This window comes from Bufo bufo, chromosome 1 (assembly GCF_905171765.1).
Source record: "Bufo bufo chromosome 1, aBufBuf1.1, whole genome shotgun sequence".
NCBI lineage: Eukaryota > Metazoa > Chordata > Amphibia > Anura > Bufonidae > Bufo > Bufo bufo.
In genome coordinates this window covers 574,638,939-574,711,027 of record NC_053389.1, presented here as the reverse complement: position 1 = coordinate 574,711,027, position 72,089 = coordinate 574,638,939, and positions in this window count along the sequence as shown.

Genomic DNA, 72,089 nt, shown 5'->3' with positions numbered 1-72,089 from the left:
TTGTGCTACCTGTAGGCACACTAGTGAAAGCTTTTCAAGACGTATACCGGAATCACGATTTGATGATGGATCTGCAGCTGTGTAGGGATGACTTCTTGTCGGAGATACCTGAGGTCTCCAAGAAGTGATGAGATACAAAGTATGTAGATAAGATATCCCAGGGCGCAAAAATCCAATCCAGTAGGTGATGATAAGGAGATACTTTTATTACTGTACTACAACGCGTTTCGGGGAATAATTCCCCTTCATCAGGTACATAACAGCATATAATATACACAAACATTTAAATACATACAAAAAAAACGCCAAAAACACAAAGTAGGCGGGGCTAAAGGGGGGGAATGGTTAATGGGGAGAAGGCCCCAGCAAATATGAACTAATGTTAATAATCAAAAGACATGTTGGACATGTTGCAGAAGTCATTGGTGGAGTGGTGAGGCGAGGGTTATATGAAAAATATATACCGATCAAGAGAACTGCTCCTAGGCACGGAGCGCTCATACTGGAAGAGAGATCACATGATCGGAGCCCGATCACGTGATCGCGACTCTCCAGCAACACATAGCGAGCCTCGTTGCTGAGCAACCAGGACGCTAGTGGCCGCTTTGATGTGCTGCGAACACTAGCGCAGCAGAGAGGGAACAGGAAAAGCTACAGGGGGGAGGGGTAGGGTGGAGACTGCCGGGAGGGAAAGTGTGTGATGTAATAATGACAAAGGGGAACAGGTCAAAGGCTAGGGGGGATGCAATAATGATAATGCAAACCAGGGATTAACAATAAAAAAGCTGAAAAAAATGAGCAATGAATAGATAAATAGTGGGGAAGGAATGATTAGCAATTAATCAGGGGGCCAAAATAGTAATAATAATGAAATAATGAGAAACAATAAAAGCAATAATCATAGGTGAAATTATGATACATAAGCAATATTGATAATGAATAAATAGTGGGGAATATATATATAGAGGCATCCAGGCAGTTAAGAAAATGCTAATGACGTCATCATATACTCCTCATGCTTCTGAGTTTATAATTGATTTGCTCAACATTGTTCTCCATTACAACTATTTTCTTTTCAAAGATGTGTTTTATTTGCAGCAACGTGGTGTGGCCATGGGGTCTCCCGTGGTCCCCACGTATGCAAATATTTTTATGCGGTGTTATGAGGAAGATGTCGTCTATCTGTCCCACCACTTCAGACATGTGCTGAGGTGGTGGAGATATATTGACGACATCTTCCTCATATGGACAGGGAGCGAGACTGAGTTGATTGACTTTCATGGCTTTTTGAACAGCCATGATTCTAGTCTACAATTCACTCTCATTCATTTCAGCACAGATATCCAGTTCTTGGACACTAAGGTTGTGCTAAGGGGAGGTGTGTTGCACAGCGAGTTATATACTAAACCCACTGATACCAATACCTTCTTGTGCTACAATAGTTCTCACCCTAGGAGAATGGTTCAGTCACTCCCGTTCTCCCAGTTCCTCAGGTTAAAACGCGTTGTGTCCGATGAGCAGAAATTAAACGCGACCCTGGATTCCATGGCCATCAAATTTCGTGATAGGCGTTACCCCAAACGATTGTTGGAAGAACACATGGACAGGGTTCGCGGTCTTGACAGGGGTGAATTACTGTCAAAACGGAAAACTGTCCAAAAATCCGACAGGATTCCGTTCGTTTCAGTATATAGTGAACTCAGTCCCTCGATTAACAAGGTCCTTAGGAAGCACTGGGATCTCCTGGGCTCTTGCTTTAAGGTGATTCCTGAGTTTCAACGTCCACCACTGTTCTCTTACCAGCGTTCAAGGAACTTACGAGATCAGCTGGTCAAAGCAGACATTGGCTCTAAGGGGTCCTCTAGACAAACTACATTGACGCAGCCCGGCTTGGGTTGTTTTCCCTGCTTGGGGTGCGTCAATTGTAGATATATCCGTAAAGGGAAAACATTTGTGCACCCTAGCACGGGTGAGTCTTATGACATCTTGTTTCATCTAACGTGTGACTCAAGTTTCGTCATATATGTGTTATCTTGCCCGTGTAACTTGCTTTATGTGGGTGAAACGACGACTGAGCTTAAAATTTGCTTAAACAATCACCGTTTGAGTATCCAGAAAACACTTCTTGATTTACCGGTATCCAAGCATTTTTCTGAGGCCAGGCACAAGGAGGGTGATCTGAGGTGTTGGATCCTCGATCATATACCTCAGCCCAGATGCGGTGGCGATAGGTCTAAGTTACTTAAGAGCAAGGAACTGAGCTGGATTCACAGACTGAACAGCTTAAGACCCAACGGCTTAAATGTAGAATTTAATTTTGGGGACATTGTATGAAGTGTGGTTTGCCTCCTGTGTTCGGCAGGCTGCTTCTCAGTGACTTGTGTACACACTAAGAGAGTTTATATATCTTAATATTTCTCGCCTCAAGAGTATTTTTTTTGTTTTCATTATGTCCATAGATCACTTGTATTCAGCACCAGGAGGGATGGAGCATGTGGATGAAGTGGACACAGTATCACACCCGGGAGGGGGTCATTCCAATATGCAATGTGCATTTTTATTATTCATCATTTATTTATTATTCATTTTTTATTCTTGTTTGTTTTTTGCATTTTGCACTGTGGGGCCCGGCGAACACCTGGGGACCTGTATATCTTGCTACAATAGCCTTGAAGGTGTAACTTAGATTACTTACTTTGCCTGTTATGGATTTACCCCCTGTGGCATCTGTGTACCTGCAGGAGGAGAACCCTCTTGAGTATGATTGCGGTTTGACATCCTGGACAATACCCCTCCTTACACCGCGGTTTACCGTGGGCGTTGTGGGTTGTTGCCTGGGCATAGTATGTGGGCACCTTGTTCTCCAGGTTGTCCCTACTTGTCAAGATCGCAATACTCAATTTCGCAGCAGGTCTTATGCTTTTCACAGGGTCTTATGGTTAATGGGCATTTCTGCAGTCCTCAAGATGGCGCTTTGACACCAGACATTTACTGGGCATGCGCTAAGAAATACACCGAGGCTGAATTGAGCGGCGCCTGGGTGACGTGTGAGCTTCGATGACGCTCGGCATCTCCCTGCCGCCACTGGTCCTCGATTGGTGTAGCGCCGCGCCTGCGCAGTGGTGTATACACAACGCCGAACAGCTGTATGGAATGTGCCTGCCGCCGGCTGGGTATGTCTGCACGATCGTCTCCCTGCTCCTCCCCCTGTATGTCACAGGTTTACTGGACGCATCAATCGATTAGTTTTCTATGTCTGATAGAAGGGTCCGTCATTTTATTAACACTATGTATGCGAATATGTGACATGTATAATCATGTCCCTTGCCTTACCACTGGTTTTACACTGTATTTTCACTGTCATCATTTTTTTGTTTATTGAATTTTCATTTGCTACTTTGTTATTGTCACATTTTTGTAACACCCACTGGGCGGGGTGTGGTCACATGATTTGTATACTGATTGACTCACATATATAATTGCCCTCACTTGGATTGTATCTCTGCTTGAGAAAGGCTCATTTTTGGAGCCGAAACGTTGCACCATATGGGTGAATAAAGGAATCACTTATTTTCATCTTACTGGCGTGCCGTCCATTTTCTGAGAACATTGGTTGGGGTAAGAAGTCCATTCCCCTGGAACGTGCACCCAATCTTTCCTGTTTAAAGCCAGTGCCGCCATTTTTAGTAGAATACAATTAAATACAACCACAAGAAGTGATAATTCATGGGGAATGAATATATATCTAACAAATATATATATAAAAAATATATATATAAAAATAAAAATATTTATATAAATATAAAATACAATCTATAAAAATTAATATACTGATGTATAAATATAAATACATAAATATGTGAAGAGATGAATTCATTGATTGATTAATAGACAAATTGAATTCTAATAAATAAATAATTAACGATGATAAATGATTGAAAATTAATATCAAAAATAAAAAAATAAAAAATATGAGGCTCCAAACTAGATGCGTATACTAATCCAAATGGCGGTGGTATATACTTGTTAAAATAATGTAATACAATAAAACTAAAAACTTGGAGCAACTGAGGGTGTTTGAAATAGGGAATGTTGCACTAAGTTGGGGTATTTCAGAGATTTATCTCAAAGGCCTCGTTAAGACCAAATGGGTTGAGACAGTAAAGTTTGTATATCCAAAACATCTTGCGCCTTTTTATCGTCTGCATAACATTATGGCAATCAGAACCGATTTGTTCAATGGGCATAATGGAAAAACCTGTGGCAAGACCCTCATGGCGAATGGTTGCGTGTCTAGACACGCTGTGCTGTAAGAAACCCTTTTTGATGTTTGACCGGTGTTTGTTGAGCCTATTGCGTAAGGTTTGGATTGTCCGCCCCACATACTGAAGACCACATGGGCATTCTAGCAGATAGATGACGTTCTTTGATCCACAGTCCAGATGTTGTCTATTAGAAATTTCCCCCATTAGATCTACTTTGAAAGGAAGTCGAAGCCCGTATAGCAGTACAGCATTTACATGACATTTGGGCTGGTTACACCTAAAACTACCAGGTGGTTCAGAATGATGTGTTCTAGTGGGGGGAAGTTTATAATCGAGTCCGTTGGCACGCAGTTTACTAGGAGCTAATACATTTTTTAAAGTTTTAGCTCTCCTAAACGTCAGGGGAGGGTAGATCGGTAGTGATTTTGATAAAAATGGGTCACTTTTGAGGATATGCCAGTGTTTGGATAGGATGCTCCTAATATCCTTATGATTATTGCTGTATGTAGTGATAAAGTTAGTGCTCCACTTATTCTCAGATTTCTTTTATTTTTTTTATTTTTTTGTATTAACATCTGTATTTTCGTTTCTATTAACAGGTAGGCAATTTTCTTGTGTGAGGTTTTTTGCTTTGTTAAAAGCCGCTTCTCTAATTGGGAGTGGATAACCTTTTTGTATAAACCTCTTGCGGATGATTTCACTCTGGGTCATGAAATCCTTATCTAGGGAGCAATTCCTTCTAATACGCTTGAACTGGCCGAAGGGAATATTGGTTTTCCACTTTTTATGGTGTAAACTGGTGAAATCAAGGTAGCTGTTACAGTCCACCTTTTTGAAATAAGTGCGTGTTTCTAATTTATTATTGATGACATTCAATTCCAGGTCCAGGTACTCGATTTTCGTCTGACTATGGGTCCCGGATAAGGTGATACCCCAATCAGTGGAATTGAGGTGTGAAACAAAATTGTTAATAGAACAAATATCACCGTTTCAAACAATTAAAAGGTCATCAATGTATCGTCGATAAAAAATTATATTCTGAACCCAAAAGCTGGAGCTATATATAAATCTGGTTTCAAAAGCCTATATAGAAAGATTAGCAAAGCTTGGCGTGAAGCGCATGCCCAGTGACCCAGTGACAGAGTGGGGAGGTGGGTGGCAATACCAGCACAGGCTGTTGATGGTGGGTGAAAGAAGGAGCACTTGGCATCAGATGTGTGGCATCAGGTGGGTGGCAGCATCAGAATAGTAGCTGAGGCAGGTAACATAGTAACATAGTAACATAGTACATAAGGCCGAAAAAAGACATTTGTCCATCCAGTCCGACCTGTCATCCTGCAAGTTGATCCAGAGGAAGGCAAAAAAAACCTGTGAGGTAGAAGCCAATTTTCCTCACTTTAGGGGAATAAAAAATTCCTTCCCGACTCCAATCAGGCAATCAGAATATCTCCCTGGATCAACGACCCCTCTCTAGTAGCTATATCCTGTAATATTATTACACTCCAGAAATACATCCAGGCCCCTCTTGAATTCCTTTATTGTACTCACCATCACCACCTCCTCAGGCAGAGAGTTCCATAGTCTCACTGCTCTTACCGTAAAGAATCCTTTTCTATATTTGTGTACAAACCTTCTTTCCTCCAAACGCAGAGGATGTCCCCTCGTCACAGTCACAGTCCTGGGGATAAATAGATGATGGGATAGATCTCTATACTGACCCCTGATATATTTATACATAGTAATTAGATCTCCCCTCAGTCGTCTTTTTTCTAACGTGAATAACCCTAATTTTGATAATCTTTCAGGGTACTGTAGTTGCCCCATTCCAGTTATTACTTTAGTTGCCCTCCTCTGGACCCTCTCCAGCTCTGCTATGTCTGCCTTGTTTACTGGAGCCCAGAACTTTACACAGTACTCCATGTGTGGTCTGACTAATGATTTGTAAAGTAGTAGGAATATGTTATCATCACGGGCATCTATGCCCCTTTTGATGCAACCCATTATCTTATTGGCCTTGGCAGCAGCTGCCTGACACTGTTTTTTGCAGCTTAGTTTGCTGTTTATTAAAATTCCTAGATCCTTTTCCATGTCAGTGTTACCGAGTGTTTTACCATTTAGTATGTACGGGTGACTTGCATTATTCCTTCCCATGTGCATAACTTTACATTTGTCAGTGTTAAACCTCATCTGCCACTTATCTGCCCAAGCCTGCAATCTATCCAGATCCCTCTGTAGTAGTATACTGTCCTCTTCAGTGTTAATTACTTTACACAGTTTAGTAGCCATAAGAAACCGGTCTCTTTTGTCAAAGTGTTGGTGTGGCACCATGGATAATCTAGTCTGATGCATCAGGCATTGGTGGGTAGAAAACCTGGCTGATCCACGCCTGATTCATCTTGACAAAGGTCAGTCTCTCAACATTTTGGCTGGACAGGCGAGATCTTCTTGGGGTAGCTATGGCCCCCGCCGCACTAAACACCCGTTCTGATGCCACACTACTGGCCGGGCAGGACAGCTTTTCCAGGGCAAACTCGGCCAGTTGCAGCCACAAATCCAGTTTGGCTGCCCAGTAGTCTAGCAGATCTTCAATGTGGGGTGGCTGGGTGCTGTCCAAGTATGCCACCACCTGCTGGTTCAGGTCCTGCTCCAGGTCTAGCTGCTGCTAGTGAGTAGTTTCTTCACTAGGTGGGTGAACAAAGCAGCTCATCAGGGACTCTAGACTCAAGTTGCTGCTGATGGAGCTGGAAATTCTCCTACCCCCCCCCCCACCCTGCCATAACAGGCATAGCAGAGGAAGGTGAGGGCCCCTACAGTCAGACCTGCAAGAGGATGAACGATGGCGCAGATAGGCAGCAGCCAACTGAATACATAGGATGTTTCTATAGTAGTTCAGTTTGTCCTCCCTCTCAGCGGGTGGAAAAAAGGCTCCCATTTTGGACCGTTAGCGAGGGTCCAACAAGGTAGAGAGCCTTAAATCATCCCTCTGCCGAATGGTGACAATTCGGCTGTCACTATGCAAGCAAGTGAGCATGCATCAGGCCATTTGTGCAAGTGACTCGGAAAGGATTCTCTGCCTCCATCTCCACTGCATACTGCCACGGTGTGTCTGGGTCCTCTGCCTCATCTTTCCTCATTGTCCTGTAGCTCCTCTGGCTGCCCTGCTCCTCCTCTCCTGTCACCTGTGTATAAAATCCACCCATTTCGCTAAATGTTGCTTGTGCTCCAATGTCCTCCTCCTCAGCCCCCACAGGGCTCATCTGGACGTCAGATCTAGGCACCACGTCTACAGTCATGGCCAAAAATTTGGAGAATGACACAAATATTTGTTTTCACAAAGTTTGCTACTAAACTGCTTTTAGATATTTGTTTCAGTTGTTTCTGTGATGTAGTGAAATATAATTACACGCACTTCATACGTTTCAAAGGCTTTTATCAACAATTACATGACATTTAAGCAAAGAGTCAGTATTTGCAGTGTTGGCCCTTCTTTTTCAGGACCTCTGCAATTCGACTGGGCATGCTCTCAATCAACTTCTGGGCCAATTCCTGACTGATAGCAACCCATTCTTTCATAGTCACTTCTTGGAGTTTGTCAGAATTAGTGGATTTATGTTTGTCCACCCGCCTCTGGAGGATTGACCACAAGTTCTCGATGGGATTAAGATCTGGGGAGTTTCCAGGCCATGGACCCAAAATGTCAACGTTTTGGTCCCTGAGCCACTTAGTTATCACTTTTGCCTAATGGCACGGTGCTCCATCGTGCTGGAAAATGCATTGCTCTTCACCAAATTGTTGTTGGATTGTTGGAAGAAGTTGCTGTTGGAGGGTGCTTTGGTGCCATTCTTTATTCATGGCTGTGTTTTTGGGCAAAATTGTGAGTGAGCCCACTCCCTTGGATGGGAAGCAACCCCACACATGAATGGTCTCAGGATGCTTTACTGTTGGCATGACACAGGACTGATGGTAGCGCTCACCTTTTCTTCTCCGGACAAGTTTTTTTCCAGATGCCCCAAACAATCGGAAAGAGGCTTCATCGGAGAATATGACTTTGCCCCAGTCCTCAGCAGTCCATTCACCATACTTTCTGCAGAAGATTAATTTGTCCCTGATGTTTTTTTTTTGGAGAGAAGTGGCTTCTTTGCTGCCCTTCTTGACACCAGGCCATCTTCCAAAAGTCTTCGCCTCACTGTGCGTGCAGATGCGCTCACACCTGCCTGCTGCCATTCCTGAGCAAGCTCTGCACTGGTGGCACTCCGATCCCGCAGCTGAATCCTCTTTTGGAGACGATCCTGGCGCTTGCTGGACTTTCTTGGACGCCCTGAAGCCTTCTTAACAAGAATTGAACCTCTTTCCTTGAAGTTCTTGATGATCCTATAAATTGTTGATTGAGGTGCAATCTTAGTAGCCACAATATCCTTGCCTGTGAAGCCATTTTTATGCAACGCAATGATGGCTGCACGCGTTTCTTTGCAGGTCACCATGGTTAACAATGGAAGAACAATGATTTCAAGCATCACCCTCCTTTTAACATGTCAATTCTGCCATTTTAACCCAATCAGCCTGACATAATGATCTCCAGCCTTGTGCTCATCAACATTCTCACCTGAGTTAACAAGACGATTACTGAAATGATCTCAGCAGGTCCTTTAATAACAGCAATGAAATGCAGTGGAAAGTTTTTTTTGGGATTAATTTAATTTTCATGGCAAAGAAGGACTATGCAATTCATCTGATCACTCTTCATAACATTCTGGAGTATATGCAAATTGCTATTATAAAAACTTAAGCAGCAACTTTTCCAATTTCCAATATTTATGTAATTCTCAAAACTTTTGGCCACGACTGTACAGTCCCCAAACCAGCCGGATTTACCAGCATCTATTCCAGGACATACAGCAGTGGAATGACGTTGTTCATCCCATAGTCCTGGTGACTGAGAAATATTCTGGCCTTCTCAAAGGGCCTGAGCAAATGGCAGGTGTCACGCATGAGTTGCCACTGGCTGACATTGAAGTTACATAGGGGAGTACTCCTGTCCATTTGGATCATCAAGAAATTGTTTATGGCCTTTCTCTGTTCGTAAAGTCGGTCCAACATATGGAGGGTGGAATTCCAATTGGTGGAAACACAGCATATCAGCCTATGTTGGGGAAAGCCATTCTGCCACTGCAGCTCAAGGAGGGTGTGCTTTGCGGTGTACGAGTGGCTGAAGTGCACGCAAAGTTTCCTGGCCATTTTAAGAATGTCTTGCAGATTGGTGGAAGACTTCAGGAACAGCTTGACAACCAGAACGAAAACGTGTGCCATGCTGGGCGCATGGTTTAGCCCTCCTTGATGAAGCGCCAACGCCATGTTCTTCCTGTTGTCGGTCACCATGGTTAGGATTTTGAGTTGTCGCAGAGAAAGCCAGGATTTGATTTCTTGATGAAGGACACGGAGCTGTTTCTGCCCTGTGTAACTCTTTTCACGTTGTGCAGAATAGCGTGACACCACCATGCTCTACACATGTGGTATGCTGGAGGGGCACTGTGAATTGTCTCATTGGAGGATGAGGAGGCAGAGGCAGACATTGTCGCAGGACCAACGGCGTGAGAACGTGGAGGCGGAAGCGGCGTCACCTGGCCAAATTGCTGGTGAGGCTTTGCAGGAACCACCTTCACCCAGTGGGCTGTAAAAGACATGTATTGTCCCTGAACGTAGTTACAGCTCCACACGTCGGTGCTGCCGTGCACTTTGGCAGACACCGACAGGCTAAAGAACTGTCCCACCTTCTTTTCTATATATGTGTTCAGGGCTGGTACTGCCTTTTTGGCAAAGAGATGACGGCTTGGGACTCTACACCTCGGCTCGGCCCAAGCCATCAGTTCTCTCAGTGATGCAGAGTCCACTACTCAGCTTCTGCGTCTTTGGATGAGTGCACGCATATTGTTGTATCTTGGCAATCGCTTCGGTGATCAATTGCTGACGGAATGACTGAAGAGTAGGAGGAAGAGGAGCAGGAGCATCAGGACCAGCAGATGATGAGAAGGACAGACAGCTCCCTTTGGCTGAGCTGGTGGAGCCTTGACTGCCTGAAACCGGATGCGTGCCACTGAGTGATGCAGAGGTTGCTGTGACAGGCTGGACCACCACATTGGAGCCACGGTTCTCCCAGGCCACTTTGTGGTGATGCTGATTATATTGATGCAGGGCCGTGGTGCTAACATTGGCACCCTAGCCATGCTTCACTTTCTGCTCACAGATTCTACAAATGTCCATGTTCACCAACTCCGGGGGCTTAACAAAAAACTGCCACACCGCCGAGTAGGTGATTTTACCCCCAACTTTCAACACTGACTGACTGCTCCCATCGCTGCTTCCATGAACCCCTGCACCACTACTTTCCGGGCATGTAGGCTCCTGCAAAGCCACATTTGGCTCTCGACCTCCCACTGCTGCCACTTTGCTGACTCCCGGCTATGCTAGCGACTTGCTGGCTCCTCCACTGCCTTATTGGCAAGCTGCCACCCTCTTCTCCTGATGATGATGAAGCCCGTAATTCACCTGGCTCCCAAGTGCGATCAGCTACATCATCATCATCATCATCAAGTACTGTCTGCACGTCACTAATGTCCTCCTCAACGGTCTCTGGGTCGCTTGCAACACCAGCTCCCACACCACTCTCCTCATCACTACTTGCCCCTTTACCGGAGCAAGCAGCGGATGTCTCCTCCACATCTTGGCTGGCCAGTAGCTACTGACTGTCCTCTAGTAGCTCATCCTTGCTTTATAGTGGAGCTGAGCCCACAGCATATAATACTTCTTTGGCTGAGGGAACAAAAAAGTACAGAGGCAGGTTGAGGACAGGTGAGGGCACAGGGCCTGCTCCCGGGCCATGCCAACTAAGGGTTGTGTCTGATGAACCCACCGAATCTTGGCTGGGGGTGTCTGATGTAATTTGGGATGAAGTCTGTGACCGAGTAAACCATTCAAGAACCGCTGGTTTTCTGGTCAAGACACTACCGCTAGCTTACACTGGGAGCTCAGGCCTCTGGAAGTGACCCCTGCTGCCACCTGCTGCCATGCCCCCTTATTCTTCTGCGAAACATTTTGGCCTCTGCCACTTCCTGTGCAGGGCCTGGCACTTCCTTATCTTACATACTGTTAGATCAAATAAATAAATAAAAAGGAAATTAAAACACCCCAAAAAAGTCTGTAGTTTTCTCACTTCACCACACAATGGCTAATAAGCCCTTTTTTTCCCACTAATACACATTTAACTGCACCGCTGAACGTCAAATAGGCCCTTACTTTTTTCCACTTATACACTCCACAAAAGGCTTTAGAACATATAACTGCATCGCTGAATGGCAAATAATCTATATTTTTTTACCACTAATACAGGACAAAAAGTGCTTTAGAACATATAACTACACCGCTGAACAGCAAATAGGCTCTTATTTTTTCCACTTATACACTCCACAAAAGGCTTTAGAACATTTAGCCGCACCGCTGAACGGCAAATAGGCCCTTACTTTTTCCACTCATAAACTCCACAAAAGACTTTAGAACATAAAACTGCACCGCTGAACGGCAAATAAGCCCTTACTTTCTTCCACTTATACACTCCGCAAAAGGCCTTAGAACATATAACTGCACCCCTGGATGGCAAATAATATATATTTTTTTGCCACTAATACAGGACAAAAAGTGCTTTAGAACATATAACTGCACCGCTGAACGGCAAATAGGCCCTTACTTTTTTTCACTTATACACTCTACAAAAGGCTTTAGAACATATAACTAAACCGCTGAACGGCAAATAGGCCCTTACATTTTTCCACTTATACACTCCACAAAAGGGCTTAGAACATATAACGGCACCGCTTAACGGCAAATATATATTTTCTGGCCACTAATACAGGACAAAAAGTGCTTTAGAACATATAACTGCACCACTGAATGGCAAATAATATGTATTTTTTTGCCACTAATACACATCAAGTAGGGCTTTAGAACATATAACTGCACCGCTGAACGGCAAATAGGCCCTTACATTTTTCCACTTATACACTGCACAAAAGGGCTTAGAACATATAACTGCACCGCTTAACGGCAAATATATATTTTTTGGCCACTAATACAGGACAAAAAGTGCTTTAGAACATATAACTGCACCACTGAATGGCAAATAATATGTATTTTTTTGCCACTAATACACATCAAAAAGGACTTTAGAACATATAACTGCACCGCTGAATGGCAAATAGGCCCTTACGTTTTTCCACTTATACACTCCAGAAAAGGCTTTAGAACATATAACTGCACCACTGAACGGCAAATAATATATTTTTTTTTTGCCACTAATACAGGACAGAAAAGGCTTTAGAACATATAACAGCAACACTGAACAGCAAATAGTCCCTTATTTTTTCCACTTATACACTCCACAAAAGGCTTTAGAGCATTTAACTGCACCGCTGAACGGAAAATAGGCCCTTACATTTTTCCACTTATACACTCCACAAAAGGCTTTAGAACATATAACTGCATAGCTTAACGGCAAATAATATATATATATATATATTTTGCCACTAATACAGAACAAAAAGGGCTTTAGAACATATAACAGCATCGCTGAATGGCAAATAGGCCCTCACTTTCTTCCACTTATACACTCCACAAAAGGCCTTAGAACATATAACTGCACCGCTGAACGGCAAATAATATCTTTTTTTGCCACTAATACAGGACAAAAAAGTGCTTTAGAACATATAATTACATCTCTGAACGGTAAATAGGCCCTTACTTTTTTACACTTACTGTATACACTCCAGAAAAGGCTTTAGAACATATAACTACACCACTGAAGGGCAATTAGGCCCTTACTTGTTTACACTTATACACTTCACAAAAGGCCTTAGAACATATAACTTCACTGCTGGATGGCAAACAATATATTTTTTTTTGCCACTAATACAGGACAAAAAGTGCTTTAGAACATATAACTGCACCGCTGAACGGCAAATAGGCCCTTACTTTTTGTCACTTATACACTCTACAAAAGGCTTTAGAACATATAACTAAACCGCTGAACGGCAAATAGGCCCTTACATTTTTCCACTTATACACTCCACAAAAGGGCTTAGAACATATAACGGCACCGCTTAACGGCAAATATATATTTTTTTGGCCACTAATACAGGACAAAAAGTGCTTTAGAACATATAACTGCACCACTGAATGGCAAATAATATGTATTTTTTTGCCACTAATACACATCAAAAAGGGCTTAGAACATATAACTGCACCGCTGAACGGCAAATAGGCCCTTACATTTTTCCACTTATACACTGCACAAAAGGGCTTAGAACATATAACTGCACCGATTAACGGCAAATATATATTTTTTGGCCACTAATACAGGACAAAAAGTGTTTTAGAACATATAACTGCACCACTGAATGGCAAATAATATGTATTTTTTTTGCCACTAATACACATCAAAAAGGGCTTTAGAACATATAACTGCACCGCTGAATGGCAAATAGGCCCTTACGTTTTTCCACTTATACACTCCAGAAAAGGCTTTAGAACATATAACTGCACCACTGAACGGCAAATAATATATATTTTTTTGCCACTAATACAGGACAAAAAGTGCTTTAGAACATATAACTGCACCACTGAATGGCAAATAATATGTATTTTTTTGCCACTAATACACATCAAAAAGGGCTTTAGAACATATAACTGCAACACTGAACAGCAAATAGTCCCTTATTTTTTCCACTTATACACTCCACAAAAGGCTTTAGAACATTTAACTGCACCGCTGAACGGAAAATAGGCCCTTACTTTTTTTCACTTATACACTCCACAAAAGGCTTTAGAACATATAACTGCATCGCTTAACGGCAAATAATATATATATATATATATATATATATATATTTTGCCACTAATACAGAACAAAAAGGGCTTTAGAACATATAACAGCAACGCTGAATGGCAAATAGGCCCTCACTTTCTTCCACTTATACACTCCACAAAAGGCCTTAGAACATATAACTGCACCGCTGAACGGCAAATAATATCTTTTTTTGCCACTAATACAGGACAAAAAAGTGCTTTAGAACATATAATTACATCTCTGAACGGCAAATAGGCCCTTACTTTTTTACACTTACTGTATACACTCCAGAAAAGGCTTTAGAACATATAACTACACCGCTGAAGGGCAAATAGGCCCTTACTTTTTTCCACTTATACACTCCACAAAAGGCCTTAGAACATATAACTTCACCGCTGGATGGCAAATAATATATATTTTTTTGCCACTAATACAGGACAAAAAGTGATTTAGAACATATAACTGCACCGCTGAACTGCAAATAATACCATATGGGGCGAATACTAATGAGCGCTTCTATTATGGAAGTGCTCATTAGAACTGGAGAACCAGGAAGCGGTGAAGGCTCTGTATTCACCGCTTCTTGGTCCTCGGCTGTCGGCTTTGAAGGCTGCGCACAGCGTGAGGGCGTTCTGTGACCTCACACTATGCGCAATAGGAGTAAGAGGATCGCGATGTGAGGAGTGGCGGCGTCCAGGAGCAGATGAGGTAAATGTTTTTTTTTATTTTGTGATCTGAGGCTAAATTATGGCTGGGGGCTTCTCACATATGGCTGGGGGCTGAGTAGATATGGCTGGGGGCTGATTAATACTCAGGGCTGATTATATGACTGGGGGCTGATTATACAAACCGGATTCCAAAAAAGTTGGGAAACTATACAAATTGTGAATAAAAACTGAATGCAATGATGTGGAGGTGCCAACTTCTAATATTTTATTCAGAATAGAACATAAATCACGGAACAAAAGTTTAAACTGAGAAAATGTACCATTTTAAGGGAAAAATATGTTGAATCAGAATTTCATGGTGTCAACAAATCCCCAAAAAGTTGGGACAAGGCCATTTTCACCACTGTGTGGCATCTCCCCTTCTTCTTACAACACTCAACAGACGTCTGGGGACTGAGGAGACCAGTTTCTCAAGTTTAGAAATAGGAATGCTCTCCCATTCTTGTCTAATACAGGCCTCTAACTGTTCAATCGTCTTGGGCCTTCTTTGTTGCACCTTCCTCTTTATGATGCGCCAAATGTTCTCTATAGGTGAAAGATCTGAACTGCAGACTGGCCATTTCAGTACCTGGATCCTTCTCCTACGCAGCCATGATGTTGTGATTGATGCAGAATGTGGTCTGGCATTATCTTGTTGAAAAATGCAGGGTCTTCCCTGAAAGAGATGACGTCTGGATGGGAGCATATGTTGTTCTAGAACCTGAATATATTTTTCTGCATTGATGGTGCCTTTCCAGACATGCAAGCTGCCCATGCCACACGCACTCATGCAACCCCATACCATCAGAGATGCAGGCTTCTGAACTGAGCGTTGATAACAACTTGTCCTTGTCCTCTTTGGTCCGGATGACATGGCGTCCCAGATTTCCAAAAAGAACTTTGAATCGTGACTCGTCTGACCACAGAACAGTCTTCCATTTTGCCACTCCATTTTAAATGATCCCTGGCCCAGTGAAAACGCTTGAGCTTGTGGATCTTGCTTAGAAATGGCTTCTTCTTTGCACTGTAGAGTTCCAGCTGGCAACGGCGGATGGCACGGTGGATTGTGTTCACTGACAATGTTTTCTGGAAGTATTCCTGAGCCCATTCTGTGATTTCCTTTACAGTAGCATTCCTGTTTGTGGTGCAGTGTCGTTTAAGGGCCCGGAGATCACGGGCATCCAGTATGGTTTTACGGCCTTGACCCTTACGCACAGAGATTGTTCCAGATTCTCTGAATCTTCGGATGATGTTATGCACAGTTGATGATGATAGATGCAAAGTCTTTGCAATTTTTCGCTGGGTAACACCTTTCTGATATTGCTCCACTATCTTTCTGTGCAACATTGTGGTGATCCTCTACCCATCTTGGCTTCTGAGAGACACTGCAGCTCTGAGAAGCTCTTTTTATACCCAATCATGTTGCTAATTGACCTAATTAGTGTTAATTGGTCTTCCAGCTCTTCGTTATGCTCAAATTTACTTTTTCCAGCCTCTTATTGCTACTTGTCCCAACTTTTTGGGGATTTGTTGACACCGTGAAAATTGGAATCAACGTATTTTTCCTTTAAAATGATACATTTACTCGGATTAAACGTTTGATCTGTCATCTACGTTCTATTACAAATAAAATATTGACATTTGCCATCTCCACGTCATTGCATTCAGTTTTTATTCACAATTTGTTTAGTGTCCCAACTTTTGATATGAGGCATGGGGGTCTCATCTGAGGTCTGATTGGGGGTATTCTTTATATTGGGCTCTGATCTGAGGTCTGATTGGGGGTCATTCATATTGGGGTCTGATCTGAGATCTTATTAACATTGGGGATCTGATTGGGGCTGTGAGCTGAGGTTTGATTAACATTGGGGGTCTGATTGCTTATCTGAGGTCTAATGAAAAATATTTTTTTCTTTTTGTCCTCCTTTAAAACCTAGGTGCGTCTTATTAGCCGGTGCGTCTTATAGGGCAAAAAATACGGTATATATTTTTTTGCCACTAATATACAACAAAAAGAGCTTTAGAACATATAACTGCACCGCTGAATGGCAAATAATATCAATTTTTTTGCCACTAATACACGACAAAAAGTGCTTTAGAACATATAACTGCACAGCTGAACGGCAAATAATATATATTTTTTTGCCACTAATACACGACAAAAAGGGCTGTAATTTCCTCACTTTACCACACAAGGGCTAATAAGCCCTTTTTTCCCACTAATACAAACCAAAAAATGCTTTAGAACATATAACTGCACCGCATAAGGGCAAATAAGATGTAGAAATATTTTCTTGTAATAAACCTGGTTAATGCCTGTATTAAACAGCACTTGCACCCTAATAAAAATAAGAGTTTGCTGGAATTACAGAGCTCTATAATGGCAATTTGGATCTGCAGTCAGTGCAGCAAGGTGTAAAAGGATTGTTCCTATTACCCAGGCTGTAACCTCCCCTACTGAACCCTGTTCTGCTTCAATACTGTGGAATGATTCCTCCCTATCCTTTCCCTGAACTTCTAAATCTTTTTTTCAGCACAATAAAGTCTTTCCTTCCATTGTCCCTACTGGCTACTAACGTCTCTCCCTGCACTAAGTACACTGGAAAATGCCTGAATCCAAGATGGCTGAGGCTATTTATAGGGCTTTGACATCACAGGACTGGCTGGCTGCTGATTGGCTGCATGCATGGCATTGTGGGTGATCACACATTTCCAGAGTTCTTTGCTCCATGTCCTAACACGTGCAGCAGCCATTTTAGGAAAAAATGTGATTCGTTACCACGAAGCGTGAGGCAATTCGGGTCGGTGCGAATCAAATAATTCCTGAAATTTTAATCGAATTCCACTTCGTCAACTCTGATGTGCTCATCTCTAAATATAATAAAAGAAAGACATTACCTTGTGATTTGTGTTACTATGACTTTTGAGTAAGACACTGTATGGAACAAATATCATTTTTTTATTTAATTGTGGGTGCTCCAATTGTAAAGTTGTAATGATTAACTTGAGAAGACATTGTATGGGGGCGGTGTTAGAGATACAGCACATCTTTAAGGTGAGTACTGTAGGTGTAAATGAATATCTGATGACTATTAGTCTTTTGTTATATGTGAGAGAAAGACAATAGTTGCAAAACTCCTGCAACGGCTTTTAGATTTGCTGAAAGTTCAGATAACAATAGCCAGAAATTCCTGTGAATTCACCAAATGTCTACTTTATGCTGGCATCATTTTGGTAATGTCATTTTATTTTTTAGGACATTAGAAGGTTTAGATTTTTGAAGAAATTTTTTACATTTTCAAGAAAATTTCCAAAATCAACTTTTTTAAGGACCAGTTCAGTTCTGAAGTCACTTTGAGGAACTCACATAATAGAAACCACCCATAAATGACCCCTCAAACCATTCAAAACTTTTTTAGAAATGTTGTTAACCCAATAAGTATTCCACAGGAATTAATGCAAATGGAGGTGAAAATTCAATATTTCACTTTTTTGCAGATTTTCCATTTTAATAAATTTTTTACTGCAACACATCAAGGGTTAACAACAAAAAAAACCTCAATATTTATTACCCTGATTCTGCAGTTTGCAGAAATACACCATATGTGGTTGTAAACCACTCTATGGGCACACAACAGGGCTCAGAAGGTAAGGAGTGCCATATGGTTTTTTGGGGGGCAGATTTTACTGGAGTGATCTTTAGGCACCATGTTGCATTTGAAGAGACCCTGAGGGTGACGCTAGGGAGGCTCGTCCCCCTTCCCTGCCTGCCATTGGCTGCCCCCCCCGACACCAGATGTTTTTATCCGCGCACAGGGGAAAAGCAGCTACGACAGTGTGGGGACCAGAAGCGGCTCAAGGAGCGGGGATCTAGGTTAGTAGAATCAGTGTGAGGGGCCCCGCATATGGGATATGGGGGAGCATTTTTTAGCTTTGGATAACCCCTTTAAAGAAAATAGTTGATAATAGGATCTAGCCTGGCACTTCACAATGATCTATAATAAGGGTAATGATTGGTTCACACCAAAGCAACCATATATGCACATAAGTTCCTATTACTTGATTATACCTCCAGCATATGTTTGTGATGGATAAGAAGGGGTTTTGGGTTTTGACAGGTAATGTGTTCCCGCTGGCAATAATTTTATGTGAATGTCTCTGCACTCAGTATACAGTGAGAAGGTTCATATAAATTTTTATATATTTTCTTGACATCTTCTTCTGATTGGTATAAGTTGAAATGTATTTCCCAGAGAGGTGTGTATGATCTGTTCATTGTTTTTCTGCACAGTATCCACTGATAAATATTGGACAGGTTTTTTGGAGAGTATTTTTAAAGTTTCTTATATTTGGTCTTTACCTGTCATAAAGGATCTCTAAAAATAGACAAAATAATGGTAATTTAAAGTTTTGTGTTATATAGAAAATTCTGTTTGGATTGGGTAAGGTTGATTTGTCAGTCTTGATATATTATGATGCCATGTAATGGAATTGTTTCTAGAGCTGTGTGCATTTTTGCTGATGGGTTGATGACCTGGTCTACTGGGCCTTTCCTATGGAGGCCAATAAATAATAAGTACACTAGTAAAAAAGGGTGTAGTCTTTTCTTTCATGAACTGAATTTTATTCAGGCTTTCTAGAGGGTATAACATGGCTGCTATTAAAGGTAGTGGAGATAGTTGCTTGTTATTTAATTTTCAAAACCAGACTATTGTCCTTTGCATGATGCTTTGCAGAACTTAAAAGTGGTGACAGTTAAAAAAATATAACCTACCCACAAGAAAGGGGATAACGGATTGATGGAGGGCCAACTATTGGAACCCCACCAATCTTAATGTTTGAATGAGTAGTAAATAATTAAATCTGAAGCGGTTGGGTAAGTATCAGCATAATGTTACACCTAGATGTATGTGTATCTGCCAATCAAAATGCATTTACATTTTCATAATGGGAAGAATTTCCCATTTTTGTCGGTTCACTCCACTCAGTCCAGGGGTTTCTGAATCTCACTTTTCCATTTATAATTGTATTCCCTTCCTTAGGATGTAGATATTGAAAGTAGGAGGATTTCAGTGTCAACCATTGGATTCCTGTTGTGATCTGTCTCTACAGCCAACATCAGTTAACTATGCCTGATGTGCTGAGGTATTGTGGCTGTAATGGGGGAACACTGTGCATGCATAAGTGACATTGTGGCCATCATGAGGGACATTCCAGCTCTCATGAGGAGCCTTGTGCCTGTCATGGGAGAAGAAGAAAAATAATAGGTAAAAAAGTATTGCTGGTCTTACCCAAATGGAAAAAACAGGGAACATGAATAACTACAGAGAATACATCAACTAACTGTAAGTCATTGGATTTACTGTAATTGTTTCCCTCTTACAGTGCCTGATCAGTACTGCATTTGTTTTTCTGGTATATGGTCATGGTGGTAATTATTGTGTATGCGTATTTTATATTAATTATATTTATAGGTATTCTGCACATACTTTTTCATTGGAAACTATTTGGAACACATAATTGACCAAAAGACTTTAAATTACAGGAATCAGCCGACTTAAAATAGTATAACTGTGTTTAAATTAAGAATTAGGAATTAAAAATAGGGAACTTTTCTGCTCTGGAAATGGCAACATATGTGTAAATCTATAGGAAATAATTTTTTATAGCTTATGTATGGTATATGACATATGATAGGAAAGACAGAGCTTAAATAGGAGATGATTATCTAAGTCTTATTTTGATAAAATATAGAGTTAGCTGATTGAGATTATTAGAGCATGTTACTATTTATAAAACCAAGAACAAGAGGGATTGATTGCTTATAGAGTATAATAGCAGGCTATCCCGCTACTGTTATTACATGAACCATAGGACTGGAAGATTTATAGTTGAAGCAAGACTTCACCGTTTATATTAAGAGTAATTGCAATAACCGAGCACTTCCCTGGGGCAGGTCTTATTATAGGTAACGTCCTACTGATTGCTAATATGATTTTTTGTTTAAAAAAAAGAACCCATTTTAAAGGCAAGTGTAGTAACATCACTATTCAACTGTACATTAAATATCTCTACACTTCAGCATAATAATTAGGAAAGATGCTAAATAAACACAATTTTGTATTTTAATGACATATTTTTCTTATTTAATCAATATCCAATGACAATCACAAATATGTGGTGGGGATTAGCCGTGGGGTGGTTGTGGCTACTTAAAGAAATACATAGACTTGGCCATAATGTGGAACAGAAATTCTGATATTCCAAGTCCAAATGAGGTTGCAAACATATCATTCTCATAAAATAATGTGTAGTAGTGTGATGTCACACAAACCATGAAGTACTTTAAGATCTAACTGCGCTGGGTGAACTACTATTGAATATAAGAGGTGTTCAAAGAGGAATCAGGAAAAAAATTAAATACAGTAAAAGGGAAACAAATGAAGGGGACAGGTTTATATTATAACTCATTATAAGTACATAATCATATGAGCATTACAATATTTTGGCAAAATAAAGAACTATAAAGACAGATAGATAAGAGAAAACGGAAAATGAAAAGGGTCGCCCCCAACTGAAGGAGGTACAAATTAAGATCTCCTATAATATACTGCAATCATGAAAAACCATTTTAAAGGGGGCAGTATCACAAATTGAGACTTAACTTTTAATAAAGTAGGTATACTAAATACACAAAAGGGACAAGCCTAGAGAATCCCCCAGTGTAATAATCCCCAAAAAGGACGAACAAACATAGAATCAAACAAAACACCATAACCAAAAAGAAGTGTGCTAGCAGCCATAACATATACAGAAGCCCCCAAAGGGGTATCTTGAACCCGTAGAAAAAATGGATAGAGCTTACCGGTCCAGTAGTATTGCACAATGCAGACGTGGCTGAGAGTTACGTTCACTCATGGATGCCTTTTTCGCATTCGTGTGCTTGAGGATCCTTAGTTTCTTTCTCACCATCAAGCTTCACGTTTAACTTCTGCATGTATAGGGGACGGGGCTAGGGGTCCTAAACTGTCTCTAGTATGCCCTAATGAGGCTAGTACACCCTAATGACCTCCTAATATCGCCCTGAAAATAGCGGCCCCGTCCTGAACCTAACCCTGTTAACGAAACCCTAGACAACCCTAGCTATATGTACAGTAGTACCTACTGGGGGAGTCAAGGTTTAAATTGATATGTGTTTCTGCACAGAGCAGTATATTGTCTCCTGAGAAGCATGAGATAAAAAAAAGAGTGTCCCAACGAGTTTGATCGGGTTTAAACAGCCCCAGAAATCATCACGGGGCTGGACTGTCCTATATCAAAAATGACATCTGATCAGAACCTGGATTCATAAACAAAAGTACATAACATAGGGTATAAACAGATGTTGCTTACTTCAATTACATGGAGTGCAGCGTGCGTATGGCAGGACTCATCCATGCAGGGACATCCAGTGGTTCAAATGTCCCTGCTTTCTTGTTGGTGTGTTGAGCAGCAATGTTTACTATTGCTGCCTGAATTTAAATCTATTTGAGCAAGTCCCAGATGCGCGCGGCACGTGTGACGTCAGAACGTAGCAACGTCATTCGGCGCATGTGCATCGCAATCCTGAGAAGCCCAAAGGTGGCTGCGCCAAGGCAGCTCCTAGGTATGGCCCCTATGCGACGCTCCCGTGACGTAGTTGTGCCCACAGGAGCGTGCGCACTAACATTCAGTGAGGCCAGAGGAAGAGTGTAAATAGAGCAAGCCTACTTTCAAGCTAGTGCTCCGTGGTACATATTATCACCTACACAGCTCAAAGAGCAACCACACAGAGAGCAATTTTAATTAATTATTTCCTTTATTGGATATCCAAAAATATTAAATGGTATATCAGTTAAAACATATACAAAAACAGCACATAATGGGAACACTACGGTGTTACAAATAATTGTATAAAAACAGAGTAAGCTCCAAACCAAAAAAAGGACTAGTATCCCCCCATACACAGATAAAGCAGTATCAGCTTAGTGGGGCACATATAGTAGTAGTAGCACCCAGGGCATGCATACAAAAACACTCCAAACATTTAAGGGAATGTAAGCCTGGGTGCAGCCCACACCAAGCAGGGACTGCAAAAGGAGCGGGGGAGAAAAACACAGTTTAAAGTGCAAGTGCAATTTGTACCTACTGACCCCGGTCTGAAGCAGCCGCCCGTGGTACATGTAGTAAAGAGGGCGGTGCTATGCAATAGGTCCACCCTAATAGAATCTAGCTATATCAATCTGTGGGTACAGATAAGCTTGCAATGTAAATAGAGGGAATACACTTTGTACCTTAGATGGACAGGTACCCCAGGCGAGACAAAGACATTTCAGGGCAGGGACCTGACTGCAAAAGCATAGATGTGGAAACCAAAAATGATAATTAATGTTAAATACAAACTTTCAAATCAAAAAGATAATGACAAAGTGCCAAAACTACACCCTGTGTGTGTGTGTGGGGGGGGGGATTAATTACCACCCCCCCACACACAAACTGTGTATATACATAAATAGATGATCATTGTTAAGACCAGGCAATGCTACTGTAAGTTTGTAGGAATCGGAAGCGTCCACAATGCACAATAGAGAGGGGTACATAAAGATAGTGGCTGTTATAAAAACCTGACATCATCAAAATCAGATAAAGCAGCCAAAATGTAATTGTTCATTAAGGCTGGAAGTATTCAGTTTGAAGATCCACCAACACTCCCTCTGCAGAATACGTCTATCCTAATCGTTGCCGCGTGGTGATCTAGGGACACGTTCTATCCCCTTGAATTTAATCGTGGTGACCTGTCCATCATGGGCTGCCTGTATGTGTCTAGCAACAGAGGAATCTTTGTTCTTTTGTATATGATTAAGATGTTCTCCTATGCAGCGGTGAAATTCCCTACAAGTCTTTAGTACGTATCATATGCCACACTCACAGGTCAACAATTATACCATCCCCATGGTGTGGCAATTAACAAAGTTACATATGAAATGGACGTATTTTGTTGTGCCATCAGTTAAGGATTTTCCCGATGTTATAAAATCACAAAAGTTGCAATCGCCACATCTAAAGCAGCCATTGATCGGGTTCTCCAACCATGTACATGGTCTGTCTGGTGCACTAAAGTGGCTATCTACAAAATGATTCTACAGGCTTGCACTCCTCCTATACGTAGCTGCTAGTTGGGGGCCTACCACATCTTCAGGTCAGGGTCCATCAGTAGGGTTTCCCAGTAACAGTATATTATGTTTCTTATTTCTGTGGCTGCTGCGTCAAAAGTCCCTATCACCCTCAGTGTGTTAGGTGTTGCCTGTCTAGAGCAAGCCCTGGGATGTAGTAACCCTGTGCGTGTTTGTGCTTGAACTCTTTGATTTGATGCGCGTAAGATTTTATCAGGATAACCCTGTGCCTGGAATCTCATCCTGAGATCTCTGGCCTGGAATACGAATTCGATCTGTTCTGAACAGTTTCTGAACAGTTTCCTTTTAGCCTTAGTGGAGTAGGATTAGTGTTGAGCGAACAGTTCGAGCATAGTTCGGGTCCGTACCGAATTTTGGGGTGTTCGTGACACGGACCCGAACCCGAACTTTTTCGTAAAAGTTCGGGTTCGGGTTCGTCGTTCGGCATGTATTTTGGCGCATTTTGAAAGGCTGCAAAGCAGCCAATCAACATGCATCATACTACTTGCCCTAAGATGCCATCGCAGCCATGCCTACTATTGGCAAGGCTGTGATTGGCCAAGTGCAGCATGTGACTCAGCCTCTTTATAAGCTTGTGCGCACGTCGGGACGTGCTCACTCCCGATGTGAATAGAACAGGGATAGACGCAGCTGATGCTAGGGCGAGAATAGGCAGGGATAATTGAATAACTGGAAGCAAATTTCTCTCCTCCACCTGTGATTCATCTGAACAACTGCAGCTGAGCTGCTTTTTTGATAGGGATTGGCTATTTTTAGAGTGGCCAGAGTGATTTTTCCATCCACATGTACCTGGGCTGACCGCCGGCCGCCATTTTGCGACTTGTAGTGCTGCAGCAGAAGCTGCCACAGTGTGCATTCCAAAGCTCCAAACAAGTCAGACATCTACACCTGGGATTCAGACCAATAGCGATTTAGCAGCACAGTCCAAGGCTATTTTTTTTAAAGGTTGTGCAGACCATTTTGTGGCACATGTTACTGGGCTGATAGGCGGCGGCCATCTTGGGACTAGTGCTGCAGCACAATCTCTCCCAACGTCCATTAATCACTTGTAATAGTGGTCTGTGCCATAGAAATCCTACATCAGGGACTTGGGTGTGCTTGTGTCACCCCTACTAATACCAGTCCACCTGTAATCCATACAGTGAAAAGCCATAAAGTATTCCAGTGAGGGAATTTTTTTTTTATTTAAAAAAGGCCAAGTTAGTTTATCTGGCGTTCAATATACTAGATACAGTTAGGCCAGCGTTTCATACATCTGGAATTAGCAAACTAATGTGCTGGGGTTGGGAAAACATATATGTACCCATACTAGAATCTGTCAAAGAAAGCGGTACTCACATATAACAGTCATTCCATCTGTAATCCATACAGTCAAAAGACTGAAAGTATTCCAGTGAGGGAATTTTTTTTATTTAAAAAAGGCCAAGTTAGTTTATCTGGCGTTCAATATACTAGATACAGTTAGGCCTGCGTTTCATACATCTGGAATTAGCAAACTAATGTGCTGGGGTTGGGAAAACATATATGTACCCATACTAGAATCTGTCAAAGAAAGCGGTACTCACATATAACAGTCATTCCATCTGTAATCCATACAGTCAAAAGACTGAAAGTATTCCAGTGAGGGAATTTTTTTTATTTAAAAAAGGCCAAGTTAGTTTATCTGGCGTTCAATATACTAGATACAGTTAGGCCTGCGTTTCATACATCTGGAATTAGCAAACTAATGTGCTGGGGTTGGGAAAACATATATGTACCCATACTAGAATCTGTCAAAGAAAGCGGTACTCACATCTAACAGTCATTCCATCTGTAATCCATACAGTCAAAAGACTGAAAGTATTCCAGTGAGGGAATTTTTTTTATTTAAAAAAGGCCAAGTTAGTTTATCTGGCGTTCAATATACTAGATACAGTTAGGCCTGCGTTTCATACATCTGGAATTAGCAAACTAATGTGCTGGGGTTGGGAAAACATATATGTACCCATACTAGAATCTGTCAAAGAAAGCGGTACTCACATATAACAGTCATTCCATCTGTAATCCATACAGTCAAAAGACTGAAAGTATTCCAGTGAGGGGATTTTTTTTATTTAAAAAAGGCCAAGTTAGTTTATCTGGCGTTCAATATACTAGATACAGTTAGGCCTGCGTTTCATACATCTGGAATTAGCAAACTAATGTGCTGGGGTTGGGAAAACATATATGTACCCATACTAGAATCTGTCAAAGAAAGCGGTACTCACATATAACAGTCATTCCATCTGTAATCCATACAGTCAAAAGACTGAAAGTATTCCAGTGAGGGGATTTTTTTTATTTAAAAAAGGCCAAGTTAGTTTATCTGGCGTTCAATATACTAGATACAGTTAGGCCTGCGTTTCATACATCTGGAATTAGCAAACTAATGTGCTGGGGTTGGGAAAACATATATGTACCCATACTAGAATCTGTCAAAGAAAGCGGTACTCACATATAACAGTCATTCCATCTGTAATCCATACAGTCAAAAGACTGAAAGTATTCCAGTGAGGGGATTTTTTTTATTTAAAAAAGGCCAAGTTAGTTTATCTGGCGTTCAATATACTAGATACAGTTAGGCCTGCGTTTCATACATCTGGAATTAGCAAACTAATGTGCTGGGGTTGGGAAAACATATATGTACCCATACTAGAATCTGTCAAAGAAAGCGGTACTCACATATAACAGTCATTCCATCTGTAATCCATACAGTCAAAAGACTGAAAGTATTCCAGTGAGGGGATTTTTTTTATTTAAAAAAGGCCAAGTTAGTTTATCTGGCGTTCAATATACTAGATACAGTTAGGCCTGCGTTTCATACATCTGGAATTAGCAAACTAATGTGCTGGGGTTGGGAAAACATATATGTACCCATACTAGAATCTGTCAAAGAAAGCGGTACTCACATATAACAGTCATTCCATCTGTAATCCATACAGTCAAAAGACTGAAAGTATTCCAGTGAGGGAATTTTTTTTTTATTTAAAAAAGGCCAAGTTAGTTTATCTGGCGTTCAATATACTAGATACAGTTAGGCCTGCGTTTCATACATCTGGAATTAGCAAACTAATGTGCTGGGGTTGGGAAAACATATATGTACCCATACTAGAATCTGTCAAAGAAAGCGGTACTCACATATAACAGTCATTCCATCTGTAATCCATACAGTCAAAAGACTGAAAGTATTCCAGTGAGGGGATTTTGCTTATAAAAAATAATATATTTCATTGTGGTGCGAGTTGAATCGCAACAATGAAGAAAAATACTATTAAGGGACGAGGACGCGGTCGTGGTGGTGTCCGTGGAGCCTCTGTTGCTGGTAGAGGACGTGGCCGTTCGGCCCCAGACGCACACAGTAGGGAACGAACTCCCTCAACTAGCCGGCAGAATGTACCGCAATATCTCGTGGGGCCCAATGCCGCTCTTAGGATGGTAAGGCCTGAGCAGGTACAGGCATTAATCGATTGGGTGGCCGACAGTGCTTCCAGCACGTTCACCACATGGTCTTCCACCCAGTCTTCTGCGGAAAGCGCACAGGTGGCACCTGAAAACCAAGCCCATCAGTCTGTCACATCACCCCCAAGCATATCAGGGAAACGGTCTGAGCCACAAGTTATGCAGCAGTCTCTTCTTCTGTTTGAAGACTCTGCTTCCAGGGTTTCCCAGGGGCGTCCACCTAGCCCTTCCCCAGTGGAGGAAGACATACCATGCACTGACGCACAACCACTTATGTCTCCAGATGAAGAGGACATGGGAATACCACCACAGCAGAGTCACCGACTCTCTGATGATGACGAAACACAGGTGCCCACTGCCGCGTCTTTTTGCAGTGTGCAGACTGAACAGGAGGAGGTCAGGGAGGGAGACTGGGTGGAAGACGATGCAGAGGACGATGAGGTCTTAGACCCCACATGGACTGAAGGTCGTGGCGATGACTTTCACAGTTCAGAGGAAGAGGTAGTGGTGAGACCGAGACAACAGCGAAGCCAAAGAGGGAGCAGGGGGCCAAAGCAGACGAGCCGCCGCCCCCAGAGTTCGCCTGCTACTGGACATCGCCAACAGGGACCCAGCCCCACAAAGGCAGCTTCAAAGAGTTCCCTGGCATGGCACTTCTTTAAACAATGTCCTACCGACAAGACCCGAGTGACTTGCACGCTCTGCCATCAGAGCCTGGGGCGAGGCATTAACGTTCTGAACCTCAGCACAACCTGCATGACCAGGCATCTACATGCAAAGCATGAACTGCAGTGGGGTACACACCTTAAAAACCAGGCACTCGCTGAGGCTCCCCCTGCTCCCTCTACCGCTGCTGCCTCGGCTTCCGCCTCAAGAGGAATGTTGCCACCTGCCGAGCAGCAAACAGAGGATGTGCCACCGACACCACCACCACCGCCACCGTCAACTAGCGTCTCCACTATATCACACAGCAGCGTTCAGCTCTCAATATCTCAAACCTTAGAGAGGAAGCGCAAATTCCCCCCGAGTCACCCTCGAGCCCTTGGCCTGAACGCCAGCATTTCTAAACTGCTGGCCTTTGAAATGCTGTCATTCCGGCTGGTGGACACAGACAGCTTCAAACAGCTGATGGCCATGGCTGTCCCGCAGTATGTGGTTCCCAGCCGCCACTACTTCTCCAAGACAGCCGTGCCTTCCCTGCACATGCAAGTGTCCGATAAAATCAAGTGTGCACTGCGCAACGCCATTTGTGGCAAGGTCCACCTAACCACAGATACGTGGACCAGTAAGCACGGCCAGGGACGCTATATCTCACTAACTGCACACTGGATGAATGTAGTGGCGGCTGGGCCCCCGGCGGACAGTTCCTTGGCGCACGTCCTTCCGCCCCCTAGGATCGCAGGGCATCATTCTCTGCCTCCTGTAGCCTCCTCCTCCTACTCGGCTTCCTCCTCCACTGCTTCCACCAGCTCATCCGGTCAGCCACACACCTTCACCACCAACTTCAGCACAGCCCGGGGTAAACGTCAGCAGGCCATTCTGAAACTCATATGTTTGGGGGACAGGCCCCACAGCGCAAAGGAGTTGTGGCGGGGTATTGAACAACAGACCGACGAGTGGTTTCTGCCGGTGGGCCTCAAGCCAGGCCTGGTGGTATGCGATAATGGGCGAAATCTCGTGGCAGCTCTGGGACTAGCCGGTTTGACGCACATCCCTTGCCTGGCGCATGTGCTGAACTTGGTGGTGCAGAGGTTCATTCACCACTACCCCAACATGTCAGAGCTGCTGCATAAAGTGCGGGCCGTCTGTGCGCGCTTCCGCCGTTCACATCCTGCCGCTGCTCGCCTGTCTGCGCTACAGCGGAACTTCGGCCTTCCCGCTCACCGCCTCATATGCGACGTGCCCACCCGGTGGAACTCCACCTTGCACATGCTGGAGAGACTGTGCGAGCAGCAGCAGGCCATAGTGGAGTTTCAGCTGCAGCACGCTCGCGTCAGTCGTACTGCCGAACAGCACCACTTAACCACCAATGATTGGGCCTCCATGCGAGACCTGTGTGCCCTGCTGCGCTGTTTCGAGTACTCCACCAACATGGCCAGTGGCGATGACACTGTTATCAGCGTTACAATACCACTTCTATGTCTCCTTGAGAAAACACTTAGGGCAATGATGTTAGAGGAGGTGGCCCAGGTGGAGGAGGAGGAGGAGGATGAGGGCTCGTTTCTAACACTTTCGGGCCAGTCTGTTCGAAGTGGCTCAGAGGGAGGTTTGTTTAAGCAGCAGAGGACAGGTTCACAAGTCGCCAGCCAAGGCACTGTACTGGAGGACGAGGAGGATGAGGAGGTGGAGGGGGACGAGGATGACGCAAGTTCACAGCGGGGTGGCAGCCCAGGCCCATCACTGGTGCGTGGCTGGGGGGATACGGTGGACGATGACGATACGCCTCCCACAGAGGACAGCTTGTCCTTACCCATGGGTAGCCTGGCCCACATGAGCGAATATATGCTCCAATGCCTGCGCAACGACAGCAGAGTTGCCCACGTTTTTAACGTGTGCAGACTACTGGGTGGCCACCCTGCTGGATCCCCGGTATAAAGACAATGTGCCCACTTTAATTCCTGAACTGGAGCGCGACCGTAAGATGCGCGAGTACAAGCGCACGCTGATAGAGGCGCTCTTGAGAGCATTCCCACATGTCACAGGGGAACAGGTGGAAGGTGAAGGCAGAGGAGTGGCAAGAGGTCGCCAACGCAGCTGTGTCACGGCCAGCTTATCTGAGGGCAGGGTTAGCATGGCAGAAATGTGGAAAAGTTTTGTCTCCACGCCACAGCTATCTGCACCGACACCTGATACGGAACGTGTTAGCAGGAGGCAGCATTTCACTAACATGGTTGAACAGTATGTCTGCACACCCCTCCACATCCTGACGGATGGTTCGGCCCCATTCAACTACTGGGTTTCGAAATTGTCCACGTGGCCAGAGTTAGCATGTTATGCCTTGGAGGTGCTTTCCTGCCCGGCGGCCAGCGTTTTATCTGAACGCGTATTCAGCACGGCAGGGGGCGTCATTACTGACAAGCGCAGCCGCCTGTCCACAGCCAACGTGGACAAGCTGACCTTCATAAAGATGAACCAGGCATGGATCCCACAGGACCTGTCCCTCCCTTGTGCAGAGTAGTCCTTATTAACTGCCTAAAACATGTCTTGTTGTGCTACGGGCCACTTCTTTATTTGATACAAATTTTATGAAACCCACAGTTGAATGAAACTCTTCTCTGTCTGGGCGCCGGGGCCTAACCAGATGAAAGTGGCCGGTTAAACTAACGGGTGACATGAAGCCATAACCTCTGCCATGCTACCTCTGTCTTCTGTCTGGGTGCTGAGGCCTAAGTCAAATAAAGCGGTCTTCTGCTGTGCTGGGGGATATGAAGCTAATCTCTGACCTCTCTCCTCTGTCTGGGTCCAAAGGCCTAAATCACTGAAAGAGGCCTTCTCCTGTGGTGTGTGATATGATGCCAGAATATGTGCTGTGGGGCCTCTCTCCTCTTCCTGGGTGCAGGGGTCAAATAAACTAAATTGTGGCCTACTCCTGTGGTGGTTGATATGATGCCTGATTCTCTGATGTGGAACCTCTCTCCTCTGTTTGGGTGAAGGGGTCAAAGTAACTAAATGGTGGCTTCTCCTGTGGTGGCTGATATGATGCCAGAATATGTGCTGTGGTGCCTCTCTCCTCTTCCTGGGTGCAGGGGTCAAAGTAACTAAATGGTGGCTTCTCCTGTGGTGGCTGATATGATGCCAGAATATGTGCTGTGGGGCCTCTCTCCTCTTCCTGGGTGCAGGGGTCGAAGTAACTCAATGGTGGCTTCTCCTGTGGTGGCTGATATGATGCCAGAATATGTGCTGTGGTGCCTCTCTCCTCTGTCTGGGTCCAAAGGCCTAAATCACTGAAAGAGGCCTTCTCCTGTGGTGTGTGATATGATGCCTGAATATGTGCTGTGGTGCCTCTCTCCTCTTCCTGGGTGCGGGGGTCAAAGTAACTCAATGGTGGCTTCTCCTGTGGTGGCTGATATGATGCCAGAATATGTGCTGTGGTGCCTCTCTCCTCTTCCTGGGTGCGGGGGTCAAAGTAACTCAATGGTGGCTTCTCCTGTGGTGGCTGATATGATGCCAGAATATGTGCTGTGGGGCCTCTCTCCTCTTCCTGGGTGCAGGGGTCAAAGTAACTCAATGGTGGCTTCTCCTGTGGTGGTTAGTATGATGCCAGAATATGTGCTGTGGGGCCTCTCTCCTCTTCCTGGGTGCAGGGGTCAAAGTAACTCAATGGTGGCTTCTCCTGTGGTGGCTGATATGATGCCAGAATATGTGCTGTGGTGCCTCTCTCCTCTTCCTGGGTGCGGGGGTCAAAGTAACTCAATGGTGGCTTCTCCTGTGGTGGCTGATATGATGCCAGAATATGTGCTGTGGGGCCTCTCTCCTCTTCCTGGGTGCAGGGGTCAAAGTAACTCAATGGTGGCTTCTCCTGTGCTGATTGATATAAAGCTGATGGTTGTGCCATCTGACATGGTTGCCAGGGTCTGATTCAATGGGGGCCTACTCCTGTGGTGGGTGATCTAAATGCCTGATTCTCTGCTGTGAAACCTCTCTCCTCCGTCTGGGTGTAGGGGTCAAAGTCTTTCAAAGTCGCCTTCTCCTGTGCTGATTGATATGAAGCTGATGGTTGTGCCATCTGACATGGTTGCCGGGGTCCCATTAAATTGTGGCCTACTCCTGTGGTGGTTGATATGATGCCTGATTCTCTGATGTGGAACCTCTCTCCTCTGTTTGGGTGAAGGGGTCAAAGTAACTAAATGGTGGCTTCTCCTGTGGTGGCTGATATGATGCCAGAATATGTGCTGTGGGGCCTCTCTCCTCTTCCTGGGTGCAGGGGTCAAAGTAACTCAATGGTGGCTTCTCCTGTGGTGGCTGATATGATGCCAGAATATGTGCTGTGGTGCCTCTCTCCTCTTCCTGGGTGCGGGGGTCAAAGTAACTCAATGGTGGCTTCTCCTGTGGTGGCTGATATGATGCCAGAATATGTGCTGTGGTGCCTCTCTCCTCTTCCTGGGTGCGGGGGTCAAAGTAACTCAATGGTGGCTTCTCCTGTGGTGGCTGATATGATGCCAGAATATGTGCTGTGGTGCCTCTCTCCTCTTCCTGGGTGCAGGGGTCAAAGTAACTAAATGGTGGCTTCTCCTGTGGTGGTTGATATGATGCCTGATTCTCTGCTGTGAAACCTCTCTCCTCCATCTGGGTGTAGGGGTCAAAGTCTTTCAAAGTCGCCTTCTCCTGTGCTGATTGATATAAAGCTGATGGTTGTGCCATCTGACATGGTTGCCAGGGTCTGATTCAATGGGGGCCTACTCCTGTGGTGGGTGATCTAAATGCCTGATTCTCTGCTGTGAAACCTCTCTCCTCCGTCTGGGTGTAGGGGTCAAAGTCTTTCAAAGTCGCCTTCTCCTGTGCTGATTGATATGAAGCTGATGGTTGTGCCATCTGACATGGTTGCCGGGGTCCCATTAAATTGGGGCCTACTCCTGTGGTGGGTGATCTAAATGCCTGATTCTCTGCTTTGAAACCTCTCTCCTCCGTCCGGGTGTAGGGGTCAAAGTCTGTCAAAGTCGCCTTCTCCTGTGCTGATTGATATAAAGCTTATGCTTGTGCCATCTGACATGGTTGCCGGGGTCTGATTCAATGGTGGCCTACTCCTGTGGTGGGTGATCTAAATGCCTGATTCTCTGCTGTGTAACCTCTCTCCTCCGTCTGGGTGTAGGGGTCAAAGTAACTAAATGGTGGCCTACTCCTGTGGTGGGTGATATGATGCCTGGTTCTCTGCTGTGGGACCTCTCTCTTTTGTCTGGGTGCTGTGGTCAAAATAATAGTAAGTGACCTTCTCCATTGGTGGGTGACTTGAAGCCTGCCTGGTTCTGTGCTATGGGACCTCACTCCAATTAATATTGTTTAATTTTTATTTATTTTATGTTAACTCATCATTTCCCTATCTACATTTGTTTGCAGGGGATTTAACTACATTTTGCTGCCTTTTGCAGCCCTCTAGCCCTTTCCGGGTGTGTTTTACAGCCTTTTTAGTGCCCAAAAGTTCGGGTCCCCATTGACTTCTATGGGGTTCGGGTTCGGGATGAAGTTCGGGTCGAGTTCGGATCCCGAACCCGAACATTTTTCGAAAGTTCGGCCGAACTCGTCGAACCCGAACATCCAGGTGTTCGCTCAACTCTAAGTAGGATGGTTACTCTCCCACCTTTGTAGTTGCGGTGGGTTTTCAATATATGGTAGTTTGCAAACCACCCTGACCGTCCCTGGAAATTGATATGTCCAAAAAGGGAAGATGGTCCTCCACTAAGACTGAGGTGAATCTCAGATTGATGTAATGTGCATTTAGTCTATGACAAAATTGTCAAAGTCAATCTCTGTCCCACTCCAAATGACAAAAATGTCATCTATGAAGCGGGACCAGAGTACGACGTGGTGAAGACCCTCCACGAGGACCCCTTCAAAGACTATAGTTTCCTACCACCAGCCCAGGAGCAAATTTGCGTACGAAGGCGCACAAGAACTGCCCATTGCAGTGCCCCTGAGCTGGTGATAGATACGACCGTCAAAGAGAAAATAGTTTCCGGAGAATATAAATCTCAACAGTTTAAGGACAAAGGTGTTATGTGAGAGGTATTGTTGGCCTCTAGTAGTGTTAAGCGAGCATCGCTATGCTCAGCACATCGCAGTGTTTGGCCAAATACTGTGTATGGTTGAGCACGATTGAACACAATGAAAATCAATGGGAGACCTGAGCATTAAACCAGGCACCCTCTGCACTGAAGACGAGAGGGTGTCTGGTTTACAGAAAAAGTTTAGAAATTGATGGAAACACCACCAAAATGGTTTGGAAACAGCATGGGAAGGATGTCTGGATGCATCTTGGTCTCCCATTACCTATGACATACAATAGACTACCACACGAAGACTATATGCCAAAAGACGGGTATGTGCAAGCCAACAATCTATCCATGAGACAGATACAATCAGCCTTCTTTACAATGGCAGCCTTGTGCACTATGAGACATTCAAACCCAGCTCTCATCTGACTGAAAGCCAGTAAGCCTCAAAGTTGCTTCATAACTGTTGGATGGCTTGGGTGGACCTGCGTACCTAAATCAATATCATTAGGGTGACAAAAAGTTTTTTGATTGTCCTAACATAATATTCAATAACCTTTCTATACAGTTTTCTCATGTAAACTCATTTGCAAAATGGGCATATGAAAATTAGCAGAATCTGCTTGTTTTTCAGCTGAAACACCATCAGCATTGAAAATTTGCGATAAAAATTCCCGATTAGAATATTCGCGATCAACACTACTCATGAACTTCGCCATTTATTAGATTCATAGTCTTATGACAAGACTATGAATCTAATAGATGGCGCTGTTCATGACTCATGAACAGCTCCATCTATTGGATTCATAGTCTTATCATAAGACTATGAATCCAATAGATTGCGATGTTCATGACTTATGAACAGCGCCATCTATTGGTTTCATAGTCTTATAACAAGACTATGAATCCAATAGATGGCGCTGTTCATGAGTAGTGTAGATCGCGAATATTGTAATCACAAATTTTTATCGCAAATTTTTCATGCAAATAATTTTTTAGCTGAAAAACAAGGCAGATTCTGCTCATTTGCATATCTTTCACATATGTCCATGTTTATGCAATTGAGTTTGCATGACAAACTGTATAGAAAGGTTATTGAATATTATGTAGGACAATCAGAAAACTTTTTGTCACCCTAATGATAATGATCTAGGTGCGCAGGTCCACCCAAGCCATCCAACAGGTAAGAAGCAACTTTGAGGCTTACTGCCTCTCAGTCAGATGAGAGCTGGTTTGGAATCCCTCAGACGGGATGGAACGTTTAGGAGTTATAGAACTTTATAAGAAAGTATTCAATAAAGTTCAATGATGATGGGATGGAACGTTTATGAGTGATAGTAAATATTCTTATCTGAGGAAAATAAAAAAACGTTGGCTTTGAATGTCTCAGTGCACAAGGCTGCCATTAAAAGGTGTGCTGACTGTATCTGTCTCATGGATAGATTGTTGGCTTGCACATACCTGGCTTTTGGCATATAGCCTTTGTGTGGTTGTCTATTGTATGTCATAGGTAATAGGAGTCCAAGATGCATCCAGATGTCCTCCCCATGCTGTTTCCAAATCATTTTGGTGGTATTTCCATCAATTTCTAACCTTTTTCTGTAAACCAGACTCTCTCTCCTCTTTAGAGCAGGGGGTGTCTGGTTAAATGCTTGGGTTCTTCCATTGACTTCCATTATACTCAGGTGCTCGGTAGGCGTGTTTGGCCTGAGCACTTTGGTGCTTGATCAACACTAGCCTCTAGCCTTCAAGAAGTATGCTGATGCGTTTATGCCCCCATCATGTGGAATGGAGGAGTATAGGGCCTCTACGTCGATCGAGGCCAGGAAACAATTAGGTTCCACAGTGATACCCTCTAATTTTGCAAGGAGGTCCCCCCGTATCCCTAATGTAGTAGGGTAGGCTTTGTACAAATGGCCGTAGAATTTGATCTACGTATGCCCCATAGTTTTGTGAAAAACTGCCCACTCCCGACACAATAAGGCCCCCCCGTAGGGGGGTAGTGCCCTTGTATACTTTTGGGAGGCAGTAAAAGGTAGCAATCACAGGGCGGAGGGGATACAGGTAAATCAAATTCGTCTGATTAATCAGTTATGCTTGGCTTTCATCAGAGTCTCCCATAGTTCTGCTTGGAATTGTCCGGTTGGGTCTGTCGTCATTATCTCATAGCCTGTTCTATTCTTCAATATCTCAGTGCACATATCCCTATACTTGAGTGTATCTATTATGACGATATTCCACCCTTGTCCGATGGGTTAATTGTGATTGATTTGTCCCTCTTGAGATCTTTTATTGCTCTGCGCTCTTTGGAACTACAATAAATCTAGGTGGAGTATGGTCCAATTTTGCCAGTTCTGTGGTAGTCTGTTTGATGAATACATCAATACAAGATATGTCTCCCTTGGGAGGCATTTTCTGACTTTTGTTTTTTAATTCTGTGAAAGGTCCCTCTCCCAGATAGATAAGAACCTGTTCTCTTTATACTTATTGGAGGCACCAGGAGAGTTATCATATAGAGTGGGTCCAGTATATTATGCATGTGGAATTTGCTTGCCCTGAATTTATTAGAGGCTGGATGGTACCAGAAAAAGGTGCCAGCATAGGTTCCCATCCAAGAGAGATCATCTTGATGGTGAATGGACAGATAATTCTGATTAGTGTTGAGTGAAGCAAAGCATTTGAAGTGGAATTCGATCTAAAGTTTAGGAAAACTTTTATTTGTGATGAATCCGAATTTTCTCAGGCTTCGTAGTAATGATTTTTATATTTTTTTAATTGGTGGCTGCATGTGTTACAAAGCAAAACTAAGTTTAGAGGAGACAAGCCCAGGAAAGCAAGATCACCCATAATGCCGTGCCGCCAGCCAATTCACAGTCGCAATTCGCATCCCCAGTGATGTCACAGCCCTATAAAACCCTCATGCCATCTCTGCCATTGTCCTGTGAGTTGAGCATAAGGAGAGACATGGCAAGTGCTTATTCGCTAGGGACAGTGTTGCTGAAAATGATTAATAGAAGAATTCAATACCAATAAGATGGAAACCTTTATTATTCCAGTTCCCAGTGTGCCAACCAATACCATCCAGTCTGCACCTCTTAGTGATGTCCATTCTCATCCTTTGCTGGCTTTACTTCCTAGAAAAGTCAGCAACATGCAGAGAGAGGAGGATCTGGATTTTCCTAAATACATATTTTCATCGATATTAATTGATGTGAAAAAGGAGGAAAAGCAGATGGCAGAAGAAGGGCTCCCACCTGTAGGGCAGGAAAGCGTTGGGGTTGGAAAAGTGGGTATGCCAGCATATTGTGCCCCCATCTAACCAACCAAACCCCAGACCAGCAACATCCCCTGTTTAAAGGTGCATTAAAGGTGCTGCGCGGCCATTAACAATGAAGACCGACTATACAGTGCGGTCTTTATTATTAAATGAAAGGCAGCTGCAGAATAATTGTCACCATGTGGCTCTACCCTAAGGCAGAGTGGCCTGGGTATACCTGATTTATAGTGATTTGTAACCAAGTAATTCTGAGCTAATCAAATTTCTTGTGAAACTTCGACAAAGCTGCCGAATTAAATTTTTCAAAATTTCACTCATCTCTAATTATGATCAAAATGTATTTGTTAGGAACCTCACATATATTTATATAGTGAGTATAGGATTAGCTTATATATTGTGTGATTGTGTATTTTGTGTAAGCAGAGAGGTGTTTAATTGTATTTTATTATAGATAGATTCTTTATAATTAATAGGTACAGTATATCTCTACATATTCTGTCTTGTTTCTATGTCTGTTGAGATATTCATTGTTTCCAGGGACAAAGTAAAGAACCCCCTTTAATTACAAAATAAAACAAATAGGGACATGGTTTGTTAATGGATTCATTTTTTTTTTTCCAAAGGGTAAAATTTCAATTTACACACTTTAAAGAGTTCTTCTTAGAATGCAATGTCTTGACACTTTGCCAGGTGCATGATAAGTGGAATTTTCTTCGAATACTGCCAAGTATCTTGCTTCAATAAACCTAGACTGAAGGCCACTCAACCAGATATTTCAAACACAATGGAGAGAAGCATTGAAAACAGTTATCTACAGCAAAAGCGAAAAAGCAATAGGACATTTTTTTGCATGTGCTAGAGAGACAGAGGAAGAACACAGGTTGCTCTGCTTGCAGGTCATATGTTTAGACAAATTGTGCATTTTTTAAGTAAAATTAACAATTCAACAATGGTTGCAAACAAAAAACATCAGTTAGTGCACTCACTACAAGTCACAATAATCTACTTTTGGACAAAAAATGCAAAATGGGCAGAAACTGAATAGCACATTACATACTGCATATGATTACACTGTGCATAATTACATTGTTCTAGAGGACACATTAGATGTTAAAACTTAAGAGAAATGTTATCATCAGAAAATGACCTATTGTGTAAATAAATGTTATGTTAAACATTTTTTATTTACCATGCCACTATCTATATTAAAACAAAGATTTTAAAGTTTTGTAGTTTATTATGGCCGCTAAGCCTAATAATGTGTCAGACCCCCCCTACACCTGTTCTATAAAGATCACTTTTCAGCAGTCTTCTCATTATCATCACAGGCGTGAAATATACAACCTATTATGCCTACAGTGTAACTCGATACCAACTTTAAGCTTTAGAAGTTTAGCCAGCACGATAAGCTGGTGTGATAACACACCAGGTATGACTTTAATACTGGCTACATCTGTATCTATTCACTGTACATGGACCTCTGCACAAGTCACAGAGCATGCTTAGAAAACTCTTTCATAGAAGTCAATGCATATCTCCAGTGTACAGGGTTTTAGAAGTGAATGAATCGATTTGTTAGAATCAAATTTGACCCAATTTTTTATAGCCCAAAAATTTGGGATTATGTGTAGTTGTCAGCAAAAAGTAGCATTTTATGGTACTTGGCTTAGTCAAAAATAATTAGAACGTAAACTATATATGCTCCTGCCTACTTGCATGACCTCCCTAACTCGTCGATGGTCCCTACTTGTTTACTTACTGGGGCATATCAGGGAAAAGAAGAGGGAAAAACAATAAACAAAGTGACAGGCAGGCAACTAGTATGAACCAGAATACACAACTGTACCGGATCTCAACTAAGAGAGAACAATAGATCCAAATCAGAAACTAGATCACAATACAAAACCAAGTCAAGGTCATATGTGAGCAGTCAAGTTCAGGTCCAAACATGTCAGGCAGAACTGAGTCCAAGAACCAAGCCAGGGTAAAAACAGGAGATGCAGAAAAACCAAATCAGTTTCCAGGAATCAGGGTCAAAGGAGTATCTAAAGTCAGAAGTGCCTGTTTAAATACCCAGTGCTTCCTGGTCACGTGACATGCCACTAATGAGGTCTGCAAGCCTGACGTGGGAGCGCTGGTCCTGCTTGGCCAGTGTTCCTGCATAGGGAGACCTGTCCATCTCCTGGGTAACCGGACACCAGCAGCTATGCGAATGATTGCATTTGCCAATGCCGGTATTGACAGTACCCCCGTCCTTTTATGGGCCTCTGAACCCTTATGCCAAGGAGCAGGTTTACCTGGGTACATACGATGAAATTTCCTAATTCTTCCTCATGAATGTCTCTAGTAGTGTTGAGCGTGAATATTCGAATCGCGAATTTTAATCACGAATATCGCCATTTTGAGAATTTGCAAATATTTCGATTATAGTGCTATATATTTGTATTTGTGAATAATGTTGAATAAGCTAATCGCGAATTTATAGAATATATTACATTGCCGATTTTCGCAATCAAGTAAACAATTACTGGAGAAAACAAATTCTCAAATTTACGAATATATGGTGAATATTCAGCCAAAAATTTATAAAATATCGCAAATTCGAATGTTGCCTATGCCACTCATCACTAGTCTCTAGCTGGCACCCAAGACCTCTCCTCTGGACTGTACCCTTTCTAGTGTAGGAGGTACTGTATAACACCTTAAACCCTTCTGCAATCTAGGATCCTGGAGACGTCAAGTTCCAACTGAACCTGCCCCTCAATTGGAGCAGAAGGTCTCTGCAATGGATTAACAGGAGAACATACTTCTTAAGAGGACCCTTGTGGAAGATTTTATGGATCTTGAAAGACTCTGGCAACTAAAGATGATAGGGAACAGGATTAATAATTTAGATTATTTCATAAGGACCAATGAACTGAGGAGCACATTTTCCAGATGGCATCTTCAGATACAGGTTCTTGGCTGACAGCCAAACCTTATCTCCCACAATAAAAATGTACCCCTTTTTGTCAGCTTTAGTTTTTTTGTGCCTTTTGGGATTCCCTCAGGTTTATTTGAACCTGGCCCCAAACTGTGCACAGTTCATCAGTTACCATCTCAACCTCTGGATTATTGGATGGCACAGAAATAACAAACCAAACTGTGGGTGAAAGCCATAATTACAATAGAACGGCGAGTTACCAATAGACAAATTTACATGGTTATTTAAGCAAATTCCGCTAGCGCTAGGTATGAAACCCAATCACTTTGATTCTTGGCGATATAACTCAAGCTTAAAGATTGATTGAGGGTGAAATGCCAATGAAAAGGACACACTGATTTCCAATTTAAAACACAGGGCTTTCCAGAATTTAGAAACAAATTGGACACCCCTAGCTGACACAATGTTTTTTGGGAGACCGTGAAAACAGACAATGTGGTCAACAAATAACGTGGATAAAACCTTAGCACTGGGTAATTTACTAAATGGCACAAAGTAACACATCTTGCTGAAATGATCAACTACCCATATTACTGTCTTACCCTTTGAAACCGGCAAGTCAGTGATAAAGTCCATAGATAAATGGGACCATGGTCTATTAGGGATGGGCAAAAGGATACAATTTTCCAACAGGAATAAACCTAGAAACCTTAGAATGAGCACAAATCTCAAAGATACACTCGTAGCAATATAAGCAACAAAATCTCTAGACATAGAAGGCCATCAAAAGGGTCTAAAGACAAATTATTTGGTAGTTACAACTCCCGGGTGACCCCATAAAACCAAATTGCAATATTCCCCCAGCAGATGGAGGCAAAGGTTTTGGGGCAAATAATTTACCTTCTGGGAGATACATGGGAGCTAGACCTTGGTTTCATTCAATTTTGGATACCAGATCAGATGAAATGGTATAAATCACTAACCCACCGGTAATGAATTCCAGTTTAGACTCAGGAGCTTGGACTGCACAGAATCTCTTGAATAAAGCATCTGCCTTCACGTTTTTTTCCCCCTGGTCAAAATGTATTTACAAAATTGAAACGTGTAAAAAACATTGACCAATTTTCATGCCTAGAGTTCAATAGTTTGTCAGATTCCAAAAAGGTCACATTTTTGTCATCCGCAATCACTGCTAGTTGGTGTTGAACTCCTTCCAAGAAGTGCGTCATTCTTCAAAGGTCCACTTAATGGCAAGGAGCTCCCAATTTTCTGTTACAGGGGAAATTAGTGAATCATAAACTCCTGTTGCACCTCTGTCCCTGCCTATTTGCATGACCACCCTAAGTGACAGACCATAACTGGTCGACGGTCCCTACTTGTTTATTTTCTGGGGCTTATCCGGGAAAAGAAGAGGAAAAAAAACCAGGAGAGAAGAATAGAGCCACATCAGAAACCAGATCACAATACCAAGACCATTGAAAAATATTGATTGCCATTCTTTATTCAATGTGTTAAGAACAGAGATATGGACCGCCATGAAGAGCAACCTACTATAGTTTGAAGTTTTTACTTTGGAAATGTTATTACATATCGGGCCAAATATTGAACAAATAAATGAAAATATTACTTGCATAAGTAAGTGTACAATGACACCTAGATATAGGGTTTAGGCAAAGTTTTTGCTTTGGCAGGAGACTTCTGGGTTCCATTGGGCAACATTGTTTAACCTCTTCAGGACACAGGGCGTACAGGTACGCCCTGATGTCTCGGTACTTAAGGACACGGGGCGTACCTGTATGCCCTGTGTATTTCTGATCACCGCCGCGTGGCGGGCGGTGATCGGAAGCCGGTGCCTGCTCAAATCATTGAGCAGGCACCTCGGCTAAATGCGCGGTTTGCGGCTTTTACCTATTGCGGTGGCGGCGGGCGGCGGTGCCATCGGGTCCCCATGGGTCTGTAGGGGGGACCCGATGGCATGGAAGGCAGCGTGATGCAGGGGCGGACTGACCGGTCGGGCACTTCGGACATGGTCCGAGGGCCCGGCCGGGATGGGGGCCTGCCCCAGAATAACATAACACCGGGCCCCGCTCACTGTAATAGTAATATTCCTATGTAAACAACTTGAAATCCCCTGCGATCCTCTCCCTCTGCCTCTCTGTACTCACAAACTCAGTAGCATAGAGGCAGCAGCAGGCAGTGTAATAGGAGCCGACAGTGGAAGCTAGCCCCGCCCCTCCCCGCCCTCCAACCAATCAGAGGCAACCAGCAGTCCAGCACTGACTCTCAGCACAGGGGGAGTCGCAGGGACTCAGAGAATCGTCTGAGTTTATTAGTTAAAAGAATCGAATGAGTCAGAGACGTGTCACCGAGTCCCTGCCGCCAGACTTCCTGCTCTGCGGCTCCCTGTCTCCTGACAAGTCCGTCCGGGGGGGTGGTAAAGTATTGCATGTAGCAGAGCTGTGTGTGTACAGTGTGCTTGCAGCAATGTAGCAGAGCTGTGTGTGTACAGGGTGCTTGCAGCAATGTAGCAGAGCTGTGTGTGTACAGGGTGCTTGCAGCAATGTAGCAGAGCTGTGTGTGTACAGGGTGCTTGCAGCAATGTAGCAGAGCAGGAAGCCTGGCAGGGACTCGGTGACAGGATTATTTTAACTCAAAGAATCAAATGAGTCTCTGACTCATTTGATTCTTTTAACTAATAAACTCTTAGACCATTATCTAAATCCCTGCAATAACTATACAGTGTAATTATATCAGTCTGCTCCACTGCAGCAGAGCTGTGTTTGCCAGGAGCGAGTCCCTCCAGACCTTCGGTTCACTTGAGAGCCGACTCAGCAAGTGAACCGAAGATTCGATGAGCTGTGCATGCGCATTGATCTTCAGTTCACTTGCTTCTGCCGGCTCAGGAAGTGAACCGAAGATCCGATTCATGAAAAAGATCTGAACTTCCCATCTCTAAAACTCAGTAGCAGGCCGGGTGGCAGCGCAACTCACTGACGTCACGCGCCTGCTCCTCCTACTTCATTCATAAAGTAGGAGGAGCAGGCGCGTGACGTCAGTGAGTTGCTCTGCCGCCCGGCCTGCTACTGAGTTTGTGAGTACAGAGAGGGAGAGGATCGCAGAGGATTTCAAGTTGTTCACATCGGAATATTAGTATTACAGTGAGCGGGGCCCGGTGTAATAGAATACAGTGACTGCACCGGGCCCCGCTGCCATTACAACACCAGATGCCGGTGTTCCGTTTACTTGACAGTATTATGTCTATATCGTGGGAGATAGTTTTGCATTACGTCTAGCTTGAACTGTTGACTAATATAAAATTTTAAATCTTTATTTCATTTCCTTAAAACTATTTCCCACGATATAGACATAATACTGTCAATTAAACGTCACACAGGTGCTGAAGAGGTCTAGATATTTGCATTTTGTTAACCTTTATTTTTGTTTGCATTTTGTTAACCTCTACTGTGCCTGCGCCAAGTCGTCTTTTTCGCGCATGCGCAGTGTATTGGGGATCATTCACTCACAGGGACACTGTTATGGAGGATCTGTGGATGACACTGTATATGCTGCTATATATGTGTCATCCACAGAGCCCCCCCCCCCACAACAGTGTGTCATCCACAGAGCCCCCCCCCCACAACAATGTGCCATCCACAGAGCCCCCCCACAACAGTGTGTCATCCACAGAGCCCCCCCCACAACAGTGTGTCATCCACAGAGCCCCCCCACAACAGTGTGTCATCCACAGAGCCCCCATAACAGTGTGTCATCCACAGAGCCCCCCCACAACAGTGTGTCATCCACAGAGCCCCCCCCCCACAACAGTGTGTCATCCACAGAGCCCCCCCCACAACAGTGTGTCATCCACAGAGCCCCCCCCCCCACAACAGTGTGTCATCCACAGAGCCCCCATAACAGTGTGTCATCCACAGAGCCCCCATAAAAGTGTGTCATCCACAGAGCCCCCATAACAGTGTGTCATCAACAGAGCCCCCATAACAGTGTGTCATCCACAGAGCCCCCATAACAGTGTGTCATCCACAGAGCCCCCATAACAGTGCCATCCACAGATCCCCCCATAACAGTGCCATCCACAGATCCCCCCATAACAGTGCCATCCACAGATCCCCCCACAACAGTGCCATCCACAGAGCCCCCATAACAGTGCCATCCAAAGATCCCCCCACAACAGTGCCATCCACAGAGCCCCCATAACAGTGCCATCCACAGATCCCCCACAACAGTGCCATCCACAGATCCCCCACAACAGTGCCATCCACAGATCCCCCATAACAGTGCCATCCACAGATCCCCCCACAACAGTGCCATCCACAGATCCCCCATAACACCTTTTGGTTCAAAATATTTTTTTATTTGGCTATTCCCCACCCCTCTTGTAATTTTTCCGCTACTTGTGGGCTGCGCGAGAATGAGTTGAGTCACTTCGGTGGCCAATCCCGTCCTGCAGCGCGTGATCCCGCAAGCCCTGCCGCTGTAGGTCACGGGTCTCGCGGGATCACGCGCCTCAGGATGGGATTGCGCACCGAAGTGACCGAACTCATGCCCATGTAGCCCGCAAGTAGCAGATCAGTGGAACAAGTACAAGGTGGGTGGGGGGATGATCTGTGGGGTTGCCCAGACGGCTAGGCCCTTCACAGTAGTTATTAACCCCTTTCAGCAGTCCCCCATTCACTGGGGGGAGACTGCTGAAAGGGATTAATAACTACTGTGAAGGGCCTCCCCCCCTTTCACAGTAGTTATGCCCAGATATGTGCCCCCTTCACAGTAGCTATGCCCAGATATGTGCCCCCTTCACAGTAGTTATGCCCACACTGCTTCTAACAGAGGCTCACTAATGGACGCTGAGATTAGATCACCCCATATAAGAGCATTGAATTAATGCTTTCCTATGGGGAAAAATTTGACCCTGGAGGTCATCATGCAGAGTGTGAGGACGTCCAGCGTCAGATACCGGACCAAAGGTCTGTTTTTACCTCAGAAAGCCCTCAGGTGGCTGCCGGCCACTAGAGGCCGACTTATTGCTGGAACGTAAACAATGCAGTTTCTCTATAACATTGCAGTTCGATTTGCAAAAGGGACACTGTACCTAGACCACTTCAATGAGCTGAAGTGGTCTGGGTGCCTTTTGTGTCGCTTTAACTTTGAAATCTTATTAAAGATTGTGTAGGGTGTGGCTGGAGGCGGGGCATGGAGGCGGGACAAGGGTGCGGCTTGCAGCAGATCATGGGTGGGGCCTGTAAGGGGGCACTTGATTTATTTTGCCCGGGGGCCCTGAGGGTTCTCAGTCCGCCCCTGGCGTGATGCCTTCCTGAGGCATCGCCGCTGCTTTCCTGTTACGTGCCTGTGAGATCCAGCCCCCTGGATCTCACAGGCCAGAAGCTGTATGAGTAATACTCACAGTATTACTCATACAGCCAATGCATTCCAATACAGAAGTATTTGAATGCATTGTAAAGGGATTTGACCCCAAAAGTTCAAGTCCCAAAGTGGGACAAAAAATAATGTGAAAAATAAAGTTGAAAAAAGAAAGTTTCCCCCCAAAAAAATTAAAAGTTTCAAGTAAAAATAAATAAAAACGTCATTTTCCCCAAATAAAGTTAAAGAAAATTGTTAAAAAGTAGGGGGAAAAAAAGTATACATATTAGGTATCGCCGCGTCCGTATCGACCGTATCTATAAACATATCACATGACCTAACCCCTCAGATGAACATCGTAAAAAATAAAAAATAAAAACTGCTAAATAAATTTTTTTGTCACCTTACATCACAAAAAGGACAACAACAAGCGATCAAAAAGGCGTTTCCCACCAAAATAGTACCAATCTAACCGTCACCTCATCCCGCAAAAAATGAGACCCTACCTGAGACAATCGCCCAAAAAATAAAAAAAAATATGGCTCAGAATATGGAGACACTAAAACATGATTTTTTTTGTTTTAAAAATGCTGTTATTGTGTAAAACTTACATAAATAAAAGAAAGTATACAAATTAGAATATGGAGACACTAAAACATGATTTTTATTTTGTTTCAAAAATTTTATTATTGTGTAAAACTTAAATTAAAAAAAAGTATACATATTAGGTATCGCCGCGTTGGTATCGACTGGCTCTATAAAAATATTATATGACTTAACCCCTAAGATGAACACCGTAAAAAAAAAAAAAAAAACTGTGCTAAATAAGCAATTTTTTGTCACCTTACATCACAAAAAGTGTAATAGCAAGCGATCAAAAAGTCATATGCACCCCAAAATAGTGTCAATCAAACCGTCATCTCATCTCGCAAAAAATGAGACCCTACCTAATAATCTCCCAAAAACTTAAAAAACTATGGCTCTCAGAATATGGAGACACTAAAACATGATTTTTTTTGGTTTCAAAAATTATATTATTGTCTAAAACTTACATAAAAAAAAAAAGTATACATATTAGGTATTGCTGCGTCTGTATCGACCGGCTCTATAAAAATATCACATGACCTAACCCCTCAGATGAACACCGTAAAAAATGTAAAATAAAAACTGTGCTAAATAAACCATTTTTTGTCACCTTTCATCACAAAAAGTATAATAGGAAGCGATCAAAAACTCACACGCACCTCAAAATAGTGCCAATAAATCTCATACTATGGAAACACTAAAACAAGAAATCATTGTGTAAAACTTACATAAATAAAAAAAAGTATACATATTAGGTATCGCCGCATCCGTGACAACCTGGTCTATAAAAATATCAAATGATCTAACCTGTCAGATGAATGTTGTAAATAACAAAAAATAAAAACGGTGCCAAAACAGCTATTTCTTGTTACCTTGCCTCACAAAAAGTGTAATATAGAGCAACCAAAAATCATATGTACCCTAAACTAGTACCAACAATACTGCCACCCTATCCCGTAGTTTCTAAAATGGGGTCACTTTTTTTGGAGTTTCTACTCTAGGGGTGCATCAGGGGGGCTTCAAATGGGACATGGTGTCAAAAAAAAAAACAGTCCAGCAAAATCTGCCTTCCAAAAACCGTATGGCATTCCTTTCCTTCTGCGCCCTATCGTGTGCCCGTACAGCAGTTTACGACCACATATGAGGTGTTTCTGTAAACTACAGAATCCGGGCAAAAAATATTAAGTCTTGCAAGCAAGATGTCTGCGGATCACTACAGCTGGGTAATCTGGATCAGGTGCTCTTGGTCTTTGTGACCCATCTAGTCACAAAAGAAGGATCAATAATAAAACAGTAAGACCAGGCACTCAGTATATGTAGTCAAATTAAGAACTAATTTATTTTATCTCCCTAAAATAGCAGTAATTCATAACAGTAATTCATAAATATAATCAATATATATAAGCAGCATAAAAATCACGTGATTAGATCTTTTTACTGTAGGTGCTATTTTTAGACCTAGATTATCTGCCCGTGTGTACACAATTTTTTTGCAAAAAGGACCAATGTTTTGCAATAATGTTTTCAATCTTCTTATATTGGGTGTTGAAGGGTAATACAATCTGTAGTCCGTCACACAATATTGAATCATTTTGGGGCTGTGCTACTTCTTCCACGAAAATTTCTTTACGGTCCAAATATTTTACCTTATTTAGGGCTTCATCAATACAGTCATTCGGATAATTTTTCTCGATAAACTGCTGTTTTAAATCTTCGGCCTCTTTCACAAATGTGTCATTCATCATGCAGTTTCTTTTAAGACGCCTAAACTAACTCATTGGCACATTCAGCAACCACCTGGGAAGGTGGCAGCTGGAGTGTAATATAAAGTTATTCTTGGCCGTGCTACAAACCATCCTATCTAGATTAATATCAACTTTTAAGTCTAAAAATTTAATGCTAGTCTTGCTAGTGTTTGCTGTAAAATGGAGGTTCAGATTATTAGAGTTTAAACCAGATAAAAAAGAACTCAATGCTGAATCTGATCCCCTCCAAATAAAAATTACATCGTCTATGTATCGTTTCCAGAGCACCAGATCCGCCCCCAATATTGGCAGGATAAATTCATCCTCCCAATCCGACATAAAAAGGTTTGAATAACTGGGGGCGAATCTGGTGCCCATCGCGGTACCAGACTTCTGCAGAAAAAACTCTGAATTAAAAATGAAGTAATTATGCTTCAGAATAAAATTCACTGACTCTACAATATAATCTATCTGTGCAGATTCAAAGTCAGCAGTAATATCATACGGAACCACGATTATTTAAGAGGACGATCATTTGAGAATTCGCTCATTTAAGAGTGTTATCTGGGCATGCGATTATATAAGAGGACTATTGCATTAAACATCTAATATATGGATTGCGGTTTTTCACATTTTGGATTTTGATTATTTATTGCTGCTATTGTCCATACCTTTGCACTCTGATGAGTACCCACTGCTGCTATCTATGTGATTCATTTTATTACATGTGATTTTTATGCTGCTTATATATATTGATTATACACTGCTCAAAAAAATAAAGGGAACACAAAAATAACACATCCTAGATCTGAATTAATTAAATATTCTTCTGAAATACTTTGTCCTTTACATAGTTGAATGTGCTGACAACAAAATCACACAAAAATAAAAAAATGGAAATCAAATTTTTCAACCCATGGAGGTATGGATTTGGAGTCACACTCAAAATTAAAGTGGAAAAACACACTACAGGCTGATCCAACTTTGATGTAATGTCCTTAAAACAAGTCAAAATGAGGCTCAGTAGTGTGTGTGGCCTCCACGTGCCTGTATGACCTCCCTACAACGCCTGTGCATGCTCCTGATGAGGTGGCGGACGGTCTCCTGAGGGATCTCCTCTCAGACCTGGACTAAAGCATCTCCCAACTCCTAGACAGTCTGTGGTGCAACGTGACGTTGGTGGATAGAGCGATACATGATGTCCCAGATGTGCTCAATTGGATTCAGGTCTGGGGAACGGGCGGGCCAGTCCATAGCATCAATGCCTCCGTCTTGCAGGAACTGCTGACACACTCCAGCCACATGAGGTCTAGCATTGTCTTGCATTAGGAGGAACCCAGGGCCAACCGCACCAGCATATGGTCTCACAAGGGGTCTGAGGATCTCATATCGGTACCTAATGGCAGTCAGGCTACCTCTGGCGAGCACATGGAGGGCTGTGCGGCCCTCCAAAGAAATTCCACCCATCACCATTACTGACCGAATGCCAAACCGGTCATGCTGGAGGATGTTGCAGGCAGCAGAACGTTCTCCACGGCGTCTCAAGACTCTGTCACATCTGTCACGTGCTCAGTGTGAACCTGCTTTCATCTGTGAAGAGCACAGGGCGCCAGTGGCGAATTTGCCAATCTTGGTGTTCTCTGGCAAATGCTAAACGTCCTGCACGGTGTTGGGCTGTAAGCACAACCCCCACCTGTGGACGTCGGGCCCTCATATCACCCTCATGGAGTCTGTTTCTGACCGTTTGAGCAGACACATGCACATTTGTGGCCTGCTGGAGGTCATTTTGCAGGGCTCTGGCAGTGCTCCTCCTGTTCCTCCTTGCACAAAGGCGGAGGTAGTGGTCCTGCTGCTGGGTTGTTGCCCTCCTACGGCCTCCTCCACGTCTCCTGATGTACTGGCCTGTCTCCTGGTAGCGCCTCCATGCTCTGGACACTACGCTGACAGACACAGCAAACCTTCTTGCCACAGCTCGCATTGATGTGCCATCCTGGATAAGCTGCACTACCTGAGCCACTTGTGTGGGTTGTAGACTCCGTCTAATGCTACCACTAGAGTGAAAGCACCGCCAGCGTTCAAAAGTGACCAAAACATCAGCCAGGAAGCATAGGAACTGAGAATTGGTCTGTGGTCACCACATGCAGAACCACTCCTTTATTGGGGGTGTTTTGCTAATTGCCTATAATTTCCACCTGTTGTCTATCCCATTTGCACAACAGCATGTGAAATTGATTGTCACTCAGTGTTCAAGTGGACAGTTTGATTTCACAGAAGTGTGATTGACTTGGAGTTACATTGTGTTGTTTAAGTGTTCCCTTTATTTTTTTGAGCAGTGTATTTATGAATTACAGCTATTTTAGGGAGATAAAATAAACTAGTTCTTAATTTGACTACATATAATGAGTGCCTGGTCTTACTGTTTTATTAAATATTAAGTTTTGTTTGGCTGTTAACCCTTGCTTTGTTACTGGGAAAAATGGATTAAAATGGAAAATTTGCCCAAAAATTTAAATTCAGAAATTTCATCTCCATTTGCCAATAACTCTTGTGGAACACCTAAAGGGTTAACGACATTTGTAGAATCTTTTTTTTTATTTTTATTGAAAAATATATAGAACATACAAATGAAGTACATGTTATACTGAATACAGGTTAAGATGATGACAGGTTAAATGAGATTTTAAGTACAATAGAATTGTAAGCCATGAAAGATAGTAGAAGGCAGTAAGCCCTGCAATAATTACTATCTTAGTCGTCAATTATATCCGTTCACAGGAGATTTATGGTATATCCCAGAGGGAAAATAGAATTGTCCCATATCTCAATATACAGAAGTTGTCCAAGAGAGGTCTGTCCGTACATGGTTTCTAACTGAAGTTCCTATATTTGGTCCAGGTGCTCCAGCCAGATTTAAAGGATGAGAACTTTCTGTCTTCCCAAGCTGCTATCTCCTCAAATCTGTAGATCTGATCTACTTTCTCTATCCACTGAGACATGGAGGGAACCTCAGTTGCCAACCAAAATTTCGGAACAAGTAGACGTGCTGCACTTAACATACAATAAAAGAGTTTGGTGGGTTTCCTTTTATATGAGGAAGGACAAGAACCTAGAAGTGCCAATTGTGGGGATATTGGAACCATTAAGTTACAAATTTTGTTGGCTAAATTGAAGATTTCAGTCCACCATCTCTGTATTAGTGGGCAAGACCACCAGATATGATAGAATGACCCTCTATGTTCTATACACCGCCAACATGTGTTCGACCCCGTCAAACTATATCTACAAGTGATGTCTGGAGTCTTATACCAACGAGTTAAGACTTTATAGCTGTTTTCTTGGGTACGGACACATCTGGACGTCTTATGTGGTATTAATAACAATTGAAAGATCTCTGTCTGAGAGAATCCAACACCTAGATCCTTTTCCCAATGCCCTATGAAAGCTGGTTTAGCCATATTAATAGGTGAGTTGAGCTTTTTATAAAGTTGGGATATTAGTTTACTATGTCTTGAATGGTCGACCAGCAAACTCTCAAACCACGTTAGAGGTCGTAAGAGAGATTCTAAAGGTACATTTTTAGTGATGAATGATCGGAGAAAGGATATTAGTTGTGGAAAGGGTTTGCATTCTGGGAACATATGTAAGATCTCTTTGTTATTCATTACCTCTCCCTCATCCCCAAACAAGGAAAGAACTTTGATAGTGGAATTCCTAATTGATATAGGTAAGCAGTCTCTTAAGTCTGAAGAAGCATGGGCTATGATGTCTCTTATCTGAAGTAGAGGTGAAGGGAGGGGTATCATGTACTGTGTATTCTGGAGCCAATTCCATGTCGACAACGTCGCCCTTACAATTGGATTAAGTGATTTATTTTGGGCAGGAAATTTTTCCATTCCCACCAAAAGGCCTGAGATACTCGATCCAAATTCACACTGTTCCATGAAGACCCAGGGCTTTTCTATAAGGCCTGTCAGCCAGTCCACTACTCTCGATAAAGACACAGCTTTCCCATAAAGCTCAGGATCCGGGAGTCCAATCCCTCCTTTATCCTTGGGTCTACAGAGAACAGAGCAAGCTAGTCGCGCCCTCTTCCCATCTCAAACAAACTTGCTAATTTCTCTTTTAAGTCTGACATAATAAGTTTTGGGGACTGGAATAGGCAAGACCTGTTGTAAGTAGGTCAGTCTAGGTAATACCAGTGAAGTGACTATATTTTTCCTACCAAACCATGAAAGCGGGGGGTTCTTTAAAATCAACAGCTGGTCGCTAATCGATTTCATAAGGGCGGAGTAGTTCAAATGGAATAATGTGGTGGGATCCGGGCCAATCTTAACTCCCAGGTAGGAAATGTAGGGGGTATCCCAATTAAAAGGGGAACTATCTTTTAAGACCTTCCTAAGTGAGGGAGGGAGGTCAATGCTTAAAATATGTGACTTGCTCATATTGATTTTAAAATCAGAATGAAGACTAAACTGTTCTAGGATGCTATATATTAGAGGGAGGGCTTTTGTTGGATTGGTATTCAGTATCAGGAGGTCATCTGCGAACGCAGCCACCTTATGTTCATGTTGGTCCATTTTGATGCCTTCTATCCCTTTCTCATTTCTAAGCGACTGTAGTAGTGTTTCCATAATTAACACAAAGATCAGTGGAGAGAGTGGGCATCCCTGTCTGGTGCCGTTGCGGATCCTGAAGGGAGGGGACAACGTATCATTTATGATAATAGAAGCTGAAGCATTAGTATATAGGGATAATATAGCATTGATATAAGGTTCAGGAACATTAAAGGCCCTAAGTACTTCAGTCATGTAATCCCAGCTAACCCTATTGAAGGCTTTTTCTGCGTCCGTGCTAAGGAGGACCAGAGGACGGCCTCTTTTTTTTAGCATAATATATTGCATTCAAGACCTTGGCAGTGTTGTCTCTGCCCTCCCTACCACGGACGAAGCCAACTTGATCATTCTTAACTAAGGATGGGAGAAAACCAGAGAGTCTTGTAGCCAGAATTTTTGCTAGTAATTTCAAGTCTAAATTTAATAGGGAAATAGGGCGATAATTAGCACATAGAGAACTATCTTTCCCTTCCTTTTGAATAATTGTGATATTTGCCCTGGTCATATTTGAAGATACTGTAGGGGGACACCAGACAGGGAGCTATTGAAAACAGTTAGTAAGTAGGGGCCTAGTATATTTCTAAATGTCCGATAGTATAAAGCAGGATAACCATCTGGGCCTGGACTCTTCCCCTTTGGTAGTTGTTTAATAGCTATCATGATCTCATCTAGTGTGATTGGGGCTTGAAGAGTCTGGGATTGGTTTTCCGATAGTTTTGGTAAAGATAGTGAGGCAAGGTAGTTCTCGACTGATTTTTCTGGAGAAGGCGGATGGGCGATATTACCTATGTCCTTAGTTTCCTTTATGTTATATAGGGAGTAGTAAAAATTTTTAAACTGTTTTGCTATTTCTGGGGTAGTAAATACTTCTCTTTTGTCTGAGGTTTTAATCTTATGAATATAATTATGGGATCTCCTTTGTTTTATGCGTTGCATCATAAATTTGGATGCTTTATCCCCGTGTGCGTAGTATTTGTACTGTGAATGTAGGTAAAACTTAGCCGAGGTCGTGTTGAGGATGTTTTTCAGCCCTGCTTTCACCTCAGAAAGCTCATCAAGGTGTGATTTCAGTAGGGATTTTTTATGTAGGGATTCTAGGCGCTGGATATTGGACAGAAGTTCTTCTATTTGTTTTTTTCTCTCTTTTTTTATTTTAGCTCCTCTGCATATGAATTGACCCCTCATATATGCCTTATGGGTGTCCCACAGAATATGTGGAGAAGTTCCAGGTAGGGCATTAAAGGAGAAAAATTCTTCTAGTGAAGACTTTGTGATCTTTACATTTTCCTCCGTGGATATAAGTTGTTCATTTAATCTCCATCTAAATGCTCTAGGTTCCATTGAGGGAGCTAATATGGTTAGAAAAACCGGCGCATCATCCGAAAGAATCATGTTACCAATATGGGATTGAGTACACAGGCCGAGATGTTCTTTGGATACAAATATATAGTCCAGTCTGTGGTATGACTGGTGGGGTGAGGAGAAGAAGGTGAAGTCCTGTCTGGTTGGGTTGAAGATACGCCAAGTATCAATAAATGCGTTATATTGCAATTTTTTTCTCAGGTGTTTTAGGGCTCTAAAAGAAATTGCAGATTTCTTGGAAGTTTAATCTACTGAAGGGTCTAATGTTGTGTTTAGATCACCTCCCAGCAGTACCACACCCTCCTTATATGACTCTAGAAGGGAGAGTATCTCTGTTAGCCACGAAACTTGATTAACGTTAGGGGCGTATACATTAGCGAATGTATATAGTTGATTAGCAATAGTTCCCTTTAGAAAAATATATCTACCGTCTGCGTCTTGAATGTGCGACAAATATGTAAAAGGGAGTCCCCTCCGGAACTCGATGCTAACACCTCTAGACGCTGCTGAGTCAGAACCACAATGGAACCACTGTGGGAATAGGGATCGGGAGAGATTAGGGTATTTATTAAACCTAAAATGAGTTTCCTGAAGCATCAAGACTGAGCATTTCTCATTTTTCATATGGGAAAAGATCTGGCTACGCTTAGCAGGGGCATAAAATCCCTTAACGTTAAAGGAGGCTACGCATAGTTCAGCCATCTACCACATGAAAATCAGTCTGTTGTATGCTTTGGCATAACCTGTGTGGGGAGAAAATGTAGGTACTTAGCCTCCCTTGGTGGAGCATCAGGGTTCCAGAGAAGACACCCCCCCCCCCCCCCCAACGGACTGCCTCTTAGATACTGGGGAGAACCTGTCATCAAAACAGAGAATAAACAGCAAAAATGAAAAACATTACAGTGAAGGAAATCATTAACTTTGAGAATTGGAGCAAATATGCTCAAATGGTTTAGTAGGAGAGGGGGAGAACACAACATATTGTGACGTAATGTGTCACCCTCGTTAGGATCATAATATGGAACCTGATGGGTACAAGAACAGGTGGGGGGAATGATAATACAATAATGAGTACATTTTCAGAGACACAGACATAATGTCCTGAGTGAGATTATTTAGTAAAAGAAAAACATGTGCAAACGCACTAATACTTATATGATAGAGATCTAGGATGTATTATATAAAGAGTCCTTTTATCTTCATTGAGAGGAAGGCGTCTTGGCGTGGAGGAGTTGCGGCCTCTTTTTGTTCTTTGGGATTTAGCCGGGCGAGGAGTCTCCCACGGTGTAATTGAAGGAAGATTCGTTGCTGTTATATTTTCTTGAATAGTGTCCCAATTTTCAATGTGGAGATGATCTATTTGCAGGATGTCAAATGCTTTGGTCAGATCCTGATAAGATGAGATGGAAAATCTCTGACCATTGAAGAGAAAGGACAGGCCAAAGGGGAATAGCCACTTATACATCACTTTGTTCTCACGTAGCCACTCAGTTAGTGGTTTCAGGGCTCTTCTTTTTTTTAAGGTGGTTTGTGCCAAATCCTGAAATATTGATATAGGACAGTCATCCACATATATTTGAGGGGCGTTTCTTGCTTTAATCATTATAGTGTCCTTAACAGGGTAATGCAAAAATTTGCAAATAACATCTCTTGGAGGCTCTGATGATTGGGGTTTAGGGCGAAGTGCTCTGTGTGCCCTTTCTATGATAATTTCATATGTTGAATCTGGGCCTAATAGCTGCATGCATATGTTTGTTACAGCTTCCTGTATTCCATCTGTGCCCACTGTTTCAGGTATGCCCCTAAATCGCAGGTTATTGCGTCTTCCCCTGTTCTCCTGGTCCTCCAGGAGTGTATACAGGGAGTTTAAGTGCTTCTGGTGTTGGGATATAGTGGAGGCAACATTATTTTGATGCGATATGATCGCCGCTTGTGTGTCTTCTAGAACCTCAACCCTTCTTCTTATGTGGCGCATGTCTTCTTTAATAGAAGTCAGGTCTGTTCTCAGGGGTTCCAGTGCTTCATACAGAGCGTCTTTTAGGAACGCTCTGGAGATAGGCAGGGTGTCAATCCCAGGGGAGGCCTCCCTTACCTTCTCAGATGCAGCTGCAGCTTTCACACTGTTCCCTGCTGCTCTCGGCGTGCCGGGCGCCATCTTGGATTCTTTAGCCACATGTACTTGAGCGGCTTTCTTCAGGAATTTATCCATGGATTCTTTTGGAATTTCTTCCTTGTTGTGCCCCTGCGAGTCCCCGGGTCTGGGGCCACCTATCTTGACCATTTTGGGTCCAAATCGCTGGTTGATTAAGGCTGTGAGGGCTTCTTACACAGCAGAGCTGCACTTCAAGCTGCCATCTAGCTCCGGTGCAGGCTCCGCCCCCTATCTGTAAAATCTGTTTTGAATACCTTGAGGGGTGTAGTTTCTTAGATGGGGTCACTTTTATGGAGTTTCTACTCTAGGGGTGCATCAGGGGGGCTTCAAATGGGACATGGTGTCAAAAAAAACAGTCCAGCAAAACCTGCCTTGTAAAAAACGTATGGCATTCCTTTCCTTCTGCGCCCTGCCGTGTGCCCGTACAGCGGTTTACAACCACATATGGCGTGTTTCTGTAAACTAAAGAATCAGGGCCATAAATATTGAGTTTGGTTTGGCTGTTAACCCTTGCTTTGTAACTGTAAAAAAATTATTAAAATGGAAAATCTGCCAAAAAGTGAAATTTTTTAATTGTATCTCTATTTTCCATTAATTCTTGTGGCACAACTAAAGGGTTAACAAAGTTTGTAAAATCAGTTTTGAATACCTTGAGGGGTGTAGTTTCTAGAATGGGGTCATTTTTGGGTGGTTTCTATTATGTAAGCTTTGCAAAGTGACTTCAGACCTGAACTGGTCTGAATTGGGTTTTTGAAAATTTCAAAAAAATTTCAAGATTTGCTTCTAAACTTCTAAGCCTTGTAACATCCCCAAAAAATTAAATATCATTCCCAAAATGATCCAAACATGAAGTAGACATATGGGGAATGTAAAGTAATAACTATTTTTGGAGGTATTACTATGTATTATAGAAGTAGAGAAATTGAAACTTGGAAATTTGCAATTTATTAACATTTTTTGGTAAATTTGGTATTTTTTAAAAATAAAAATTATTATTTTTTACTTCATTTTACCAGTGTCATGAAGTACAATATGTGACGAAAAAACAATCTCAGAATGGCCTGGATAAGTCAAAGCGTTTTAAAGTTGTCACCACTTAAAGTGACACTGGTCAGATTTGCAAAAAAATGGCCTGGTCCTTAAGGTGAAATAAGGCTGTGTCCCAAAGGGATAAAATGCAGTGTTGGACTGAAAAAAGTCATAATGGGACATTTGTTTGTTTTGTTTAATACATCTGATGCTGAGTTGGTGGTAAGTAAATGACACACAAGGAAGTTTTTTAACTGTATTTCACCCCATCAACTGCTCAAATTACCATAGACTGAGTTATTTTGGACTGAGTTGAAACTCATGGACTGAGTTAATCCCGCGCTAAATTTATTTTGAAACAGCTATTACTGCTAGAATATCTGGAACTGTTCAAGTTTGTCTTCGATTCTTCCCTAAGTGAAGGCTGCATCAGCTGTTTGTGAGAGCCAGGATTGACATCAGCAGCAGTACCCAGGTGCTGCCCAAGTTAACACTTCCTTCATTACACCAACCAACCAGCAGGGCTGATGATCTTACAATGACCTTCAGACCAGTGAGGGGAGGAGCTGCAATCCCCTCATACATAAAAATGGAGGAAGGAGGGGTAAGAGACTGTGCTAGACATAGTCACAAAGACTGAACTTTTAGTAAAAGTGGCTGAAAACCAGGAAAGTTCACATCTACTGTATATGCTGGTATGAAGTTCCACACAGTCTGGTGTACAGAGCACTAAGAACAGAATTAACACTCATAAATGTTGGGAGAACTCTTATTTATTCACCCATATATCTATCTATCTATCTATCTATCTCATATCTATCAATTTTTTATGATAATTACGTAGTTTCACTCCTGATTTATCACTGTGACATTTTTTTTTTAAAGTTGCAATGAACTCATAAGCTCACTTCAGTTGGGGGAGGGGTAAAAAATTGGAGTAACATTTATAGACAAAAGCTTTTGGCTTAAAGATGCACTCAATTTAATAATATGTGCTGTTTGATAAATTTGCCGCAAAATTTTTCAACTTAAATCTGAAAATAAGTTGATATGGAACAACCTCTTAAAATCTCAATGTCTATTGAGGTCCAGAATTAAAGACAAATAGATCCGGAATATAAAATGTACAAAAGAGACAAACCATGTCCACACAATTCCATGCTCACTCATAGCATATAGTGAAATGGAAACATAGTCATTTAAAAGCAGATCAATGGGAAAAATTCACATTTAATTACAATATAGTACAAAGGGAAGGGAAACATAATGTATTAGTGCATATAGCCTATCTGATGTATATCATATCATATCATATCATATCAATCACACTGCTATAAACAGTATAAGCATCATTAAAAGTACTGAATATTACATTGATTGCCCAATGGAAACCTTCTGGAAATTGAGCATCCATATTTAGAATCCAGAATGCTCCTTTAATAAAGGGCGCATGTTGCCAGTCTCCTCCTCTTTTACAAAGCTTTTTAAAGGGTGTCTGTCAGCAGGGTAAACTGTATAAAAACAGCAATAATGCCTGGTAGGGCTAACTTTGCTAATTAAAACTATACCTTTCATCCCCCATTCCATACGTGTGTTTTTAAAAATATGCAAATTAGGGTTTACAAGCACCTAGGATGGGACCCAGCCAATCAGTGCACCTTAGCAAATCTCCTCCATTTGATTGACACAGACAGATGTTCAGGTGGAGAGAGAGCCCTTGGAAGCACAGTGGAAGAGCTAAGGTTCATGGAGTTTCACTATCCAAATGTTGTCGTTAAAATATAACTTTTATTAATACATCAGATAAAAAGGATTTCTCCATTGAACATCTACATACACAATATGCACCAGACGTACTAGGTGGCGTGATTGCCGGGTATGAGTATGTTGTGTAACACTCACCCCTGCACCTAAGTCTGTGTGCAGTGAAGGGAGCAGTGAACTAACTGGATATTAGGGGGAGGTGGATTGGTTGCACAATAGGCTACTCCACCTACAATCACACAACCTAATTCCAATGACTCAAAGTCACTCACACTGCTACCCTAAGTTAAGAATAAACATGCCTACGATAATGTCCCTTCCTATGAGAGCTGCCCTCTCTCTATCAGGGTGACTAGCCCAGCTCGATGCGTTTCTCTGGCTGCCTCTTTTACTTTACAACCACTTCATCAGGAGCTTATTAGGACATACAAACAAAGACAGTGTACTGCACGCTTCTATACAACACGTGCAGACACGTAGCCTGCGGCACTGGGATGGCCGTAGCGCGGCCGCCCAGCGCTGCACTAAAGAAGAGAAAACCACACCCCCTAGGCAGGCCCAAGCCGCGCGGGAGCCAATAGAACAGCGGCACAGCCGGAAAACAGGCGCGCCCCTGCCCCGCCTACTTGTGTCGCTTAAGAGGGCGAAGGGAGAGGTATACATTACAGGAGTGATAAAGTTCGGCGACCCTTCTATAATCCAGTGACAGACTTAACTCATCAAGCATCCCAGGAGGTGAATCGCCAGGACAGCATCTTAATAAAGGTACCCATAACCAAATACTGTTCATAACTAGAGTTGAGCGAACACCTGGATGTTCGGGTTCGAGAAGTTCGGCCGAACTTCCCGGAAATGTTCGGGTTCGGGAACCCGAACCCGACCCGAACTTCGTCCCGAACCCGAACCCCATTGAAGTCAATGGGGACCCGAACTTTTCGGCACTAAAAAGGCTGTAAAACAGCCCAGGAAAGGGCTAGAGGGCTGCAAAAGGCAGCAAAATGTAGTTAAATCCCCTGCAAACAAATGTGGATAGGGAAATGAATTAAAATAAAAATAAAATAAATAAAAATTAACCAATATCAATTGGAGAGAGGTCCCATAGCAGAGAATCAGGCTACACGTCACCCAAAACTGGAACAGTCCATTTTCATACATTTAGGCCCCGGCACCCAGACAGAGGAGAGAGGTCCCATAGCAGAGAATCTGGCTTCATGTCAGCACAGAATCAGTCTTCATGTCATAGCAGAGAATCAGGCTTCACGTCACCCACCACTGGAACAGTTCATTGTCACATATTTAGGCCCAGGCACCCAGGCAGAGGAGAGAGGTCCCATAGCAGAGAATCTGGCTTCATGTCAGCAGAGAATCAGTCTTCATGTTATAGCATAGAATCAGGCTTAATATCACCCACCACTGGAACAGGCCACTGTCAGATATTTTTAGGCCCCGGCACCCAGACAGAGGAGAGAGGTCCCATAACAGAGATTCAGGCTTCATGTCAGCAGAGAATCAGTCTTCATGTCATAGCAGAGAATCAGGCTTCATGTCATAGCAGAGAATCAGGCTTCATGTCACCCACCACTGGAACAGGCCACTGTCAGATATTTTTAGGCCCCCGGCACCCAGACAGAGGAGAGAGGTCCCATAACAGAGATTCAGGCTTCATGTCAGCAGAGAATCAGTCTTCATGTCATAGCAGAGAATCAGGCTTCATGTCAGCAGAGAATCAGTCTTCATGTCATAGCAGAGAATCAGGCTTCACGTCACCCACCACTGGAACAGTCCATTGTCACATATTTAGTCCCAGGCACCCAGGCAGAGGAGAGAGGTCCCATAGCAGAGAATCTGGCTTCATGTCAGCAGAGAATCAGTCTTCATGTCATAGCAGAGAATCAGGCTTCATGTCACCCACCACTGGAACAGGCCACTGTCAGATATTTTTAGGCCCCCGGCACCCAGACAGAGGAGAGAGGTCCCATAACAGAGATTCAGGCTTCATGTCAGCAGAGAATCAGTCTTCATGTCATAGCAGTGAATCAGGCTTCACGTCACCCACCACTGGAACAGGCCACTGTCACACATTTAGGCCCAGGCACCCAGGCAGAGGAGAGAGGTCCCATAACAGAGATTCAGGCTTCATGTCAGCAGAGAATCAGTCTTCATGTCATAGCAGAGAATCAGGCTTCATGTCACCCACCACTTGAACAGGCCACTGTCAGATATCTTTAGGCCCCGACACCCAGGCAGAGGAGAGGTTCATTCCACTTTGGGTTGCCCCGCAATATAATGGTAAAATGAAAATAAAAATAGGATTGAATGAGGAAGTGCCCTGGAGTACAATAATATATTGTTAAGGGGAGGTAGTTAATGTCTAATCTGCACAAGGGATGGACAGGTCCTGTGGGATCCATGCCTAGTTCATTTTTATGAACGGCAGCTTGTCCACATTGGCTGTAGACAGGCGGCTGCGTTTGTCTGTAATGACGCCCCCTGCCGTGCTGAATACACGTTCAGACAAAACGCTGGCCGCCGGGCAGGCCAGCACCTCCAAGGCATAAAAGGCTAGCTCTGGCCACGTCGACAATTTGGAGACCCAGAAGTTGAATGGGGCCGAACCATCAGTCAGTACGTGGAGGGGTGTGCACAGGTACTGTTCCACCATGTTATTGAAATGTTGCCTCCTGCTAACACGTTCCGTATCAGGTGGTGGTGCAGTTAGCTGTGGCGTGGTGACAAAACTTTTCCACATCTCTGCCATGCTAACCCTGCCCTCAGAGGAGCTGGCCGTGACACAGCTGCGTTGGCGACCTCTTGCTCCTCCTCTGCCTTCGCCTTGGGCTTCCACTTGTTCCCCTGTGACATTTGGGAATGCTCTCAGTAGCGCGTCTACCAACGTGCGCTTGTACTCGTGCATCTTACTATCACGCTCCAGTGCATGAAGTAAGGTGGGCACATTGTCTTTGTACCGTGGATCCAGCAGGGTGGCAACCCAGTAGTCCGCACACGTTAAAATGTGGGCAACTCTGCTGTCGTTGCGCAGGCACTGCAGCATGTAGTCGCTCATGTGTGCCAGGCTGCCCAGAGGTAAGGACAAGCTGTCCTCTGTGGGAGGCGTATCGTCATCGTCCTGCGTTTCCCCCCAGCGACGCACCAGTGATGGGCCTGAGCTGCTTTGGGTGCCACCCCGCTGTGAACATGCTTCATCCTCATCCTCCTCCACCTCCTCCTCATCCTCGTCCTCCTCGTCCTCCAGTAGTGGGCCCTGTCTGGCCACATTTGTACCTGGCCTCTGCTGTTGCAAAAAACCTCCCTCTGAGTCACTTCGAAGAGACTGGCCTGAAAGTGCTAAAAATGACCCCTCTTCCTCCTCCTCCTCCTGGGCCACCTCCTCTTCCATCATCGCCCTAAGTGTTTTCTCAAGGAGACTTAGAAGTGGTATTGTAACGCTGATAACGGCGTCATCGCCACTGGCCATGTTGGTGGAGTACTCGAAACAGCGCAACAGGGCACACAGGTCTCGCATGGAGGCCCAGTCATTGGTGGTGAAGTGGTGCTGTTCCGCAGTGCGACTGACCCGTGCGTGGTGCAGCTGAAACTCCTCTATGGCCTGCTGCTGCTCGCACAGTCTGTCCAGCATGTGCAAGGTGGAGTTCCACCTGGTGGGCACGTCGCATATGAGGCGGTGACCGGGAAGGCCGAAGTTACGCTGTAGCGCAGACAGGCGAGCAGCGGCATGGTGTGAACGCCGGAAGCGCGAACAGACGGCCCGCACTTTATGCAGCAGCTCTGACATGTCGGGGTAGTTGTGAATGAACTTCTGCACCACCCAATTCAGCACATGCGCCAGGCAAGGGATGTGCGTCAAACCGGCTAGTCCCAGAGCTACAACGAGATTTCGCCCATTATCGCACACCACCAGGCCGGGCTTGAGGCTTACCGGCAGCAACCACTCGTCGGTCTGTTGTTCTATACCCCCCCACAACTCCTGTGCGGTGTGGGGCCTGTCCCCCAAACATATGAGTTTCAGAACGGCCTGCTGACGTTTACCCCGGGCTGTGCTGAAGTTGGTGTGTCGCTGACTGGATGAGCAGGTGGAAGAAGAGGAGGAGGAAGCTGAGTAGGAGGAGGAGGAGACAGGAGGCAAAGAATGTTGCCCTGCGATCCTTGGAGGCAGAAGGACGTGCGCCAAACAGCTCTCCGTCTTTGGCCCAGCCGCCACTACATTTACCCAGTGTGCAGTTAGGGAGATATAGCGTCCCTGGCCGTGCTTACTGGTCCACGTATCTGTGGTTAGGTGGACCTTGCCACAGATGGCGTTGCGCAGTGCACACTTGATTTTATCGGATACTTGGTTGTGCAGGGAAGGCACGGCTCTCTTGGAGAAGTAGTGCCGGCTGGGAACAACATACTGTGGGACAGCAAGCGACATGAGCTGTTTGAAGCTGTCTGTCCCCACCAGCCTAAATGACAGCATTTCATAGGCCAGTAGTTTAGAAATGCTGGCATTCAGGGCCAGGGATCAAGGGTGGCTAGGTGGGAATTTACGCTTTATCTCAAATGTTTGTGAGATGGAGCGCTGAATGCTGCCGTGTGACATGGTTGAGATGCTTGGTGACGCAGGTGGTGGTGTTGGTGGTACATCCCATGTTTGCTGGGCGGCAGGTGCCAACGTTCCTCCAGAGGCGAAGGAAGAGGCCGAGGCGGCGGCAGCAGAAGAGGTAGCAGGGGGAGCCTGAGTGACTTCCTTGTTTTTAAGGTTTTTACTCCACTGCAGTCCATGCTTTGCATGCAGGTGCCTGGTTATGCAGGTTGTGCTAAGGTTCAGAACGTTAATGCCTCGCTTCAGGCTCTGATGGCACAGCGTGCAAACCACTCGGGTCTTGTCGTCAGCACATTGTTTGAAGAAGTGCCATGCCAGGGAACTCCTTGAAGCTGCCTTTGGGGTGCTCGGTCCCAGATGGCGGCGGTCAGTAGCAGGCGGAGTCTCTTGGCGGCGGGTGTTCTGCTTTTGCCCACTGCTCCCTCTTTGTCTTTTGCTACGCTGTTGGCTCGGTCTCACCACTGCCTCTTCCTCCGAACTGTGAAAGTCAGTGGCACGACCTTCATTCCATGTGGGGTCTAGGACTTCATCGTCCCCTGAATCGTCTTCCACCCAGTCTTGATCCCTGACCTCCTGTTCAGTCTACACACTGCAGAAAGACGCAGCAGTTGGCACCTGTGTTTCGTCATCATCAGAGACGTGCTGAGGTGGTATTCCCATGTCCTCATCATCAGGAAACATAAGTGGTTGTGCGTTAGTGCATTCTATGTCTTCCACCGCTGGGGAAGGGCTAGGTGGATGCCCTTGGGAAACCCTGCCAGCAAAGTCTTCAAACAGCATAAGAGACTGCTGCATAACTTGAGGCTCAGACAGTTTCCCTGATATGCATGGGGGTGATGTGACAGACAGAAGACTGGGTGGGAGATAATGTGAACGTGCTGGATGCACTGTCGGCCACCCAATTGACTAATGCCTGTACCTGCTCAGGCCTTACCATCCTTAGAACGGCATTGGGCCCCACCAAATATGGCTGTAAATTCTGGCGGCTACTGGGACCTGAGGTAGTTGGTACACTAGGACGTGTGGCTGTGGCAGAACGGCCACGTCCTCTCCCAGCACCAGAGGGTCCACTAACACCACCACGACCATGTCCGCGTCCCTTACTAGATGTTTTCCTCATTGTTACCATTCACCACAATAAGAAAAATATTATTCGGGCCAATGTATTAAATTCAAATTCAGGCCTTTTTTTACAGACACCTAACACTATCTGGCTATCTATTTAGGTACCGTATTACACGAATACAGGCACACCAGTAATGACAGATTTAGCTGAATATAAATTTGAGGCCTATTATTTAGGCGCTGGGTGACAGGTATACGTTTACGGACAGAATTAGACTTGGATCTGCACTGTAGCGTGTTTGTGAAGTTCTTGAGAATTACCCTATCTGCACCTTGAATCTTATATACCCTTTTAGGGATAGATTTAAAGTAGGCCTGATACAGCAGAAACCACTAATTTAGAGAATTGCAAAATTGGGAATTGTATTTCAACCCAGAACAAAAACTGTGCTTTGACGGACACTAAATAACTTGACCAGCTAAAGCAGTAATGACAGATTTGGATGAATATAAATGTGAGGCCTATTTTTTAGGCGCTGGGTGACAGGTATACGTTTAATCACAGAATTAGACTTGGATCTGCACTGTAGCGTGTGTGTGAAGTTCTTGAGAATTACCCTATCAGCACCTTGAATCTAATATACCCTTTTAGGGATAGATTTAAAGTAGGCCTGATACAGCAGAAACCACTAATTTTGAGAATTGCAAAATTGGGAATTGTATTTCAACCCAGAACAAAAACTGTGCTTTGACGGAGACTAAATAACTTGACCAGCTAAAACAGTAATGTCAGATTTGGATGAATATAAATGTGAGGCCTATTTTTTAGGCGCTGGGTGACAGGTATACGTTTAATCACAGAATTAGACTTGGATCTGCACTGTAGCGTGTGTGTGAAGTTCTTGAGAATCACCCTATCAGCACCTTGAATCTAATATACCCTTTTAGGGATAGATTTAAAGTAGGCCTGATACAGCAGAAACCACTAATTTTGAGAATTGCAAAATTGGGAATTGTATTTCAACCCAGAACAAAAACTGTGCTTTGACGGACACTAAATAACTTGACCAGCTAAAGCAGTAATGACAGATTTGGATGAATATAAATGTGAGGCCTATTTTTTAGGCGCTGGGTGACAGGCTCAACTTGCCCCTGATGTAGTATATGGCCAAAAAATAACCACACTATTGATGGTTAAATGCACTTGATGACAGCTTGACCCTGATGTAGGATATAGCCAAAAAATAACCACACTATTGATGGTTAAATGCACTTGAGTGACAGGCTCAGCTTGCCCCTGATGTAGTATATGGCCAAAAAATAACCCCACTATTAATGGTTAAATGCACTTGATGACAGCTTGACCCTGATGTAGGATATAGCCAAAAAATAACCACACTATTGATGGTTAAATGCACTTGGGTGACACAGGCTCAGCCTGCACCTGATGTAGTATATGGCCAAAAAATAACCACACTATTGATGGTTAAATGCACTTGATGACAGATTGACCCTGATGTAGGATATAGCAAAAAATAACCACACTATTGATGGTTAAATGCACTTGGGTGACAGGCTCAGCTTGCCCCTGATGTAGTATATGGCCAAAAAATAACCACACTATTGATGGTTAAATGCACTTGATGACAGCTTGACCCTGATGTAGGATATAGCAAAAAATAACCACACTATTGATGGTTAAATGTACTTGGTGGCAGTTTGTGCTGGCGCACCACAAGCCACAAAATGGCCGCCGATCACCCCAGAAAAAAGTGACTGAAAAACACTCTGGGCAGCCTAAAAACAGTGAGCAATTGAATAGCAGCAGTTCAATGATCCACAGCTGTAGATCGATCACTGAATGAAGTCTTTTGGAGGAGTTAATCACTGCCTAATCTCGCCCTAACGTCGCAGCTGCAACCTCTCCCTACACTTGTATCAGCAGAGCGACGTGCAGCGCTACGTTACCCAAGCTTCTATAGAGGCTGGGTCACATGCTGCACCGGTCAATCACAGCCATGCCAATAGTAGGCATGGCTGTAATGGCCTCTTGGGGCAAGTAGTATGATGCTTGTTGATTGGCTCCTTTTCAGCCTTTCAAAAAGCGCCAAGAAAGCGCCGAACACCGAACTCGAACCCGGACTTTTACGAAAATGTTCGGGTTCGGGTCCGTGTCACGGGCACCCCAAAATTCGGTACGAACCCGAACTATACAGTTCGGGTTCGCTCATCCCTATTCATAACACAAACGAGGCATATAGCAGTAACCAAGCAAATGCGGCCACTGCACAGACTTACATACGCAGTGGTCGTCACTGTTGTCAAAACCGCTCCCTGCATTAACCAATGACAGTATCATGGTCATCACAGATAGAGAAGCAAATACTGATAATACCACTCCTATTATGACTCGCATATCTCTTTCTAGGCACACATTCTATGCCTAAAGTACCAGAGAGAGATATGCGGAACAAGATACATATGCATTTCCCAGAGAAAAGGGTCTATCTCTGGACCCATATGGATGTATAGCAATTAGAGTTGAGCGAACACCTGGATGTTCGGGTTCGACGAGTTCGGCCGAACTTTCGAAAAATGTTCGGGTTCGGGATCCGAACTCGACCCGAACTTCATCCCGAACCCGAACCCCATAGAAGTCAATGGGGACCCGAACTTTTGGGCACTAAAAAGGCTGTAAAACACACCCGGAAAGGGCTAGAGGGCTGCAAAAGGCAGCAAAATGTAGTTAAATCCCCTGCAAACAAATGTAGATAGGGAAATGATGAGTTAACATAAAATAAATAAAAATTAAACAATAATAATTGGAGTGAGGTCCCATAGCACAGAACCAGGCAGGCTTCAAGTCACCCACCAATGGAGAAGGTCACTTACTATTATTTTGACCACAGCACCCAGACAAAGGAGAGAGGTCCCACAGCAGAGAACCAGGCATCATATCACCCACCACAGGAGTAGGCCACCATTTAGTTACTTTGACCCCTACACCCAGACGGAGGAGAGAGGTTACACAGCAGAGAATCAGGCATTTAGATCACCCACCACAGGAGTAGGCCACCATTGAATCAGACCCCGGCAACCATGTCAGATGGCACAAGCATAAGCTTTATATCAATCAGCACAGGAGAAGGCGACTTTGACAGACTTTGACCCCTACACCCGGACGGAGGAGAGAGGTTTCAAAGCAGAGAATCAGGCATTTAGATCACCCACCACAGGAGTAGGCCCCAATTTAATGGGACCCCGGCAACCATGTCAGATGGCACAACCATCAGCTTCATATCAATCAGCACAGGAGAAGGCGACTTTGAAAGACTTTGACCCCTACACCCAGACGGAGGAGAGAGGTTTCACAGCAGAGAATCAGGCATTTAGATCACCCACCACAGGAGTAGGCCCCCATTGAATCAGACCCTGGCAACCATGTCAGATGGCACAACCATCAGCTTTATATCAATCAGCACAGGAGAAGGCGACTTTGAAAGACTTTGACCCCTACACCCAGATGGAGGAGAGAGGTTTCACAGCAGAGAATCAGGCATCATATCAACCACCACAGGAGAAGCCACCATTTAGTTACTTTGACCCCTGCACCCAGGAAGAGGAGAGAGGCACCACAGCACATATTCTGGCATCATATCAGCCACCACAGGAGAAGCCACCATTGAGTTACTTTGGCCCCCGCACCCAGGAAGAGGAGAGAGGCACCACAGCACATATTCTGGCATCATATCAGCCACCACAGGAGAAGCCACCATTGAGTTACTTTGACCCCCGCACCCAGGAAGAGGAGAGAGGCACCACAGCACATATTCTGGCATCATATCAGCCACCACAGGAGAAGCCACCATTGAGTTACTTTGACCCCTGCACCCAGGAAGAGGAGAGAGGCCCCACAGCACATATTCTGGCATCATATCAGCCACCACAGGAGAAGCCACCATTTAGTTACTTTGACCCCTTCACCCAAACAGAGGAGAGAGGTTCCACATCAGAGAATCAGGCATCATATCAACCACCACAGGAGTAGGCCACAATTTAATGGGACCCCGGCAACCATGTCAGATGGCACAACCATCAGCTTCATATCAATCAGCACAGGAGAAGGCGACTTTGAAAGACTTTGACCCCTACACCCAGACGGAGGAGAGAGGTTTCACAGCAGAGAATTAGGCATTTAGATCACCCACCACAGGAGTAGGCCCCCATTGAATCAGACCCTGGCAACCATGTCAGATGGCACAACCATCAGCTTTATATCAATCAGCACAGGAGAAGCCACCATTGAGTTACTTTGACCCCTGCACCCAGGAAGAGGAGAGAGGCCCCACAGCACATATTCTGGCATCATATCAGCCACCACAGGAGAAGCCACCATTGAGTTACTTTGACCCCCGCACCCAGGAAGAGGAGAGAGGCACCACAGCACATATTCTGGCATCATATCAGCCACCACAGGAGAAGCCACCATTTAGTTACTTTGACCCCTGCACCCAGGAAGAGGAGAGAGGCACCACAGCACATATTCTGGCATCATATCAGCCACCACAGGAGAAGCCACCATTTAGTTACTTTGACCCCTGCACCCAGGAAGAGGAGAGAGGCACCACAGCACATATTCTGGCATCATATCAGCCACCACAGGAGAAGCCACCATTGAGTTACTTTGACCCCCGCACCCAGGAAGAGGAGAGAGGCACCACAGCACATATTCAGGCATCATATCACACACCACAGGAGAAGGCCTCTTTCAGTGATTTAGGCCTTTGGACCCAGACAGAGGAGAGAGGCACCACAGCACATATTCTGGCATCATATCAGCCACCACAGGAGAAGCCACCATTGAGTTACTTTGACCCCTGCACCCAGGAAGAGGAGAGAGGCCCCACAGCACATATTCTGGCATCATATCAGCCACCACAGGAGAAGCCACCATTTAGTTACTTTGACCCCTGCACCCAGGAAGAGGAGAGAGGCCCCACAGCACATATTCTGGCATCATATCAGCCACCACAGGAGAAGCCACCATTTAGTTACTTTGACCCCTGCACCCAGGAAGAGGAGAGAGGCACCACAGCACATATTCTGGCATCATATCAGCCACCACAGGAGAAGCCACCATTGAGTTACTTTGACCCCTGCACCCAGGAAGAGGAGAGAGGCCCCACAGCACATATTCTGGCATCATATCAGCCACCACAGGAGAAGCCACCATTGAGTTACTTTGACCCCCGCACCCAGGAAGAGGAGAGAGGCACCACAGCACATATTCAGGCATCATATCACACACCACAGGAGAAGGCCTCTTTCAGTGATTTAGGCCTTTGGACCCAGACAGAGGAGAGAGGCACCACAGCACATATTCTGGCATCATATCAGCCACCACAGGAGAAGCCACCATTGAGTTACTTTGACCCCTGCACCCAGGAAGAGGAGAGAGGCCCCACAGCACATATTCTGGCATCATATCAGCCACCACAGGAGAAGCCACCATTTAGTTACTTTGACCCCTGCACCCAGGTAGAGGAGAGAGGCACCACAGCACATATTCTGGCATCATATCAGCCACCACAGGAGTAGGCCACAATTTAGTTTATTTGACCCCTGCACCCAGGAAGAGGAGAGAGGCCCCACAGCACATATTCTGGCATCATATCACACACCACAGGAGAAGGCCTCTTTCAGTGATTTAGGCCTTTGGACCCAGACAGAGGAGAGAGGTCAGAGATTAGCTTCATATCCCCCAGCACAGCAGAAGACCGCTTTATTTGACTTAGGCCTCAGCACCCAGACAGAAGACAGAGGTAGCATGGCAGAGGTTATGGCTTCATGTAACCGGCCACTTTCATCTGGTTAGGCCCCGGCGCCCAGACAGAGAAGAGTTTCATTCAACTGTGGGTTTCATAAAATTTGTATCAAATAAAGAAGTGGCCCGTAGCACAACAAGACATGTTTTAGGCAGTTAATAAGGACTACTCTGCACAAGGGAGGGACAGGTCCTGTGGGATCCATGCCTGGTTCATCTTTATGAAGGTCAGCTTGTCCACGTTGGCTGTGGACAGGCGGCTGCGCTTGTCAGTAATGACGCCCCCTGCCGTGCTGAATACGCGTTCAGATAAAACGCTGGCCGCCGGGCAGGAAAGCACCTCCAAGGCATAACATGCTAACTCTGGCCACGTGGACAATTTCGAAACCCAGTAGTTGAATGGGGCCGAACCATCCGTCAGGATGTGGAGGGGTGTGCAGACATACTGTTCAACCATGTTAGTGAAATGCTGCCTCCTGCTAACACGTTCCGTATCAGGTGTCGGTGCAGATAGCTGTGGCGTGGAGACAAAACTTTTCCACATTTCTGCCATGCTAACCCTGCCCTCAGATGAGCTGTCCGTGACACAGCTGCGTTGGCGACCTCTTGCCACTCCTCTGCCTTCACCTTCCACCTGTTCCTCTGTGACATGTGGGAATGCTCTCAAGAGCGCCTCTATCAGCGTGCGCTTGTACTCGCGCATCTTACGGTCGCGCTCCAGTTCAGGAATTAAAGTGGGCACATTGTCTTTATACCGGGGATCCAGCAGGGTGGCCACCCAGTAGTCTGCACACGATAAAACGTGGGCAACTCTGCTGTCGTTGCGCAGGCATTGGAGCATATATTCGCTCATGTGGGCCAGGCTACCCATGGGTAAGGACAAGCTGTCCTCTGTGGGAGGCGTATCGTCATCGTCCACCGTATCCCCCCAGCCACGCACCAGTGATGGGCCTGGGCTGCCACCCCGCTGTGAACTTGCGTCATCCTCGTCCCCCTCCACCTCCTCCTCCTCATCCTCCTCGTCCTCCAGTACAGTGCCTTGGCTGGCGACTTGTGAACCTGTCCTCTGCTGCTTAAACAAACCTCCCTCTGAGCCACTTCGAACAGACTGGCCCGAAAGTGTTAGAAACGAGCCCTCATCCTCCTCCACCTGGGCCACCTCCTCTAACATCATTGCCCTAAGTGTTTTCTCAAGGAGACATAGAAGTGGTATTGTAACGCTGATAACAGTGTCATCGCCACTGGCCATGTTGGTGGAGTACTCGAAACAGCGCAGCAGGGCACACAGGTCTCGCATGGAGGCCCAATCATTGGTGGTGAAGTGGTGCTGTTCGGCAGTACGACTGACGCGAGCGTGCTGCAGCTGAAACTCCACTATGGCCTGCTGCTGCTCGCACAGTCTCTCCAGCATGTGCAAGGTGGAGTTCCACCGGGTGGGCACGTCGCATATGAGGCGGTGAGCGGGAAGGCCGAAGTTCCGCTGTAGCGCAGACAGGCGAGCAGCGGCAGGATGT